Below are 72089 nucleotides of genomic sequence, written 5' to 3'. Positions count from 1 at the left end.
CACTACCCCACGGCCAGGTTTATTTTTTCCTTTTTTCTATTATTATTATTATTATTATTATTATTATTATTATTATTATTGGCCAAGTTTATTTTTATGCATCTCTTTGTGACTGGGCCCTGTTCCCAGAATTCTCTGGGAAGAGTGATTGACAGTTTACCTATTCTGAAAACAACTCTCAGGCCCCTTAGCACACTACAGTTCCCAGAATATTTTGGGTGAAGCCATGACTGTTACATAGTGCTTTGAATGTAACAGACCTAAGTCTGTCAATAGTTATTTGTTCTCCTAGATGTTTCTTGGTTTTTCAACTCAAAATCCCAAACAATTGGTAACATAGGCATGAGCCACCTGAAAAGGTTCATTTCAGAAGATGCTGAGGAAAGCATTGATACTGTTGGGATAGAGGGAAAACATAGTTCTCAGTGGTTTGCCTACAGTAAGGGCAGTTAGCATGGGATCTGGGGAGTGGGAAAGAAGCTTAGCCCTCCACACAACCCCATATAAAAGACATCATGTATGGATTTAATTCTAATCTTCCCCACATTTCCGTATCAGAGTGCAAAGTCCTCATGAACATTCATTAGCATTTTATGGTGCTCCTCATATGTACACCTTTCTATGCAGTGTTACCCAATATATACATTTCCTCAAACAGAATGCATTTGTGCATGTAATTTTCACTAATATATGCATGTTCATGCACACTTTGCCCTAGTACATGCATATTTGTACACATTACTCACCTGGGGAATTGTATTGCAATATTTGGAGAGGTACAAATTCTGAATGAGGGCAGGGGTTTTTTATTTTTATTTTTAATACTGTTTCAGAAAGTGCAGATTAGGTAAATGTGGACTGGATCAAATTTCTCCCTGACGCCTAATGAATTCTGTATTTCTATAACAAGCCCTTGGCCAGACTTCTCTTCACAGCAGGGGCTGAGCTGGCAATGCAATGTAAATGATACACCACCATGAATCAGGGAAAGAGAGTGTTTTAGGAGTGAAGGAGAAGGTCCCAGGGATGCCCCCATCACTTTTCTACTTTGGCAGACAGAGAGAAAGCTCCTCTGCACAGGAAGCCGCCTAAGCGACTGATTGCATTTGCGAGATGCTGAAAGATGCTGATGAGAGAAAGAGAGAGAAAAGGCCCAGGCTCTTTTCCTGTCACTTCCAAAGCCCCCAGCTGCTGGCTTGCAGCCTTGCCTGTCGTTTCCCTTAAGCCTCTATGGAGGAAGAAAAGTGAAGATCTCCCAGACAGTGTTTAGTGTCACAGACAGTTCGTCAAGAGACAATTTTTCACCCCGTTAAACCCTTCTGCAGCATATTATCTACTGGTTTTCTCTCTCTTCCTCCTCGCCTATTTTTATGATTTACTTATGATTATCTCTGGCTGGTTCAACCACCAAATAAATGAACAGCCAACTGCAGGACTGTATTGGCTGCCTCAGCAGAACTAAGAAAGCCCCCTGCCCCCCAAAAAACTATACCCTACCTGTTCCTGGTGAGCCCATCCCAATTTATTCTCCAGTGAGTTTCTCATACTATGGCTTGGCAACGTGGCCTAATAATTAAGCCAGAGTTAATCTGAATGAAAAATCAGACCTGCAACAACTCATTTTCAATTTCTTGGAAGTTGGGAAAGGAGTGCCTCTGAACTTGTGAAAGATATTTTTTCCTCACCATTGATGACTCTGCAACAAAAACACACCACCAAGTAATAGTTAGGTAATTGAAAGCATGGTATGAGGCTGGTCAGCCCCTTGTAAGGAAAGGAAAGAGTCACAGGGGAAAGTAGCAGTCACCCAGCAGAGCTGAAGGTCTGTCAGAACTCCAGTGCTCAGTGGAGGCTGGTCCAATAGGGTGAATCTTCAATCTGCTCTCAGTCATCCCCGACCTGCCTACCTTCTTATAACAAATCAGCATGTGCTTCTCTCTGCCATTGGCTCTGGCTCCACCTACTGCTGGTTTCCCCTGCCTTCCCATTGGGCACTAGCGGGTGGCTGGCAGTCACCACTGCCAATGCTCCTTTGAAATGGCGAGAATGGGGAGTTAGAGAGAACTCCTTGCAACAGGATTGACTTTGTGGTTATGGCACCAAACAGGGAGTATCTGCAGACACATAGCACCAAGTAACTGCCCATCTTTTTAATTCATCCCCCACCTCCCATTATCTTCCCCCACTTCCCTTTTAAATCAATATATGGCTTATGATGCATACATAACTATATAGGTGCACGTTCCATTTACATAAAAGAACATTACACAAGGGGCTTACTATTGCATTCATTCATACCATCTATACATGCTGCATCTCCCTTTAACATTTCTTATCTCTTTGGGGACATATTGCATACGCTCTCCCTTTTCCTCACACTATCTGGAATCAGCTTTCTTATATTGGTCATGAACAGCCAAGATCCTTTTGTAATTATGAAGAAACAGAGGTCTAGATGTAATACAGAAGGAATGCATAGTTGGGTAATTCTCGCTGGAGAGTCAAAGCAAACATAAAAATGAGGAGACCTGGAAGGTTAATGGAAACTAGAAACTACAGCCATGCATCTCTAGAGATATTGTACCGTCCTGCAATTGCCTAATTATTGCTGGTGAGCTCAGAATGAGATTCCCATTCCAGTTCATGAACATATGATCCCATTCCAGTTGTCGCAGCACTGAAACAAATACACCGCAAACAAACCATGACACCAAATATAAACAAGTTCACTTGCAGTGCAGACATGCCCTTAGGCTGCCCAACTTACTGCTCAACCTCAGTCCTGCCACACAGTATCCAATCTTATCCCAACCCTGCTCTGCCTACCTTATGCTCGTGATTGTCCATATTCACAGCATCTTCTTTCTGCTAAATTCCAGGGGTTCTGCAAAAAGCCCTGCACTTGTTTATTTTCAGTGTTTGGACATTTCAATGGACTTGAGCAGGAAAACGTGTGCTGAGTCCAGATATATCGTGCATGTTGTCATTCTTTGCAGCAATAATCTACAGTTCTGAGATCCAATGCACTTTAATATTATATTTTAATTGGAGCCACTGGAATCATGTTGTTGTTGTTGTTTTACAATCTAGCAGAACTGACAGAAACCAGAAGTGGTTTTGGGAAGGTTTGTTGGGATTTCTTTCACTACCTTTTTTAAAAGGGAGATGGCATTTTTAGTTGTGGCCCTGTGCCTCTGAAATGCTCTCCCCAATGAAGCCCAATTGGCATGGGATCATTGAAGAAAGTACCTCTACACTTTATCTCTCTTAAAAATGAGTAGGTGTTCATCAGCATGGTTCCAACTTGATGACTGGCCACAAGCCAAGGAAAGGCATAGGAGTTTAGACAAATTCATGCAGGACAAGGTGATTATATGCTACCTCTGATTACCACTTGCTGGGGAACTACAGCAGGAGAGGACAATTTCCCTCATGTCCTGTTGATGGGCTATACTGGACTTGATAGGCCTTGAATCTGATCCTCTGGCCTCTTCAGAGGTGGTTAAACGGGCAATATGTTAGATAGAGCTCTAGTTGCTCTTTTAACCTATCAGTAAGGTAGGAGGCAGCAAGGTTTTTTGTTTTTGTTTTTGTGTGTGTGTTTTTGCAGCTGGACACATTTGGAATTCTGAAATAGTGTCACAAGCACCAGTCACAAAATGGCTCCCATGTCAAGTGTAGGTCTTAGCTAATGCCTTGCCATGAATCTTAAAACTTAGCTTATAGACCTATGTGGCATGTATCCTTGTACCTTGAACTAATGTTGAGACCATGTACTGATTTATTGAATACAGCCTTCTGGTTTCCCCAAACTGTGAGTCTAAATATCATTCCTGAGCATGGGAGTCAGCCCCGCATGGACAGAAAAAAGGACACCTGCACCAACAACCACAGCTTTCATACTCTTTGCACCCCTCATCAGTTCAAAACAGAAGGGAGGGGAGAAAGGTGTCCTGTCCTAGCATCTAGTGGGATGTGGCATGTTTAAAGGTGTGTGGGAAGGTAAAAGGTGTTTCTGTGCACTCTGGCACTCGTCACAGTCCTCCGTGCACCAGTAGTGGTTTAGTCATGCTGGCCACATGACCCGGAAAACTGTCTGTGGACAAACGCCAGATCCCTCGGCCTGAAAGCAAGATGAGCGCCAAAACACCATAGTCGCCTTTGACTGGACTTAACCGTCCAGGGGTCCTTTCCCTTTTACCTTTTTTGTTATAGAAGAAGCAGAGCCAGTGCAAACAAATAGCAGAAAGAGCAAACAGCTGCTCGTGCAATGTGGATTTTTGTGGGGATATTCACAGACCTTTCGTGGAAAGTACTAGTGGTGTCTGTGGGTGCTGCATTGGTGACCCCTGCATAAGAAGGACCTATGTTTGTGAACCTGCCCCAACTGCTGCACTTGGCCCCTTTCTACACGCATGTAGGTTCCCCACACATTTAAAACCCAGCTTGTGCAAGGTTCAAAAATCTATAGGAATCTACACTCCTAGAGTGGCTCCCCACTTCAGATCTGCCATTACCACCACTGTGTGAATGACAAAGGGGCCAAAGCTGGCAAGGAGGTAAGAGTTGTGACAGGCGCAGCAAGGATTGCACCACTCGTCTGCTCATGTGATGGTGACCAGACAAGGATCAACACTTGTACAGGTTGAAGATCCCAATATTCCAGAACTTAAATGATTGGAATAATACAGTGGTACCTCAGGTTAAGAACTTAATTCGTTCTGGAGGACCATTTTGAACCTGAAATTGTTCTTAACCTGAGGTACCACTTTAGCTAATGGGGCCTCCCACTGCCACTGCACCACCACCATGCGATTTCTGATCTCATCCTGAAGCAAAGTTCTTAACCCAAGGTGCTATTTCTGGAGTTTGTAACCTGAAGCGTCTGCAACCTGAAGCGTCTGTAACCCATGGTACCACTGTATAATAATAAGTAATCCCTTTCCCATAACACAATTGCTCTCTTTAATTGAGTAACACTTACTATATTTGTTTTTGTTTCTCTTCCCTTCAGTGTCTTTCATATTATCTAATTCCTTTTATACTGTCTTAATTAAGATAAGGCTAGATTGAACAATTTCTCATTTTTTATTAATGTTTTACTAATGAGTTAATGCACTAATCTTCTTTTGGAGGGGTCATTATTTTCTGCTTTGATGCATTAACACATTAATGTACTAATATTTATGCCCTTATTAGCCTCCTGTTTTTCCCTCATTTGTAATATGATTATTACAAAGATAATCATCTTTGTATCTCAGTATTTTTAAAAAAGGCAAACATATTTTTGTTGTTGTTCCCAGGTGCTCTTTAATTTTTCTTTCTTTATTGGAACTAATTCTCATGAGAGAAGGAGAACAACCATCTTAGCAGCATAAACTGCAAAGCCCAAGATTCTTAAAAATGCAGTTAAGAGTCTGGGGTCTACCTTTCTCATATTAAACCACCTCACTTTTGTTGCAGTCTGGCAGTAGGCCTACAATGCAGAATGCAGCACTGTGAGCAGGAGCACAAAATGTCACACTTTCCAGCTCCATCAGGAAGTGTTCTGCCTTGTCTCACTTTCTAGTTCATTATTTGGTCTAATTTACTGACTGACATTGTGGGTGGAGGCAAATAATGGCTCTATTGTCAGTTGGTGCTACGGAGAAAGGCATATTAGCTACACAGAGGCCAGCTAAGAGCAACGTTGCCTTTTCAATGCTTCCGCTCAAGCCTTAATACATCTTTGTCCCTTTATTCTTCCCAGTTGCTGTCACACCTGTGGCACTGTTACCTGACTTGGCAGCACTGCTCATTCATAAACTTTATGAGTCATAGCGTAGGTGACACACTAAAATTCGAGCAGAGCCAAGTTTGGAAGAACATTGCTGCTGAATGCCCAAGTAGCAGCGGAATGTGGTGGCTCTCAGAACTCATTATGGGATGAAATCTCGCTCAGGTTAGCAATGATCAATGGTCAACAAGCCTCTTTGTCAAAACAAGCAGTTGTGCCAGGCTCATGACTTTCCCCCACCAAAACCAGCAATAGATCTATCAAGGGGGAAGGGGAGCAATGCATTTGATGAGAAAAAGAGGCACTAGAATAACGATAACACAGATTTGGTAGGAACCTCCGAGGTCCTCTAGTCCAGCCCTGCTGATGTAAGAAATCTGCTGCAACAGCATCCCTGATAGGTGACCATCCAGCCTCTTCTTAAAAACCTCTAATGGAGGAGAATCCACCAGCTTCCTAGGCAGTCTATTCCATTCACATACAGCTTGAATAATCAGAAAGTTTGTTCTAATGCTTAATCAATATCCATTCCTTGAAAAGTGAACCTACATACTCAAGCATATGTGATTTCGGTTGCTCTAGAGCAGGGGTGGGGAACCTGTGGCCTTCCAGATGTTGCCGGTCTCCATCTCCCATCAGCCCTACCTAGAATGGTCAGTGGTCAGGGATGATGGGGAGCTGGATCCACAGAAAACACATCTGCTCCATCATCTATATAACAGCCATTCAAATATTTGAAGATGGCTTTCACATTTCCTCTTCATAGGCTCTCCCACAAGCTAAGCATACCCAACTCCTTAGGCTTTTCCTTACAGGACTTTTACTGCCAGGGACTACTGATAAAACACAAGTAAGGATAACATTTCATACAATTTTAGTAGAGTGAGTTAGATTGCTACAGTCTGGTTTGGAACTTTTAAGGTCCACCCTCTTCCATATCTACTCACATAAGTCATCTTCTGAGGCCCTACTCTAGATCTATCACACCCATGCACCAAGACATGATGCTCTACAACACTGTTGAGTGCAATGTGCATCTGAATACCAGTTGCTGATAATCAAGGGTGGGGATAGCATGATGTTCTAGGGGGACATTTGCAGTTGTAGCTAATTAGTTGTCCCTTAATAGGTGGTATTATCAACCGCAGCAAAGCCAAAAGCAATAATGCACTTAAGTGTTTTCATGTAAAAGAAAATCTCTAAATGCATTATATTCTCATGGAGTTAACTTTTAAAAACTTCCATAGATCTTAACAAATGTGCGCCAGTGGCTTCTTGGCAGCCAATGCTCACCACATGTTCAAGGGAAGCAGCAAACATGCCCTTGTTGAAAGTGGGAGCCACTGAGTGAGGGAAGGCGAAAATCCCTGAAGTTTTCTCCTGCGTGAGGGGGAAAAAAAACTTCTTAAAGCAGTGTGTAAATTCATGGCAAGAAGCAATAAAGGTGAGTTTTATACATTCCCATTATTGCTTCTACGTCTTTGCAATAATGTTTATTGACATGTTTGAATGGAGCACAAGCTGCAGTTCAGTTCAACTGCCTGTGAAAATGGGACATTTGTCAAGAAACAAACCTCATGGTTTTTTTTAGTGGCTTCTCTCACTCAGAAAATATGATCACAATGTTGTTAAGGGAAGGGAGGGGGATGGGAACAAGGCTCCCTGGAGTGCGTTGTTAGCGGGTATGTGTGTGGGTTGCGTGTGTGTTAGGAATAGCAGTCACAGATCTCTACAGAGAAGGGGAGGGGGGAATGACAACCACAACCAGGAAAGCTTAAAAGAGTTGTGAATGGCTTTGCGATGCTTTGCACCGCTGCACATGCTCAGATTAGAAGTAGACTCACCTATTACTAGATCCCTAGGAGACACAATAAAATTAACCTTCCGTGGCCAGAGGAAGGCTTGCTGGAAATGCAGGCTCAGCAATACACTACCTTTGCCTCCGACACATTATCATGAGAGAACTTCATTAGTAGACTCACTGACAAGTGAAACATCTCTATGATCCTTTCATCTCTTCAGTCTCCCTCTCCCCAAAGCCCACGTCTTGCCAATATCATCCCTTCTTGGTTCGTGAACGGAGCAAAAATACCAGTTGAAGAACCCTGGTGTTATAATGTTTTGTACAGTACACACCTTGACTTTTAAAGTACATTTAAAGTGCACTCTCCCAAATAATAATTATCCTGGGAACTATAGTTTTTAAGGGCACTGGGTGTTGTGGTTCTGTAAGGGGTAGTTGTCAAGATTGCTTGGAGTGAAATATGCTTTAAGGCTATAATGAAGAGCTGTCTGACCATGGAGCAGTCTCCCTCGGAAAGTTGGGGGGGTGGGCTAGATGACCCAGCTCTACAAGTCTATGGTTCTGTTCTATGATATGGTGTGTATGCAGCCCAAGAGTGTGCACTTTAAAAATTTTGGGTGTTCATTTAGGACTAGGAAAATGCACGAGTAAGCCAGTGGTTTGCTTCCATATTTATTTTCTGTCCTTTTATTTAGAAGACTTATCAATTACTTAATCAAAGAGCTCTCTAAGTGGTCTAGAAATAAAATTGTAGATAAAACACAGCTAAAATTCACAAACACAATTAAAAACAAATATCCATAAAATAATCCATTAAAATGCAGCTAAAACCTTTTAAATGAATATGGGAAACTAAATTATATGTATGGGTGGGCTTGCTGCAATAAGAAAAAGTTTTCAGCTGGCATGTAAAGCAAGGATGTCTGCCTAACGTCAGTATGAAGGGAGCTTTGATGGCTTAAGAAGAGGATTAGACAAATTAATGGAAGGCAAGTAAGAAACATAGAATTAATAGAAGTAGAACAGTATGTTCTCTAAATAATCCATAAATGCATGGTTCATGCAAAAATTCCATTATAGCCAAAAGATGTCCTAGGAAGTAATGGATGACTTTGGGTAGTTACTCAAGGATGATGGCCTTTCCACACATGGACAGAGCAAGTAGAGAGATGGTCAATTATCAATTATCATTTTCCAACATTCCATATAGGTGGGCAAAATGTTATAATGGGATATGCATCCTCTTCACTACTGTCAGGGAGGACTCACTAAGTGGGAGGTGATGGATGTGTAAGGATGCTTGAGATATGTTGAAATGCAGATTCTAAGTCATTGGTCAGAAAAAAAAAAGATTTTTAAAAGAAAGGGGTGTTTTGTTATTCTCGAGTCTTCAGTAGAAGGGGTACATAGGTAGAGCTCCAAGCATTTTGCATTCAGGTCAACATGTGTACCTTGAGAATGCTCCCCCCACATTAGGTTCTAAGCTGCCATCTTTCTCTTACCACCCTCTGATCATTTCATGTCTTTTTTATCTGTTCCATTTTGCTTCAGCTGCCATTGGCTTAGCTGCTCTGATGTCACAGAGGGAATCATGGCATCTTCAATGGTTCCATCACACTGCTTAACTTGCCTTAGTGTCTCAGTGGCATTTAACAGAAGTGCTACTCCATCTCAGTCACCTTAGTCCTTTTCCTTCTGATGTCTCAGAGGTAGCCTAGGGCAAAGCAACTCAGTTCTTAGATGTCTTAAGGTTAAGATTTGCATTCTAGTACCATTAAGCAACTATTTAAATAAAAGCACTCACACACCACAGACCTTTTTTAAAAAACAACAAAAAAAAAACTTGTTAGTGTGAATTATGTGCCTCTGGAGCCTTTCTAATAAGAAGTAATTTGCTACAGCCAGATGAAACCTGCAGTTTATAAAGAAGGCAAGAGCATCCTCTGTGATTCAATCCCATATATGCATGTTTTTGGTTTTCCCCTGAATTATCTGCATGCCATTTGGCAAGAGCACACCATTTCATCTAGCCCCACAATTCTCTGCTGATTCTGTTCTGGTCTTCACATTCAGTTCTGCTGATGCGTCTCAAATTCCAGCACTGTGTAGTTCCAGTCCGGAGCCCTCTCAACCAGTTTCTATGGAGATTGGACTCTGCCCAACCAATGCCTCCTCCCACTGTACCCTGCCAGAGCCAGTTTTCATCAGGCCTCATAAACTCTTCAAATGATGATTCCCTCTGCTCTGGTTTCTGAATGGGCCCAAGGAATACCAGCAGCCTCTCATTAGCGTCACATCACCGATGCTACTGCTGTCATTTTTATGTGTGTGTGTGTGTTATGTGTGTGTTTCCCTAGGCATGGATCAGATATTACCTAGCACAACAAAAATAATAACTTAGAAATAAATTATTACGCTTTTGCAAGAACATAACTATTCATAGCAAAAGGTGCCTGGCAATCCATTAGTCAGTCCTCCCAGCTCTCCCACGCAGCGCAAACACCATCTCCGTCATGTCGTCAGCCAAACTCATAAATTGTAGCAAACTGCTGCTCTCCCCCAACAAACACGGGGGCAATATGACTTACTGAGAGATATGTGCTAATATCTCACTATCTCCAGACCTGGAAGGGGTGGGGATATGCACCTTGCAGAAGACAGAAACACTGAACTTTCAGGACCAATTCATCCAACCTTTGCAACATGGTTTAAGGCAGACTGGCTCAGCCCGGGATGCAGCTACTGAGTCAGTAGGGAATCAATTGTGTCAGAAGGCCCTTCATAAGCCCCCCCCCTCCACCTGACTGGTGAACACATCAGTCCTGTTGCGGAGGCACTGGCCCAGACATTGACCCAGGAGGAGGCAATAGGCAGAAGCATTCCTTCCTCCCCAGCCAGGGGTACTGACTGCCTATAGAAAGGATGGGGAAATTTTCACCCAAAGGCCAAATATGCTCCTCCAGGCCTCTCTATGTGGCCCTATCTGGCCCTTCATAAGCCCCCCCCCCCATCACTGGTGCTGCTTTGTATCCTCCTTGAGTGTTTTTGCCTGGCAAGAATGTGTCCTGAAACTCTGATTATGCTTCTAGCTTGCCTAAATAGAGAACAGTATAGATGTGTAACTGTGAAGAAATTAGCTTCCGTGTGTGTGTGTGTGTGTGTGTGTGTGTGACATTTATTGTTTCATTCCCTAGAACTAATGGTCATTCGGTGAAGCTGAATGCTGGAAGATTCAGGACAGATAAAGTCATGTATATTAGACTATGGAACTTGCTCCCACAGGAGGGCGCAATGACCACCAACTTGAATGGTTATAAAAAAGGATTCTGGCATGGTGCAAATCCTTCAGAAACTGAAACGTATGAACAAACAATGACATTAAGTGGGCTTATAGATAGTATTAGTTGTGTTCTATGAGAGTGATGTTGAGTATGAGCCTCAAGAGCCAAGATAGATGTGACTTCAAGAAGGCTGAGGACTAAAAGACCATTTGGAAGAAGCACTCTGAAGGTGTTCATCAAACCTCTGAAACATGACAGTTTTGCAAAGAGTTCCTGCCCTTTATATATGCACTCAGCAGGAACTAACCAGGGTGTTTCTGCAAGTGGAGCAGCAAGAACTGAGACCGTCCATCTCCATTGGCCATGGGATGGCCAGATAGCACTCTCTCTGTTCCATTCTCCTTTGAACCAGCAGGTTTACAATGCTCCAATTCCCATCTACAAGTCCTGCTTGCCTTGTCAAGGAGCCAGTGGTGCATTCTGTCATTCAAACTGCTGGAAGGCCTCTCCTGCCAGAGTTTACTGCTATCGTGCCAGCTGCTCGGAGCTGGTAGCAGATGGCTGCGTGGCACACCTGACAGAGAGCAGACCTTCCAAGGACAAAGAGGGAGGCAGGATTTGCCCAAAGTGTGGCAAATCCATTCCCATCTGATGGAAGGTAGTGGATGTACTCCAACTGCCCAACTTTTCAGAAGAGATTTGGATGCCAGGGAAAGCATGCAAAGAAGCATACCTGTAACAGCTGAAGGTTGTATAGCTTGGACCAAATGGCTTTTAAAAGAAAATGTGAGCAATCTATCAAATGCAATGACTGCCAGTCTTTTTTCAAGAGAAAGACAGTAAAGAATATTACAGAAACATGTGGGTGATCGTAGGGTGTAATTCAGGGACGATGCACCTTTTTTTGTCCTTAGGGCCACATACCATACTGGGAAACCTTCCAAGGGCCACATACCGGTGGTGGAAGGGGCCAAGGCAAAAGAGGGCATAACACCAAATGTAAATGTTACCTTTCCACAGTAGGTTAGTTTCTACACAAACCCACACAATGCTCTCTATCATTTACCCTCACAAGGAAGAGGCATGTCCACCGGGAAACTAAAGGACAGTCATTGACTGTATTTGTTCAAATGTACACCAGCTTATAAAGTGTGCAGTATGAATTGCTAAAGTTTTAAATGGTATTTGGGCCATCATTTGCAACCTAGGAAGACTGCAACACTAAGCATGCTTGCAAGTGAGTAAATGCCATACGGGGGTGGGGGGGGATTTGGCCAGTGGCCACCTGGTGCCTTCCAGATGTTTTGGACGACAGTTCCCATCAGCCCAAAGCATCTGGATTGGTGGAGGCTGTTCTAAGTACAGTGGTACCTTGGGTTACGAACTTAATTCGTTCCGGAGGTCCGTTCTTAACTCGAAACCGTTCTTAACCTGAGGTACCACTTTAGCTAATGGGGCCTCCCGCTGCCACGGCACGATATCCGTTCTCATCTTGAGGTAAACTTTGTAACCCAAGGTTCTACTTCTGGGTTAGCGGAGTTTGTAACCTGAAGTGTTTGTAACCCACGCTGTTTGTAACTCGAGGTACCACTGTAAAGGTGAATAGAATTGCAGTGTCTGTAAGTATTGCACACAAACAGCTTTGTTTTCCAAGGCCACGCTGAGCTCTTCAGGACGTCTACTGATTCAGTTCATTCTAACTACCTTTCTTACTTGAGTCTCTACTGATTCTGTACTAATGCTTTTAGACTCTATTCAATGTAATTCATGTGCTTTGTGTCTTTTTATCATTGTTGTATACGGCCTATGTTTGCCTGAATGATCTATTATCCTTTGTGGTTCATGGCCACCCCACCTTTTTTTTCTTTCTCTTTCTGTAGATTGTGTGGGAAACCTAGTGTGACTTCAGTTCAAATGTGCCAGTGCACTGAATACTTCCTTAAACTGCTGGCTTATAGATAAGTCACTACTGTACTCTACTTTTTACATTCCATGCCTTTAATGGCTACATGAAAAGCAGAAATCAAGAGATAACTCTTCTCCTGACATGGAGACACAGTAATGGGGAAAGCTGTTGATTTCTCCCTATAATACAGCAGTTAAAGGCACAGGTTTTTAAAAGACCACAACACAACTTTCTCTTCCAGGAAAATGGAAATAGGAGAGAGGTAGGGGAAGTGTGACCTCTTGGCAGCTTTTGATACTGTTTACCAGAGTATCCAGCTTTAGTATTTCTGGGAGGTAGAAGCTGGGGGCATTATGCTTCAGTGGCTCCACTTCTATCTCCAGGCCCCTTTCCAGGAAGTAGTCATGGGGATCTACTGCTCAGCACCATAGTTGTTGTCCTGTGGTGTCCCACAGGGTTCCATATTGTTTCCTAAGCTACATCTGTGTGAAGCCCCTGGGAGCTATCATCAGGAGATTCGGAGTATCATCAATATGTAAATGGCACTCTATCCCAATTTATCTGTTCCATCTGAATTGGGAAAGGTGGCTGAGGTATTAGACCAGTGTTTGGATGTGGTGATGGGCTGGATATGGGCCAGTAAATTGAATCCTGCAAAGACAGAGATGTTATGCATCTCAAGTTTTCACATCAGGAAGGTGGGGAGATAGCCTATGTTGAATGAGGTTGCATTCACCTGGAAGGAGCAAATATGCAGTTTGGGGGTGTTTCTGGTTTCAGCACTGTCAACAGAGGCTCAGGTGGTGGCCCCTTGCGGCGCTGCCTTAAGCTGGGCATTGAAAATGAGGTGCAAGGCTCTGGCAGGGTCATGGAGCCCTCCCACCTCCTTGCCAAAGCCCAGGAAGCGCTTGCCCACCTTGGGGAAGGACAAGAAGGACTCTAGAACCCTATCAGAGCCCTCATACCTTCTTCCTGAAGCCAGGCAAGTTCTTAACAGGCTGTGAAAAGGTGTCCTCCTTGGCTGTGGGCCCAGGGCCACCGCACCACTTGTTGTTGTTGTTTAGTCGTTTAGTCGTGTCCGACTCTTCGTGACCCCACTTACACTGCCCTAAATCCGCCTCTGCCTTTTGTACTTCATGCTCTGGTTGGATTACTGCAATAATGTTTATGTGGGGCAGCCCTTGAAGATGAACCAGAAACTTTAACTGGTCCAAAATGCAGCAACCACATCACTGATGGGGTTCCATTTAGATCCCATAAAACCCCACCTTTAAAACAGCTGCACTGGTTGCCATTTCGCTTCCTGGCCCAATTCAAAATGCTCACATTAGTGTTTAAAGCATTCAGTAACTCTGGCACAAATAGCTGAAAGATTAACTCCTTCCCTATAGACCCTCTTGGATGTTAAGTTTGGCAGAGAGTCTTTCTCCTGGTTATTCTGTTGCCCTCAAAAGCTCAAGGGGTTGTAGTCCAGGAGAGGGTGGCAGCCCTTCAGCTGTGGAACACCCTCACAACAGAGGTATACCCAGCAACTTAATTATATAGTTTTCAGTGGATGCTGAAGACACAGCTCTTTACCCTGGACTTTGACATCTGAGATGTACTGAATATTTTCAGGACCCACCCTATTTTTCCTGATTGCATTTTTTTTTTTTTTTTTGTAACTGGAAGCATTTCTTTTTATCTGTTTTTAATGTTTATTTTAAATTGTTGTAACCTGCCCTGGGACCTTAGGGTGAAGAGTACGTTGATTATAATTATAAGTGTGGGGGTGGGTGCATACAACCAGTGGCTGCAGCATAGATCCCAGCCAGTATCTGTCAATTCTTCTTACATCTTCTAGATTAAATGACTATACAGATTGCAAAAAAAAGAGAACATACAGAGTGCAAGATATTTATGCAGTGATAACGCTGTGCACAACCTTTCCAGAAAACTATTATACAAGTGCAAAGACATTTAAATATTTGAAAAGCCATCTTTTGCAACCAATATCAAAATGACATTCGTTCCAGGTTTGAGGGGAAAATGCCCTTGCTTTTCCCTATCTCCCTTTTCTCATTACAGAGATAAATCCCAGGTGCATCTCTCAGTAGCAGAGAAAGACCAGTATATCTCTGTGTGTGTGTTTGTGTGTGTGCGCGCGCACGAATGTGTGTCTGCTTGTACATGTAAGAACAAGAAGCATTCTTGGGGAAGCCTTGCAGGGTTGCCTTGCCCAGTATATAGTCCCGCTCAACCACTTTGATCTGTGAAACTGACACCATGACACGTGCCACTTAATACTCATTCTGTCCTTGTAATAAATTGCTCTTTAAGTGTGGGCAGCACCTACACTTTGAAATGCCCTGCCTATTGGCATCAAGTAGGTACCTTCCCTGTACTCTTTTTCATGCTTGGCAGGGGGTTGGACTCGATGGCCCTTGGGGTCTCTTCCAACTCTAGGATTCTATGATTCTATGATTCATGCCTGCTTGAAACATTGTTGTTTAGGCAAGCCTAATACAGTGGTACCTCGGGTTATGGACACTTCAGGTTACAGACGCTTCAGGTTACAGACTCCGATAACCCAGAAATAGTACCTCAGGTTAAGAACTTTGCTTCAGGATGAGAACAGTAATTGTGTGGTGGCGGCAGCAGGAGGCCCCATTAGCTAAAGCGGTACCTCAGGTTAAGAACAGTTTCAGGTTAAGAATGGACCTCCAGAACGAATTAAGTTCTTAACCTGAGGTACCACTGTACCTGTGTTTAACTGCTTTTATCTATACTTTTCAACATTTTATATTGTTATGAATCACATTTTTAAACTGTCAAATGGTATATAAATTTTATTCGACACATAAATAAGTAAATACTAACATTGTAGAGTTAGAAGGGACCCTAAGGGTCATCTAGTTCAACCACTTTCAATGCAGGAATCTCAACTAAAGCATCCATGACAGATGGCCACCCAACCTATGTGTAAAAGTTTCCAAGGAAGGAGAGGCCATCACCTTCTGAAGGAATCCATTCCACTGTCAAACAGCTCTTACCATTAGAAAGTTCTTCCTGGTGTTCAGTCGGTATATCCTTTCTTGTAATGTGAATCCATTGGTTTGGGTCCTACCCTCCAGAGAAGGGGAAAACAAACTTCCTCCATTTTCCATGTGACAGCCCTTTAGATATTTGAAAATGGCTCTCATGTCTACTCTCGGTCTCCTCTTATCCAGGCTAAACATACTGAACTCTCTCAACCATTAACTGCATGAGGGCAACCCCTGGATAAATCATCGCTCAGTGTATCCAGTCTTATTAATGAGCAACTCCTTCCACTGTTTATTTTATTTTAAGCAGTGGGCTACTGATAATCACTAGAATCTCTGGGATGCAAAGACATAAGAGGAAGAAATAATGAATGGCAAAAGGCAATTTCCACTTGAATGGTGTCCATTAGGGCCCGACACACATGCTTGGTAGAAGGGGATTGTGATTATATTCGCTTCCCCACCACTAAAGTCTATGTTGTGAGCATTACTTTTGCAGAGGTATTGTGCGCACAGAACCCAATGCATGCAGAGCAGAACAGTGCGGCACAATCTACATTGGCTGTTTCCTGCAGTATAGATTGTGTGGTTGGGAACGAGAGGCACTGGCTTCTACAGAAGGAGCAGAGCTGACAACCTGTGTGCACATATTCAACCGACCACTTTGACAATGGAGTGAAAGGCAAGTGACATGTTGCTTAAAAGCATGCTAAGAAGGAGTCCAAAATACATCATCATTGCTGGCCTGCTGGCCTGGGCTAGATATAACTTTTACTTTCTGGGCTGAAAACTTTCAGACACTTTTACTTTCAAATCTGCAACCTCTAAGCATTGGCTTTCACATTACAGTACAATCCTATGCCCAGTTACCAGGGACTAAGACTGAAGAAATGCTTCTATCTTGGTTAGCATGAATAGTGCATAGGATTGCACTCAACATTGGAATCATAAGATTGTAGAGTTGGAAGGGACCCAAAAGGTCAACTCCATTGTTGCATAGCTCTTGCCTGCAGAAAGATTTGAATCTATGTTTTTGGGTCCTACCCTCTGGCGCAGCAGAAAACAAGTTTGCTCCACCTTCCATGTGGCAGGCATTCAGAAATTTGAAGGAGACTAGCATCTCAAGCTTCTCTTCTCCAGGCTAAATGGACCCTACTCCCTCCACTGTTTCTCATGAGGCTTGCATTACTGAAACATCAGGCATGCCTGGCAATGCATAAAAGAGAAGGCAGGGCTTAGAATAGATGCAATCTAATGCCATCTAGTTCCATTTGAAGATCTACACTCTTTTCCCCAAGGTATTTCCCAAGCCTGGCTTCGTGTAGGTCTTCCCTTAAATATCGATGTGCATCTTTGGACACAGTGTAGTTCATTGCTGTGCACCTGTCTCTTTAACAATCATGCTTGAAACACCTGCTGGCTGTATATATCAGCTACTCAGCCTAGGGACCCTATGCTGTTTCTCTCTCCTTGCCCCCATAAATACTAAGAGGATAAAGGAACCCCTCAAGTTCTTTAAGAACTAGCAATGCAACACAGCAGGGGTGCTGACATGAAAGATAAGAAAGGGTGGGACCAGAGGGAGCTTTTTGTTAAAGTGGGCTGGGAGGGTGGATTGCCACAAGCACTAGCTCTTTTCTTAGGTGTATTTCATACTCTGCACGTGAAAAATGAATGCAATGATATTTTCACTTAATCAAGTCAACTGGCAGAGGTGTCAAGTGCAGAGAAATCGCTTGTCACTCCAACATTTCCCGGCGTGTGCTCGCCGCACCAAGGAATGGAGGGCAAAGGGATTACAGAATTAAGCAGTGCTGGTACAGCAGCCGGAGAGCGGCCGAGATTTAGCTGTCACTTCGAAGAAAACACCATTTCATTTTGTGATTTACAAAACGCGGAAGTTACCTGGCCTAGCCTTGGGATTTATGAGCAGGGAAACTTGAGCCCAGCAAAGGGGTCCTTCACCAAGTGGGTTAACCCTTTGTGCAACTGCAATGGAGCAACTGCATCCAAGTAGCACTGACAGATGCTAGGTTTTTCTCTTTACTAAGTCTAAGTTTTCTGTTACTGGATATAAGTCTCAAAGAGAAGGACAGATGCTTTATCTAAATGTAAGGTTTTCTTCGCAAATGATGGAGGCTTATCTGTTGGCCTATCTAGTCCACCCAGTATTGCCTGCTTTTTCAGGAAGACATTCTCCAAGGCCTCAGAAAGAGCTCTTTCCCAGCCCTTCTGACTGATATGGTAGAAATATATACAGAGAGGTTTTTTTCTCCCTCTCACACAATACTAGAATGCTGGTTATCCAAAGTAGCTGAGTGACAGAACAGAGCAAAGGAAATACTTCTTCACAGGATGCATAGTTGAATTAATGCCATTCACTCCCACAGGAAGTGGACCTGTCCACCAAGGTATATGTGTTTAAAAGGAATTATTAGATAAATCCATGGTGGATTTGTGCAGTGTCATGATTAGAGCGTCGAACCTGGGAGACTTGGGTTCAAATCCTTGTTCCCCTATGAAGCTGCCTGGGTGAGCTTGCTCCAGTCATTCAGCCTTGCCTAATTCACAGGGTTGTTATGGGACCTAGGTGTGAAAATAAGTAAAGAAATGAAAAACAAGCAAACGGCTACTACTCATGATGGTTATATGCTAATGCTTATGGTTGAGGAACATCAACAAGAGAATGCTGTTCAGCTCAAGTCCAGATTGTGGATTTCCCAGGCCACACTCATGCCATACATTTAAAGTGCTATGATACCACTGTAGCACTTTAAACAGTCATGGGTTCCCCCAAAGAATTCTGGAAGCTGTGGTTTGTCACTGGTGCTGAGAACTGTCAGGAAGCTCCTATTCCCCTTACAGAGCTACAAATACAGCAAGGTGGCAATCACTGTGTTTTAAAGCATGTGACCTCCTAAAGCCTATAAAGCAAAAGGAGCTTGAACATGCATATCAATGTCAGAAATGAAAACCTGCATATTGCTACCCCACCAATTACCCACAAAGCCAAATTCCCTTCACTTAGGTGAAGGGCTGGGAAAGAAGATAGAAAAGTCTAACTATATAGCTTTTTACTTTCACCCTTCCCTCAGAGAAGTCCTGCATACTCAGAATTATGTGATATTGACATCCCTTTATTATAAAGAGTAGTTAAACATGAGTAAAATGATGAATCCTCTCCCTGTGAGTGCATGCTGGGCAGAGAGTTCACAAGAACGCAGGAGCCTTCTGGATCAAGCTAATAACACATCTTGTCCAGTTTCCTGTTCTCACTGTAGTCCCCCAGATGCCTGTGGGAAATCAGCAAGTAGGGCTCAAGTACAAGAAGACTTCCCACCCCCATGGTTTCCAGTAACTGTTATTCAGAAGCATTACTGCCTCTGACCGTGGAGGCTGAGAATCACCATTATGGTTAGTGGTTTGATCCTGCTGTCTGCAGGCACCACCTGTATCAACAAGTTCCCATGTGTGCAGAACTGAACCAAGCAGGATTGAACCCATGATTACATGAATTGAAAAACAGAGCTCTCCTTCAGTTTTGTTTTGTTTTGTTTTGTTTTGTTTTGTTTTGTTTTTTTTTTTTTTGCTGGATTCTGGGGACACATTGCTGATCTCTGTCTGTCTGTCTGCATCCTGGCCCACTTGCAAAGCATGATGAATTAGGACACATTCATCACTGTTCTGTGCAGACAACTTTGGTAATCCAAAGTGCTTAAGAGCCAAGGGTGGGGTCTCTAATCCTCACAAGTGGTTGCATTGTGTGCCACACCTCATAAAACAGTGTGTGTGTCATATTTGGAGTGCGGGAGATGACATGTTATTTCTCAGCTTGGTTTTCCTATGGCACATCTGCTTATCCCACAGTTCCTGCAGCAGACAGTGGGAGAAGAGGCTCTGTTGTTCCCCATTGGAGGAAGAGTGATGGGATGTGGCTGCAGCCGACATCCTCAACACCATTGTCTCCCCAGGGCAGATGGCACCCATTTTATCCAAAAGGGGTATCTTATCTGCTGTCTGGCTCCCGTAATGGCAGCTTGAGCTTCATGTCACGACACCATCTGGATTCCCTGCAGCAGTTCTAAAATAAAGCAACAATGAGGAAAGAACGCCACTGGAAAATGCTGAAAGCCTGGTTATTTTTCTTCCACTGAAGCTTGCAAATGTTGTGTTTTGGAATATTTACATGTTCTGAATGGTTAAGTGAACCTATTAAAGATCCTTAAGTCATTAATTGTCTGTCTTTTAACCAATTAATTAACAGATTACATTCACCAAATACAGGAGCTTAGAGAGTTGGAACATCTTTGTGGCCTTTGCAGTGGTGAGTCCTTTAAGAGTCCAAAATCCTAGCCTATTTTTTAGCCTTGTAAACTCCGCCGATTAATTTTTTGGCGGGAGGAGAGTTTAATCAATGCCATTGATTAATCAGTTAAAACTGGCAGTCCTAGTAATTGCACTGGACAATGACATAAATCTCTCTCCCTTTTTAAATGAAATATTAAGTTTTCCAAATGACTTCCAACTCAATCCGTTTTCAGAAGTTTCGCTCTGAGGGAGGAGTGGCTCCACCTCCAGCCTCAGTGTGTCAAGTGCCTAGTCATGGTCCTGACCTCCACCTATAGCTACCACTGAATGAATAGGGCCAGCAGGACACAGTTTGTTTGGGGCAGGGCCAGAAGGCATGCATGGAATAAATGTATGGAGAGAACATCTGCGGGGGAAAGACTCAGAATAGTGATATTTAACCAACCCCAAAGTATTTGTAGTGTAATTCCTTTAATAATCTACAAAATGATGAGGAAACTTTCAAGTCTCCGGGTTATTTGAAAGCCTACCTGTGCAAGAATGCACACCACTCAGTCACCCATTAATTATTTTAAAGTAAGAGAGAGCAAGAAAGAAATCCCCATCCCTTTCAACAATAGATTGTGGAGGAAAGTGAATTCTTTTTACTTCCCCAATGAAAAGACCCTGGACCTATTTGTCTGCAATCTGGCAGGCTTAATCCACTCTGGAGAGGTTCCTGTGCCAGAAAATTTTGCTTATTTTGGCCAAGAAGGGATGAAGATTCCCCATTATATTGGGTGGGGAACAGAGAGCTTCATTTCATATGAAGCAGCTCAGAACCCAAATTACAGACTGAAGTGGCCAAAGAAAGAAAGGTAGGAAGGAAGGTAGGAAGGAAGGAAGGAAGGAAGGAAGGAAGGAAGGAAGGAGAGAGAGAAAGAAAGAAAGAAAGAAAGAAAGAAAGAAAGAAAGAAAGAAAGAAAGAAAGAAAGAAAATAACTTTCATGTGTTGGAAACTGCCTCGAGAATAGTTATTATAAATAAGTTCACAACTAAATCAAGGACTGGCTTAAAGCACTTCCTTGACACAAGTCCCCCCCCCCCCGCTTTTGTTCTATAAACAACCCATGAACCTCCTAGTTAATGTTCTGTATATAATGGGAATTACCTTGCATTAGATCCAGTTTCCCCATTCCTTCCTTCTCCCTGCTTGACATCTAATAACTGGTCCTTATCTGCTGCTCCAAGACACAATGGTCCTTTTAAAAATAAATAAAAACGAAATGTTCTGCTTCTGAATAAAACTGAAAAGCGCCCTCACTGGATATTATTTTCAGATTTTCCCAAACAAGCCTCAAGGCTCAGTCCAAGTGAATTTGCCTATAAAGCATCAGTAGAGAGTCTTGAACCAGTTTCATACATGGAAATTGCTTTGCACCAGTACTCCAAGGTCTGTTTGAATTTATTTCTAAAGGAGAGCACCGATATTGAAATAATTATTCCCTGCTGCTCACTCCCTGATTCTTGCAGCTAGCTATGGATCTTGTTTAGAACCATGTATTGACTTTTATGTAAGGCTTAGAAGGGTCTTGGATGATTTTTTGGGGGGAGAGGGGGGGTCAATTTTCTTTAAAAAAACACACAAAAAACCATCACTGCTTGGACTTCTCACTTAAGCCAGCTACTATCAAGAAATAATCCTTTGGGTGCTATTATTTCATGCCTCCTGTTCCCATGGATACTCTAGTTGCATGGAGATACCAGACTGCTCCATTTTCCAGTGTTGGTGCCCCGTTAACATTTATATTCTACCTTTCCTCAAGGAGCTCAAGGTGCTGTCCATAATTGTTGATGACCTGCGCCAAGTCTGAAATCAGACCTGGTGCATCCATGTGCTTCAACCCACATCTTAGAAACAGTATATCGAACACCAGTCTTTTCAGTTAACTTCCCACAGATATGATAAACCAAGTGTGAATCAGATCAGTCTGATTCTCTCCTCCTCACTCTATCTTGATTTAACTCCATACTGTTTAAATTTATGCAAATGTAGTTTTCATGCTGTTAAAAGTTATTACCTCCATCTGGCATTCAGGATGGGATGTTATATGTATACTTCTAAACTAGGGGTGGATTAGATGATGCCTTCCTAGAGCAGACTAACAGACACTCAAAAACGAGTCCCAGCCAGCAGGGCACACTTGCCCCAAGCCTCAGAGGGTTAAGCTGGCCAGGTGGCCTCCCCAGGGGTCTTCTGGACTTATGGTGTCATGCCAAGAACAAGACTCCCACCCAAGATTTCAGACAAGCTCTGCATAGGCCTGCGACACACCTTTACAGTACGCTCCCTGAGCCTTGGCCCAGTATACCTGAAGGAGCGTCTTCACCCCCATCGTTCAGCCCAGACACTGAGGTCCAGCGCTGAGGGCCTTCTGGCGGTTCCCTCATTGCGAGAAGTGAGGTTACAGGGAACCAGGCAGAGGGCCTTCTTGGTAGTGGCGCCCACCCTGTGGAATGTCCTCCCATCAGGTGTCAAGGAAATAAACAACCACCTGACTTTTAGAAGACATCTGAAGGCAACCCTGTTTAGGGACGTTTTTAATGTCTGATGTTTTATCGTGTTTTTAATCTTCTGTTGGGAGCCACCCAGAGTGGCTGGTGAAACCCAGCCAGATGGGCGAGGTATAAATAATAAATTATTATTATAAAATAAAATGTTAAAAGCTATCGAAAACAACTTAAAATCACAAAATAGCGTGGATCCTAAAAAACATACTTATCAGTTGCCAAAACGGTAAAGGGGTGTGTCTTCAGCATCTGCCAAAAGCTATACAGCAGGCTTCCTCAACCTCAGCCCTCCAGATGTTTTTGGCCTACAACTCCCATGATCCCTAGCTAGCAGGACCAGTGGCCAGGGATGATGGGAATTGTAGTCTCAAAACATCTGGAGGGCCAAGGTTGAGGAAGCCTGCTATACAGAGAAGATGCCAGATGTACCTCTATTGGGAGTTTGGGGGGGCGAGCCTTTTGCTCCCTGGCTCTCTCAGGACATCTGTAAGAATGCAGTGAAGGAGAAGTGCCCCCAAGGGTTAACATTCTTAATATCACTGCCCTAGGAACACATCTTACAATTTAATTTGCTCTGCCATAAGGATTACTTATGAGGGCCTGCTCCCACTGTAGTGATATGTTAGGCTGCAATAAATGATTGTAGCTATAAGAGGTTCTAACTGTCACAGGCATCAAAATGGCTTTGCAACACTTATGAGTAGATTTAATTCAAATACTTGACAGTCCCACGTGCTCAGCGGTGCGCTGAGTGATTCAGTAATGATAGTGTACATACCTTCCCAGGGGAGTCCCGAGTGGAGATACACGCAGATGCTTCAAGCATCCATTCCCCAGCAGCAGCAGCAGCAGCAAAGCACCCAGCATCCACAAGCTACAATTGGACTAGCTCACCTTTCAGATAACATTGGTACCATCAGTGAGAAAAAGTCATGGAAGAAGATATTTACCGTTCATTTCAGGAGATTCCCGACAAGGATTCTGCCATCTGCCCACCATTGCACTGCCTCATCTGTATAAGTTACATGGCTGATAACTCGGGATCTGGGGTGGGACGGAGGATGCAAGTGGAACTATCAGGCAGATGCGATGATTGATGACAGCCCACAGACATGACATTCAAATGGAAGCCAGCTAAATGATGCCAGCCCACATTAGGTACGCGGAAGAGGCTCCTGTCTTGCGAAGCTAAAATGCAATGCAGCAGGAGTAAGGAATGCAATCTACCATCGAGGGCCACTTAAGGCAAATTCTCTTGTAGCAACTGGATATGATAAATTGGATGATGGTAGATGCAAGCACATTATGAGGAGTCACCACAGATCATTGCCTTTTCTCACCACAGGTTAATACCCCCAGATGGATACCAGTCAGGGGAATATTGAGAGAAATTGTGCGTGTCAATCCGCCACGTGATCTCAGATGCTGTTTGAGCATTTCTCATCACCACATTTGCCGTTCCTTTGTCCATTTGAAAAATAGCCATGTTCTGTGGTAGGCTGCATTCATTTTCCATGGAGGTTTATTCTAACGTAACTTAGAAGGAGGGTAGAGGGTAGAGTGGCCCATGCTTGGCCTAAGAGCTGCCTGCCCTCTTGGTGGGGTGGGGGTATATGCCAGTGGTGGTCATGGGACATCTCACACTCTCAAACCCATATGCATGCATGCACACATACATCAGGCTCATTGGTATACACTTATGCCCTTAGTGGATCTGTGCAGATCAGTTGACCAAAAAGGGTTATTACCACCTCCTCTCCAGCCTTCAAATGGTCAATGTGATTACTGGGGTGAGGACCAGTGCTGTGTCTATTTTACTTCTCATTTTGCTGATGCCACCTCAAAAGCAAATGGGGGTCTTGTATCTAACCCCTCCCCAATTGCTTTCAGTGGGACATTAGCCACCCCAATCTAGGATATATGAGAAACAAAGCAGGAGATGGGACAAGAAAAAACAAAGCAGGATGGTTTTCAAAAACCTGCTTCAACTTGTTAGTAGTCTGTTGGGCATGCCTTAGTAATTACTTCTGCTCCTGAGATTAACGCCATGGACATGTGTAAGAATGAAGTATCACTTGGATTTGAAACCTATCACCAAGGCAATGTCCAGGCAACCTGTTTGTGTATGCTCTCCATTTTTCATATAAACCTGGAAAGTCACCAGTATTTATGGACATTACTTACTCTGGGGCTCCCTACTCTTGGGGCTCCCTACTCTTGGGGCTCATATTTGCCCCAACTTATTTGCAGAGCTAGACACGCCACAGAGATCATGTAGCATAAGGACCCATTATGAATGGTGATAATGGTAATACCCAAAAAGTCTGCAGTAAAGAGTAGGGATTGCTTTCCTGTCTGCAGTATTTTACCATCCAGTGAGTCATTTGGCAGCTGCCTGTCAAAAAAAATAAGAAACAAGTTCCCTCTGGGCTGTATACCAGAACATGCCCATGTCTTTGGGGAACTGCGAGAAGAACATAGACAGTAATTCATTGTCAAAAAATGTTGTCTGTATATATAGGGAGGTGGGGGCGAGAAAGTGAGAGCGCGGAAGAAAGCCCATATAAGAATGATCTGTTGGGAATGAGAGAATGGGGAAATATGGAGACACATCAAAGTCAGAGAAAGGACCTCCTTTTCTTTCTTGCTGAACAATATCTTAGAGCCTTTATGATATGTGACAAAGACTCTCAGATATGAGATGTAACAGAACATGCACTGCCTTTGTCCTCTCCTTAAACCAAAGGACACAAGTAATTCCTATGGAACTAAATGGGAATCATTCATATTCTGCCACCAAATGCAGCGTAAAGAGCTGTGATTTGCAATGAGGAGCACTTCAGATATATGATGGCTGAGGAAATTGAGAGGGGATGGAATTAATGGTAGCACCATTTGCTGTCCGTTACGGTTGTCCATAGCATATTGCCATACTTGTCTGAAAACTCTCCTCCACTTGTACGTGTCATTTTAAAGCAATTTAAAAAAATTGTGAAATGGTATTGATGTACTTGCATTGACATCCCAAACATACAGTATGAGGATACTTGAGGGAGGAATTCTGATGCTCCTACAGTATTTTTATACAGTATATTTCTGTTGTGTATTCTTTTCACAACCCCCCACTGCCTCCAAGTGACATAATCTCTGCATATTAATTGTGTGTGTGCATGCACAATATCATCTCACTCCTTGGGTTAAAAGTTCTGCACAAAATTACCTGTAGGATTTTTAGGGAAACAAAATTGGATTTTATACGCAGATTCTGTAAGTGTTTAGGACAACAGTTTCCTCACAGTGTTCAAAATGATTTGGAGAGATCTGCAATGCATTGTAATAATTTGCAGCAGCATGATGGAAATTTTACAAAAGAGATGCTAAAAAATATGTATAACATGTTGAAATAACTCTTTTACTTCAGATTTTCCTTAAGGAAAACAAGAGCTTCTACAACCTCATGGCCTGGTATTTCAGCTACAAATTATATACCATTTCCTCTCTTTATGGTATCAGAATGCATTATTGGGGTAGAACTGCAAGGCCAAAACATCACCTACTCCTTTCTTTTCTACCAGCAGCAACACACGCAGTACTTTGTTTGTGTATGTATACTTCTTTTCCTTTCCATAGAAAGTAGCTGGAGAGCCATGGCATAGACTTTTTCCAACAGTGTCATTAAGAAAAATGACAACTGCATTTTATTAATATCACATTTTCCTTATTTGGCAGCATGAAAGAAAATCTGAATACACAAAGGTAATGAAAGCAATACCCAACTGTCTAACACAGTAGACGTCAGTACTTTTTCAGTGATGAAAAATTATCCAGGGAAATACTATCCTTGCAATGTATTGCAAGGACAGGCCCTTCTGTTTTCAGTCATTAGGCACAACTTTCTTTCTTTTTTAATGGGGATTGTGGCAAGGAGGGGAGATTATGGAGTGGCAACTGGCTCCGTCCACTGCCATTATCCACAAGGAAGCAGAAGTCGGAGAGAGACAAAAATGTAAGGGAGAAGCGGGTGGGTGGGATAAGACAGAGAGAAACACAATCAGAATAAAAAGGTTGAATTCTGTGTCTGGAAGTGGCAGTGGTGGTGACTGGCTCCAACCAGGACTGACCCACTTATGAGGCAAGGTGAAGCAGCCACTTCAGGCAGCAAAAGCCCCCAAGGCTGTGCCCCCACAGGTACCCCACCTGTTGTCAGAAGCTCAGCCTACACTTGAGTAGGACCCTGGTAGAGACACATGCCTGACTGGCATGTTCTCTCTCTCCTGGTCAATCATTTGGGAGCTTCAAAAGCTTTCTTCAGCCCGAACATCACAAAGACCGATGCCAACCGACACCAGCACACTTAGGGATCCACAGAGTTTGTGCATCATGCGTAACAGACCTCAGCAACTCAGTATTTTGGCTAATCCACTTTATTTACATGTAAACACACACAGAGCACTGCAACATGGCTACCACTCTCTCTAGCATCAGACAGCAAAGAGGAAAAGAACAAAGGACAATAGTCCCACTTCACGGAACACAGTAACACAAACATCCTGTCTCCGTCACATCCCACTCTGTGGAGTCAAGACAACAATCCCATGACTGCAATCATGGAGCAGGAATTCTAACACCTGCCCTGCACTTCCACCACTGGTGGAGATACAGTGATGGCAGCAGCAACACTTTCCAGTGAGATCTCGCAAGACCTTGTGGAGCACAAGAAATCTTGTGAGACTGGCAGCAGTATGGCAGGAGGAGGGATTCTCTTCCTCCCTTACTGCCGCTGCTGGAAGCAATCACCCACCGCCACTTCCAGAGACAGACACAGGCAGAAGCTGCAGATCAATTCCAGCCTTTTTCTTCTGCCTGCATATGTTTCTGTCTCATGGTTTAGTCTCCATTCAAGATCCACTAGGCACCTTTTGTGGAGAGTGATCAGGGTGGTAAGAGGCTTCTTTTGTGGTGCACTAGCAAGGAAGAAGAGGAACCACCTCACCCTTTGCCCACCAAAGCTCCCGGTTTGACTTGTTGATCTCTCTTGTTGTGGTTGCTTTCTATGCTTTTTTCCCTCTTCCTTTTCTTTAATTGTTTCTCTTGTCATTCCCACCACCACCACCTCAGTCATAGAAATAAGGAAATAAATAAAACCCCTTGATGTACACCCTAGTGAAATGGTGGGGATACTTTGAGTGAAATCAGACTATGACTAGTGTTGAACCCTGTTTCCTTTCCCATTTTAAATTATGGAGGAATTCTGCTGTTTTCTGGTGGGGTGAGAGAAATTCTACAAACTTAATTTTGGGTGAGAGACAGTTTGCCTTCCTTTACTTAATTGAGGTGGTGAGGAATTCTTTCTCACTATTTTTTTAGAAAACCTTTTTAAGAACCTTGCAAGAAGTGATGGAACTTTCCAAGCTGTCAAATTTCTGGTCTGGATTACCTTACTGAAACAAAGTGTTAAAATATGCTTGCTTATCTTCAATTAGACTTGTTTTAAGGCTTCACACATCGTTTGGGAGTAGGGATACAGAGAATTCTGACAAAAATGGAAACGAGAGAGGAACTTGCTGGTGTTCGCTTATTTGTTTCAGTCTGGAACGGAAATCAATCCAGCAAATGCAATCAGTATTTGCTGCTGTTGTTGCTTTCAATCCGCAAACAATACATAATTGATTGTGTTGAGGTTTTTCCTTACCATCAGCAGTATAAAAATTTTATGAAAAAAATAAAATTAAATTAATCTGCCCATTTACAATACTAAAAATAAATAATTTTGTTATTTATACCCCACCCATCATTGTGTTTTCTTTGCTCTGAAATGAATGGGATGGAATGACGTAAGGACAACCTAATTAAGTAAGTTACATAATTCGACATTTATGTGTGTTATGACATTGTGCCACTGCAGATAGTGAGATGAATAATGAAGTTTTTGGCAGAAGACGAATTGCAGTGGAAGAGAAACAGGCCTGCCTGTGACTAATACAAGGCAGAATGGAAAACAGTGCCTTCTTACAGCCCTAGTTTGGAGCATGTGTGAGGCCATGGAAATGTTCCCCTCAACATTCTGTCTTGCTCCCAGCAGGAAATGCAGCCAGGTATGGAGATATCTTGCACTCACTACAGGCAGACATGCAAGTGGTAGTGGTAGCAGGTAAATGGATGGGATTAAAAGCAGAAAAAAGATCATGCCACCTTGTTCTCTGGGAGGTAAGCCCAAACCTCCCTTCTGCTAACCCATGGGTTTTCTTTCTAGCTTTTTTCCAGTTTCAGACCTATGTGGTACCGTAGTTTCTTATTGCCCTCACCCCTATGAATGGCCACCCTCCACAAAAACCTGCATATAAAACATCAACTCAGTTATCATTTTGACTGGCAGTGTGGCAGCTGCACCTCTGAAAACTCTTTTAGTAGAAACTTGGGCATAATTCCTTCTGAAGGGGAGAAAGGAGCCCCCCCCCGATTCCTTGCATTTGTATTCAGTCTTTCTGATCTGCATTTGTATTCCTAGCAGTTAAAGGGGTGTTACAATTCGACATGTTGCTACTTAGAAAGGACACCTCAGGAGACTTCTTCTGGAGAAGGTGTTGCTGTAAACACTTGGTGTGGGCACTAAATCCCCATCATCTGCTCTCCTGGGCTTGCAGAAACTGCGAAGCAGATCTCTAATCTGTCCCAGCAGGAACTATTTAAAGCACCATTAACTGAGTCACTTTTGCACACATCATGTAGATCAGAGCTACAAGAGGTAATGTGATCTGGTCGGAGACTTGATATATCCAATGTTATGTGTGTGTGTGCGTACACACACACACACACACACACACACACACACACAGGCTGCAAGCCCTGGCAGTGTGCAATCTTTTGGAAATGCTGAGTTTAAAGTGGGGCTGGGAAGTTACATTGCTAAAATACCTGGTTGTTGAGGAAAACATGACTACACTGTCTTTAAAAAATCAGAGAGAAAGATGAACAGAAATAGCACATCTGTTAACTACATCTGATGTGGCTTTTGCACCTTGCACTCTGGCATCTGAAGGCAGCGTTGTATAGGGAAGTTTTTGAATGTCTGATGTTTTACTGTGCTTAATGATTTAATTTGTTGGAAACTGCCCAGAGTGGCTGGGGCAACCCAGTCAGATGGGACAGCATATTATTATTATTATTATTATTATTATTATTATTATTATTAGTATTAGTATTATTATTATTATTATTATTATCTATGTAGGTAAAGTAAAAGACCCCTGGACAGTTAAGTCCAGTCAAATTTGATTAGTAGCATGCCAATGTGCCAGGGTATGGTGGTCTCAAATTTTCCCCATTTTTCCTTTCTGTGGCACACTGCCAGGATGGCTGCTTCTGTGTTTGGGGGGTTAGGAAATGGTGGGTATGTTTTGGAGATCAGGGAGGGGAAACAGGAATTCTCCATCTCAGATCTAAACTGAGCCAGAGAATATGATGGAGGCATGTAAAACTCACTTAATCTTTAAGGCTGTCAGATATAAATACAATGAGGAAAAGGAACAATGGTCAACATTCCCAGCCAACCACTGACAGAATCACAGGTGCCAAGTTGTGCCCAATATTGGAGGGGCTGCATGTATCATCGTGTGTGTGTGTGTGTGTGTGTACATGACATCAGTGTGTCTTGCATGTGCGTGACAACTGTTGCATCTGGAGAGGCCAGTCAGAGCTCCTCCCAATGTGACATTTGCATGCTGCTCAAACCAGGGCGACATCCTGCCAGGCTACATCGCATCTGGAGGCACTGTGCAGCCCAGGGCAAAATCCTGCCATATCTCTTTTGCCCCCTTGAGATTTGGAGGGGTTCTGAGCCCCATCCCAGCAGACATGGAGGGTGTAGAAGCCTTAGCCCCATAGAGTTGATGCGCCTAGACAGAATTTTAATTTAATTTTAATTATTCCACTTACTGAAGAAAAGTGATGTTCCATAGGTCACTGGGAGCCTATAGCTATGCTGATGATGCATAAGAAACATTGCAGATATTAAGAAAAATATGCATGATGATGCTTGCTTTTTGTGCAAACTTTTAAAATAAAAAAATGCAAATTCATATGGAAATGCAGTGATATGAACCTACACTTGGGAAAAGAGAAACCAAGAAACACCAAAATTGACAAATCCAGTCACTCCTATCAGGGCCCCTAATATGAGCTAACATACGAGTGCCCAGTTGCCATCAATCTGTACAGAGCAGAATGTCTTCTCCAACAACTGTGCAAAGGTGTCGTGTGTGTGTGTGTGTGTGTGTGTGTGTGCACATGCGGGTATACACACATACATGTACACACAATACAAAAAGATGGGAGGGATGGGTATCAGAGTCAATCCATCAATACACTTCAGAATTGCACTTCCTAATATAGACACAGATAGACTCTTGAACCTGAATAGTGATGGCAAAAAGTAATATAAACTGAAATCCTGTTCAGCAGGGGGAGACACTCACGTAACTGTGATTAATGGGCCGCAGCTTGGGGAGGGGGGTTGAAATAGCTGAGAGCCCTTTGAGAGTTAACAGTGGGAGAGCATCTCCCTATTCTCTCAGACAGCCTACATAATGGACCCTAATGGGTTCAGCAATGTCAAGAGGAGTTTGAAAAATCACAAAGAACAACACGGCCAGCCCTTCTCTGCCTGCCGCTGACTTGGAAGTATGAAAGGGGGATGGAAGCTCCATCTTGCCTCTCCCACTGGGGCTGACAGTAACGGAGATGGGGGACACTTTTGCATTTGTTTTCATTTTGTCACCAGACGTTTCTGTTTAAGCTGCTTGGAAGGATATCTCAATAACATCCCCACTCTGCTCAAGGAGACAGAGACAGATGATGTGCTTCCCTTTGCCTTTCTTCTTTGGCTTGGCACTTGGCGTCAAAAATAGTTGACTGCTGAAAATAAAGCAAGAGCAGCAGTAGCAACAACAACAAAATAGGATTGGGGGGGGCAATACTTTTTTTAAAAAAAAAGGCTGAACATACAGTGTTGGACTATGGGTTAAACTGTGGAACTCATTCCCACTAGATGTGGTTGTGGCCATCAACCTGTATGGCTTTAAGAGAGGATTAGACCAATTCAGGAAGGATAAGGCTACCAACTATGATGACTATGTTCTACCATTAATGGAGTCAGTATGCATCTGAATACCAGTTGCTGAAAATCACAGGTGGGATGAGTGCTATTGCACTCAGGTCTTGCTTGTGGCCTTTCCATTGGCATGTGGTTGGCCACTGTAGAAATAAAATGCTGGAATGGTTCATCAGGGCTCTCATAGCCCCTTACAGATGTCTAGATTTCTCCTAAATCAACCTTGTGAGAAGTGAAAATCCAACATGATGTCCTGGAATGCAAGCTACATGTCCAGCCAAGATAAATGTGGGGTTCTTGCCTCCTATCTTTACAGTCTTTCTCATGCAATCACTCCCAGCTTGTTTCTGGGCCCAAGAAAAAGTGCTGGTTTTGATCTACAAAGCCATTAATGTACTGGAAACAGATTATCTGAAATTTCATCTTCCTCCACAGATGTCAGTCCCAAACTTAAGATCCTTTTCAGGAGCCCTGCTCCATGTGCCCCTACCAATGAAGTGAGGTGGCTGGTGACCAGGGAAAGTGACTTCTTGGTGGTGGTTCCTCACTTATGGAATGTCTTCCACAAAAATGCTCACCAGGCAACTTCCTTATATATTTTTTTCAGCACCAAGCAAAGATCTTTTCATTTCCTAAGGCTTTCAGAACTAATCACTCTTCATCTACTGAATTTTAAATCTACTCTATACTTTTACTGTAGCTGAACATCCTATCATACCATTTCCATTTCCAAATCCAGACCCCAGTGTTCATTCATTCATTTATTAAATTTCTATACCGCCCTTCATTTGAAGACAACAGGGAAGTTTACAGTATAAGAACACAGACCTCTAACCACAAATAAAATAAAATTTCTACAAAATACGTAAGTTTGTGAAGAATTCATTAAAAAAGCAGGGGGGCGGGAATCACAGAATCATCATAGACTATCGACTATAGACTGATTGACTGATTAGACTGATTGATCGATTGATTGATTCATTGATTCAAATTTTTTGCAATTTCCTCTCCAATAAAGAAACTCCTTCAATAAAATGATCCACAGAGACTCTGAAAATAAACCTAAGAAGGAGTGATTCATGGTCCATTATACTGTCTTACTTGCTGCCCCTGAAATTGTTGTGCTGCTTTGCTTAGTCTTCTATTGATTGTTAACTTATTGTAATTTTTCCTACCTGCCAGAAGCTCATCAAGGTTTCAGACAGAGGTATTTCACAGAAACATGAAGATGTCAGGTATTGAACCTGGGACCTACAGAATGCAAGGCTTCAATCCTGCCATTCTGCCATGTTTCTTTCCTTATTAGGGTTTGGAAGAAGAAGAAAAGGTGGAAGAGTACCTAAGCACCATTTCCAGCCTCGAATACCTTCAGGTAGGCTCAGCCCAGAGGAGGGTGCAGGAAAAGCCAGAGGGAGATAAAGGGGGAGACAGATGGAACCAGCTCCACTTGAGCTGTGTGCTGCTCTCAGCACTTATTATTCGTACAAGGTCTAATTTATAAACTCTGCCCATGTTTATAAACTCGGCTGTCCTAATGGAAATGAAAGCATTAATACAGCCAGAGGATTCTTCACTTTCCAGGTTTTAATTAAAATCATAGGCGTTAAGGAGTGAAAGTGTCTTCATGGAATACAAGTCTAATGAAGTATTTCCTCGCACAGCACAAATCTCTGTGTGCAGTCCCAGATCGCTGGCACTGGGTGCCTGAATAACCGACCCCCTGGTAACTGGGAGATCAAAGCTTGGAAATTAGAAAAACAAATTATCCCGCAATTTGTTGCAAACACAGTTGCCAAGACAAGGCTGGAAAAGTAATATCGAATGAGGAGTGGGGAGGAGGGGCATAGGAGAGCGATGAAACATGATATCTTAATTGACTAACTAGAGACAACAGTGACTGCATTGCATGCCAATGCAGAGAACTGAAAAAGAGAGGAGAGGGTGGGGAGATGCAGGCAGGATGGGAAGCAGCGGCAGAGGGGAAAGCATTCATGTATATGAGAGAGGGAGGAAGTTGCGTAGGAAGCAGCCTCATGGGGAGTCAAACTGCTGCAGCATCTAATTCAGAACCACCTCCACCAGGCTTCCCCAATCTGGTGCCCCCCAGAAGCTTCGGAATACAGTACCCATCAGATTTCGGTTAGCCTAACCCATGGTTAGGAATGATGGGGCTTCTGAAAACATCCATAAGAAGAGCCCAGTGACCCATCTAGTGTAGCATCCTGTTCTCACACTGGCCAGTCAGATGCCTGCAGGAAACCTGTAAGCAGGACCTGAGCATAGAATCAATCTACCCTGCTGTGGTTCCTATAAAGTGGCATTCAGAAGGACTACTACTTCTGACAGTGGAGCAGAGCAGAGCAGAGCTATCATGCCTAGCAGCCATTTCCTACATGAATTTGTCTAATTGTCTTTTAAAGCCATCCAAATGACTGGTCATCAGCAGGTTTGATCCCCAACATCTCAAATAGGGGCTAGGAGAGCCCTCTGCCTGAAAACCTGGAGTGCTGCTATCAGGAGACAACACTGAGCTAGATGGACCAATGGAAAGCCTAATGCTGGTGGTCAACAAAAGAGGTTTAAAGACTCTCTCAAGGCAAATCTAAAAAAAAAAAAGTAGTATAAACACCGACAACTGGGAAACACTGCTGCGAGAGCTCCAACTGGAGAACAGACTTTACCAAAGTTGTCATGGGCTTTGAAGACACCTGAACTCAGGAAGCAAGGGAGAAACGTGCTAGGAGGAAGGCATGCCTCACCGTGATCAATTCCCGCCTGGAAACCTATGTCCCCACTGCAGAAAGACATGTGGATCCAGAATTGGCCTCCACGGTCACTTACGGACTCATTGTTAAAACCATGTTTATGGAAGACAATCTTACTTGACTACAAGTGATCGCCAAAGAGAAAGAAAGAGATGGACCACTGGTCTGTTTCAGTATAAGGCAGCATCCTCTCTCCTAATAAATAAATAGCACCCCTTATGAACTTCAGAAGCTTTATTTATTTATTCTTGCTGTACCAGAACTCTGATAGTTAATTTGTTTTCCTTTGTACACTGTCCAAAGAACTATTGTTATTTGGTGCTTGATAAACTGAACCAACCAATCAATATTTAGCCTTTTAAAATCATGGGGGAGCCGAATCTGATCATGGATTTCCCACCATCTTCTTTAGTTTTGTGAAATACTTAGAAATAGGCTACTTGCCACTTAATCATATTCTCACAGGAGACAGAAGCCAGGTACATGCGATGTTGACAATTTGTTAACTCTAGATAACATATTCCTGTCTCCAAAAATGGCCATCCATGTACTCCTGGGAACTCAAAAGTGGGACATCAAGGAGATAGCCTCCTCCTGTTATTTGTCCCTAGGATCAGGTAATCAAAGGTGTGATGTGTCTGGATTTGGAGATAACTAGGAGGGGGGGGAGCTGATTTCTGACCCCCATCGACTGCTGGATGTGATCTTAATAAGGCTAATGCATAAACAGATAAACTAAAAAGAGGAGCTGATGCACTGCAAATCATAAACTGCCTCCCGGTTACTGGCCCAGCGGGGCAACTTTTTGGATTTTATGTGGCTAGTGCTTTTGTCAAGGTCCACACGGTTCACATCCTTTTTATCATAGCAATAAAGTCAGGGGAGATGCTCACATCACTTAAAAAATGCAGTGCAGCAGATTCAAATGAAGATGACCTTGCAAATCTGGGGCCACGAATCATTTGACAGAAAGGGAAAAGGAACAGAACTCAGCATAAAAGGAAATGCTGTCTGCACACACACAGCTCTGCTTGCTGCTCACTTGCACAAGAACATTCCTTTTGCAGCACCTTCCCTCCAGATATTTCTTTTAAGCACTTTATATAATGAACACTGGACAGGTGAGCAAGGGCACATGTCAAGGTTGGTTCTTCTCTGACTGTACCCTCTTGTCACCAAAGTGGATTTTTTATTTTATTTTAAGCAAAGCACATTTCTACGTGTTCTGGCTGTTGTGGAAAATATGCTGTCACAGGGAATGGAAGGATCTGTCAGTTTTCATTCTCTTAACTTTCTCATTTTTCAAAACTTAAATTCAGTTCTCCACATGTCTTCATCAAAAAAATAAAATAAAATAATCCTCATGAAAATTCTTCTCCTAATAAACACATCTTTGCATGCATTTTTGACTAATTTGGCCACTGATGCAAGCGTCATTTTTGTATTTCATTTTCACTATCATTTTCCTTTGGATGCACACTTTTACCCCCTATTTGCATTTTTGCACACATTGCTTGGTTGGAGAATTGGATTGCAACAGCAGGGAAGTGCAAATTTCAAAGGTTGGCTGTATTTTGGTTCTGCATGGAGTTCAGCCTTACCATTAGCTCGATAAATACCAATTTCCTGGATCAGGATGTCACCAGCACTCCACACATCAGCATTAGTCCTTGAGGTTGTAGATGATTTTGTCTACCTGAGTTCCACCATAACCAGAAATTTCTTTATTGATGCTGAGCTGGACAAGTGTATCAGCAAGGCAGCTACAATAATGACTCCAAAAGGATATTGGAGACTGTGATGCTAACAGCCAATGCCAAGATGAAGGTCTATCAGGCTTGTGTGTTGAGTATGCCACTTTATGGTAGTGAGACGTGGTCAACTTACACCCGCCAGGAGTGATGCCTCAACAACTTCCACATGTGCTGAGTCAGGAAGATCTGGCACATCACATGGCAGGACAGAGTCTCAAACCAAGATGTACTCTCTCAAGCCCACATTCCCAGCATGTTCATACCCCTGTCTCAGTGATGTCTACGCTGGCTTGGCAATGTCCACAGAATGGAAGATGGCAGGACCCCCAAGGATGTGCTCTGCTGGGAACTGGCTTCAGGCACCAGGCCCATGGGCAGACCACATCTGCATTACAAAAAATGTCTGCAAATGTGACAATAACCCCACTGTGTGGACATCCCTTGCAGATGACCTTGGCGCCTGGAGGCATTCAGGCAGGTCATGTATCCACAGCAGTGATCAGAAGAGGAATGGCCACTGGTAGGAGTGCAGAATCAAGAAGCGGCATGGTACACCTGCATCAGCACAACCCAATGCCTTCATCTGCCCTAGCTGCAACAAAACATGTCTCTCCTGTATTGGTCTCTACAGCCACAGCAGGCGCTGTAACTTCTGAAGACAAACTCTTCCATTGTCTCCCGAGACAGACAGATACCAACCAGCTACCCGTCAAGACATACTGTACATTTCCAAGCAGGCTGCAAGGCTGAAATTCTGCAGATTATCTCAGAATAAATCTTCATTGCTATCAGTGAGGCTCACTGCCAGGTCAGAAAGCATGTGTGTGTTTCTTCTTAGAAACTGTTTGTTTTATGCAGATGTAGATGTATACAAATCTATGCAAATTTGATTGATTAATCAACTGAAGCTCATATGATTACCTAAGTATGGTTCTTTAATCAGATGGTCCTGCTAATTTTCTAGAATTTTTAAAAACAAAGCCTAAAACCCCTAAATCTATCTTTATTTCATGCTCCATTTCCCAAACATTTCAGCAGTTTATATACTAGCTGTTTTAAAAAGTGCATCTTTCAGCTTTCATCGCAAAAGCTTTTAAACCTGGCAGTGATGCCTCATAAGAAATATTGCAGAGAAATCCAACAGGCAAGGGCACAGCATGGGAAAGTGTAGCTTTGTGGCAAGTACTGAAGCAAGCCAGAGCTTTCCTTTCTCTCCTGAAATTTTCACTGAAAGAGAAAGAGAGAACATAGTGGGAGTAGAAAGTACTGAAGCACCAAGTCAGGGGGAAAGCCTGATAAATCACATTTGATATGAAATGCAAAACTGGACTGCTCTAGCATACACTTCTTATGTTTTTATGAAAATGTAAATCACAATAGCTTATCTTAAGATATTTTAGTTTTGCCCACAGTTGTTGAGCCTTTCTCACAAAATTGAAACTTTTAAAGCTATTTCTGAGGAAAATTGGCAAAAACGACACTGCTGACATGGGCTTGCATTATGTCCAATTTTACTGGGCATTGCTCCACTTTCTGCCTAGACACTGCTTGTGGCTGCAGTAATCTGAACGTATGGTGACGCTATACCTGTGAAGATGACAAATGTGCATGTTAATATCAAGTTTTTGTGCAAACGTTTGTTCTAATTAGCGTGTAAAGTGAATATGGAGAAGGAGAGGACAGAGGGTGAAGAAAGAGCTGTGAGTGCAGGGGGATCCTTCTCCCATCCTTTGTACCCCTGGGGAAACTCAACAAACCTGCTGCACCTGGAACTGGGTGCAGATAGAGCAGCGGAATGGGACACAGTTGTGGGCAGCTTGAGGAAGGGCCACCCACCTTGGGCCTGCCCATAAGAATAAAGTGAGAGATTACAGTGATGTCCACTGTTTCAAGAAATTTTTCTCATTGTGAGACTCCGTAGGTGAGCTGAGAGTTTGTTTGGACCCTAGGTGAGAAGCTGGAGGCTGAAAAAGAGGGTATGTCAGCATCAAAATGAATTGATATTGATTATATATATATATTAGTAATTTTGTATTTATGTAACATTTTTAGATGTAACTGCATTTTTGTATATTTTGTTTAAATTGTCTGTTGTTGCTTCAGGTTTTTTTGTGTGCATCGCTTAGATAAATTTTCAATATATTAAATAGAAATTACATAATCAAATGCATATCAGCTTTTAAAAACCCGGTTGTCGGAGCTGTATTTAACTACATGAAAACAAATTAAAAGATAGGGACATTCTGATTTTTGACATTTACTATCCTGTTCTCTGATGTTTAAACTCAAGAGAGAGAATGCATAGAATGACTCATATTATGGAAATACAACAAGCAACAAAATGCAAGATCGGGACTGTGGCACATCCGTTTGGGATATGGAAAGCAAATTCCATGCCAGAAAAAAAACCATGAAATCTGTGGCATGCATTTCTTCCAACATGTGTCCAAGTTCTGCTTGGTTGCATCCACAGGTTGCATCCACCTTGGTTGCATCCACCTTGGTTGCATCCACAGGTATCCTAAGCTCACTTACCTAGAAGTAAGCCTTGCTGAAATGCTTTGAAGTTCACATTATAGGATTATAGCCACCCAAAGTGACTGTGAAAAACCAGTCAGATGGGTGGTGGTGGTTGCAAAAAATAAATAAATATATTATTAGGATTAGGTTTGCACTCATAACTTTCTGATTCAAGTGTCCAGTGTCAAATATGTACATATGTACATAAGGACATGTGGTTTGTTTCCCCCCTGCTGTGAAGCTATCTTGGGATCATCATGTTGGAAAACATAACATGTGAATTAAGCTTCCCAGATACAAGTTGAGCCAACACAAATGTTTGCGTTGCATTTAATCATTTCTTCAACTGTTGCTACTGTAGCAACAACGACAACAATTCATTTTCATTAGACTTCGGTAGGAAGGGGAAAATGAAGTGGAGATGCTCAGATTTCACTATATGATCTCAAAATTAACCGAATAATAGGTAGTGTGTGGTAGACAGATCAGATTTACTCTGTGTTTCAGAGTGAGGGTGGGGGGCTTGTATAAGAAAGAGAATGAAAGGTTTTCCCCTGACTAAAAAAAAAGCTAATACAAACAGCTTTGGAAAAATACTTTCTTCATTTTTCTATTTCACAGCTGGTTGATTTCAACATCCCAAGGCCCATCTCTCCAGCCCACTAAGTGCTCTCTGCAGCCTCCACCTGTCCATTGTGCTACCGTATATGGGCACTCAGTACCTGTGTTCTCAAGTTTCAGGAAGGAACTCTGACTGCTATCAAAGGTTTGCCCATCCATCCAACATCAACTGATGGCAGAGACAGGCTGGAAAGAAGAGTTAAATTACGAGGATCTCTCCACTCTGCCCTAGTTTTAATGCATGGAAAGATTCTGGGTGTTTGTAAATCACAGACTGAATGAAAGGGAGAATTCTTTTGTAAGAGCAGACAAGGCCAGGTCTATTTAAGACTAAGCCAAAAGTTCTTAATTGAGAACCTTGAACCTTGAGCTTGAAACTCCATGGAATGAACACAGGAGTTTGAGATGGTGAGCAAACATGAGGCATGCTTGTGAGGCATGAAATTATTCACATGTTTTGGAGGCAGCTTAGCAAGGAATAAACACTGGCTTCCAAAATTGCAAATTAGCCGTTAGTGAAATGTGATCAAGGATGATACCTTGTAATGTAGGAAACAAATTGGTCCGACAGAAGAGACCCATTATCATTGCATACAATAAACACATCAGGAGTCTTGTGGTATCTGTGTGGAATCTGATTACAATCCACCCATCTGCAATGGCAATGGCCCACTGAGCAGTTATAAGGCAAGCCTGTTCAATTTTGACCCGACAAATCAAATGCAGCAGAAGTAGGCATGGGGTGGGTGGAGGGGAGTTTGAATCAATTCACATTTAAAGTTGAAGTTTCCAAATCAATATGCAAAGCAAAACACAAGCATCCTTCAAAAGCTGCACTTCTCTGAATTTTGCAATGCAGTTCCCCAGCCAATGAAAACGCATATACTAGGGTAAATTATGCATATAAATGCATGCATTGTGCAAAATTACATAGATAGATGCATTATTTTAGGGAAAATTTTTTTTTGCAAAAATGTGTAGAATTGGCAAAATTGCAAAGAAAAATGTACATATTAGGATAAAGTCCCAGTAAAGTGCTGAGTTTATTTCTTTTTTGAAATAAAAAGAACAGACTGATGTGGAAATGTGGAGAACTGAAGAGTGGAAAAACAAGAAATGGAGAGAAACCAAAATTGATCCAATCACCAATCTTTACTAACAACTATGCATTATCTCCTTCCAAATGATTGATCTTTCTTTCTCTCTCCCTCCCTCCCTGAATCATTCAGTATCAGGTGGGCAGCAACAATATATTTAGCAGACTGATGAGCTGCATTTTGGGTCCATAATTTGTTGGGTCTGTTATAAGCAAATCACATCCTTCCACAACTTCATTGATTTAGACAGGCTACGTGGGAATCTCTTCAGAAGAGGAGCTTTCAGGCCATATGAACACCATCACTTTGCTTATATCTTGGCCATTTCTCCATCTGTAGGTCTTAGGAATTTAGCACAAAATATGCTCTGAAATGCCTGGTGTCTTCAGCCTTTTTCTTATTAATCTTATTACACTTGTCTTTGTGAGCTCTCCAAATTCCTTTCACTCCCTCTGGAGTTTGGCAGCAAATGAGATTTTGCATTTGAGTGTAAAAAAACTCGAGCAGATTCTCACATCCCGTAAAATATTAAATAAATATCCCTGGAAGTCCATGCCAGAATGACGGGCCCTTTCTCTGTCCAACATCTCTTTGCTTTAGAAGGATCCTGATATTTTTAAAGGAAAAAAAATATTTCATTCAGGAAAAAAGAAAACGCTAAATAAAGAACAAGCTTTGTTATAAGGATCTGAAATTCACAGCTACCTGAACACACTGAGGACCAGTCGTTGTGTAGGGGACCCTGGCATCAGAAAAATGGGATAGAAATTAAATAAAATAATGTTTGTATCTTCACATAGCAAAATTATCACAAAGTCATCTTTATCCCCAATTAATACAAAGTTGAAGCAGCACATGGTAAATTTACAATAGTATGTTCTGTCGCACAGCACATGCATTATCCAAAGGTTTAAAACACTCTCATTAAATTCAGATATCTCAATGTGAGATTATTGTCTGTCTTGGTGGTTCTGCCTTAATATCTAAAATTCAGTAGGAGGCAGGCATACAGAACCCATTACCTAACCCAGTGCCTTCCCCTGTGTTGTTAAATGCATTGCAGCCAGTCCCCTCACCACACCAGAGTTTCTTTTTATAGTGCATTCATGTTGATTTGTGCTCATCAATGCTTTCAGGATGGTTATACGAGATCCTGCTTTCCAGTACTGTTTGCACCTGCAAATGTTTTTGGGGTGGTCACACTGCTTCATTTCCAATCAGTTCATGTCCTGTAACTTCCCTTTGAAACCCTGCAACTTTCTTCCACAGACATTCTGTTTTAGAGCTTTTCTCCTGCTTTTGTTGTGCTATAGTGCAAGAGCGTCCCTCCAGAACTCTCCCCAGCCCACAACCCTCATCGACCCTACAAAGTGCTATTGCCTGCCTTGAACATGCCTGTAAACTCTGAAAATCCATAGTGCTCTTCTGGATTGAGAACAGAGGGGGTGCATGAGCTTGTGAGCCTACTGCTGAGTAAAATTAATATGCATTGCTCTGCCCATGTTTACCTCTCATGGCACATATCACGGGCATGTTGCCCTTGGGAGCATACCCAGAAGGAAAAGTGGTCCTCAGGTTTACGCATCTCTGGTCTAAACCATATAGCACTATGGGCTAAATGGGGAGAGAGCATTCAAGTATTGATGGAGTATTAAAAGTTTTATCAGGTACTGTCCTTCTGCTGATGGAAAACACTTTGATCCACATTCCACCAGGATAATGGGGAGGTGGCAATTTTGGTTCTGTTCCCCTCCCCTGCAACTTCCCCATGCCACCTCTCACACAGTTCCAATAGATTCCTCCCCCAATTCTTTGGAGTAGCTATGAGGAGAAACAGGGGTGTAAGCAAGGAGGGGGAATCAGAAACAAAATCCGCTGGAAGATCCTCAGTTGGACCCTGTCAACATAATATGAGCAACAACTGTTAGTCCTTAATTTTTTTATCAGCAGTTAGACTTCTCTAATATTTGACGGCCAGGCGCCACTCATCTTTCTCCCTCCCCTCCCCTCCCTCCCTCTTCTCTCTCTGCATTGGTTGAGATAAGTTAGGAATGAATAACCCCCTCTTTTCATTCACACACATTCCTTTCATCAGCCCTGTGGCCAGCAGGACATTTCCACTCAATGCCAGAGAGAAGAACTCAATATGTCTATTAGTGTACCTGCAGGGGGTCTTCCTTTAAAGTCCCTAGCAGTCCTTTTTCAGATATCAAATCATAAGTAAAACAACTCAGAAGGGTTCTTTTTTTCAGCACTGCAAACAAGATCTGACTTTACTATAGGCATGTTGAGAATTATTTCAGGAATTTACGCTCCTGGGTCCTCGCTATTATCTGAAAGCCAGGGCAATGCAATGTTGTGGGGTGGTGGCACAGGGATTCACAAAATATGATACAGAGACAGTTTATTAAGGGCAAGAACAGTAGGAGCATAAAGCAAAGCTTTCCAGGAAAATGGAAAATGGCAAGTGTCTGTGAAGCATTGCTAATGTCAGATGTAGATTAACATTAACATCACAGCTAGCACCCTGGAAGTTTAATTGCTTATGTATGTTGTGTGAGCAGATTTAAAAATCTATATTTACACACATTGGGGTGGCATGTACTCATTAATAAATTAGATGCTCACAAATCAACAATAAATCACTGGAACTGTGACTTGATTTTCTGATTGACTGGCACTTTCTGGTTGATAGTGCCTTGCTCCTGTGCCAAAAGCTATTTATGAGATGAAAAACTATCCCAGCTTGCATCCTGAACTTTCGCAAATATTAAAAAGAGGGATGCATGAACTTTCTTCCTAAGCCACTTTGCATTCTGAGTCAGAAAAACAAGGAAGGAAGTATAAAGGTTCTGATAGGAAACGTGTGTGTGTGTGTACATGCCTTGCCATGCTGTGTAAATACCACTTAGCTGGTATATCAATCTTTCATTCCCTTTGCAAAAAAGGGGGGGGGGAGGGAGGGAGGGAGGGAGAGAGAGAGAGAGAGAGAGAGAGAGAGAGAGAGAGAGAGAGAAACAAAAGTCTGCACTCTCTGATTGAGAGTGACCTGTGGCTTTTTCTGCATGGAAATAACCATGTTGTAACTCATGTAGAGTTTTTCTTTTCTTTCTGACCTAAGTCCTGTAAACACACAGTAGCTGAGGCATTCTCCATCATGCAGAGCCCTGGTGTGCAAACAGCTGCTCATGTATAGGGGTTCCTTTGCAGATGTCCACCATCAAAGCCCCCACAAAAATTCAGTGGCAGTAATGGCTACGGTTTGTAGCAGTGTATTCAGTTAATGGAGCAATAAAGGGAGTTGATATAATGGAAGACTGCAACATTAGCTGGAGAGCTGGTGTTGCACAGAGGCTGAAGAGACTGGAGTTCACAGACCTGAACTCACTAGGTGGCCCTTCTCTCTCTCAGCCTCAGTCCTGCTATATGCAGAATGGCTTACTAATGAAAGTGACGAATAAAATAAATGACTTACCTCGTAGGCTCTTGCAAGGATTGCAACTAGATTATACATGTGGAGTGCTTTGAACATGAAGGCAGAATAAGATTGCTAAATGTTGCTATTACTACTGGCACCACCATAGGATGCCAAAGGAGGAAACAGCTACCCTGGTTGCCCTTCCCAAATGCCAATACCTCTCCTTTTTCAAGCCCCCATGATTTTAAAGATATTATTGGTTGTAATCTTTTCCTCATTATAGTGAGTATATTCTCACTCAGTTCTGACCTGCAGTGGGGTCAGTTTAAGGAGTAATCAGCCATATGATCATTAATACAGAGATAGGCATGGAGGGCAAGGATACTCATCTAAAATGACTTTTGGAACTCACAAGGGCACATATTTCCATGTTTACTTTGCTTCACATTTTGTGATTTTAAATCTCTGCTGGGGTTCATTCAACAAGGAGTACTTGCCCAAAACCTGGATTTTGGCATCCAGGGAATTAACATTTTATACCTATTTTTTCCTTGCCAACAACACATTTCACTTTTGCTGGTGCACTGTTCTGTTTTGTGACGATTTCCTTTTGAAAAAAATGCAGGGGGAAGTTCACACTTCAGTTGTATGCATTATGATATGCATTACTGTTCTGTTCCATAACTATCCATTTCCCCATAAAATACATATTTTTAACTACAATGCCCTTTTGATACACTGAAATGGAATTGTAATATCCAGAGAAGTGAGTAATCCAATAAAAAGTTCAGCAAACAAGTTTGGGACTGTTGAATTGGGTTGGTCGTTTATGAAAAGGAGGCTGAAGAAATCCCTCCTCCTAGGCACACTCTGAAGCCTTGCATGTGCACTGTACCTGGATTTGGAGTCAGGTAAGCTTCATTGCACAAGATGTAAGCAAAGGATAGATATAAGCAAGGTTTGGAAAAGGCGAAGGCTTAGAACGTCAAACTGCTGCTCCAGTGAGCATGCTGACAGTAAATTGATACTCCTCTGGAATTAAAAATAGCAGTGAATCTTCTGGAACTTTTATGATTAACAGAGTTGCTATGGCATAATATTTTGTGGAATAGAGTCAACTTCATCAGACACACCTGGGAAAAGCTTGTGCTCTAACACAACAGTCTTCCATATAGCATTTCTTGTATTGCAAGATGAGATTGTCTTAAACAATATTACTGATGCTATTCTTATTATTTAAAAACAAACTATACAGAACCACTTAAAAAACAAAATACAAACTATACAGAACCAATAAAACAACAGAAAACAAAAACAGAACAATTATACTAAAATTAATCCCCAACCAAATATCCATCCCACCCACCCACTCCCAACAAAGGAAAAAAGGGAAAAAAGAAATACAAAATTTAAATTGCCACCGGCTGCTTGAAGACATTTTAAAACACATTAACCACTTGGAACAGGGAAGCAATTGCAGAACACTTCCCAGCTTCCCCAAAAGTTTGTTCCAAATAAGGGCCTGGGCCACGCCCCCTGGGCCAGTTGGAAAAGGCCCTGGAAGGGAGCAGGCCCTGCAGTCCTCACCCAGCCGATGGTCCCTTCTATGTTCAGTTCCTGCTGCAACTGTAAAATATGGGGTGGTTATCAAGCACCTGGGAATTAATGGCTTGTGGTCTGCTTATATTTAGCATGGATCATACACTGTGCAGTTCTTTCCACACATGTGAGCTAAGGCTCAATGAAAACACATCTATCATGTGGGATCCAAAGATACAGCTGTAACTGCAACAAGAAAAAGAGGGCATAATGATGGCAATGAAAGACAGGGAGGAAAGACAGGGATACATGCAACAGGCAAACATCGGTCAGTAATAGATGCTATGGTCTGCCTTGCCAAAGTATTTTATGTGGCCAACACCACCAAAGAAAACCGATCAGGTGATTTTAAAGGTGGACAATGTGGTGCCTTTCACACTTCATATTCGCTTTCTTGAAAAAACTTACTGGCAGAACACATAGCTAGAGCACAGGGATGAGTGCAGTTTAATCACCCAAATGTAAGAGATAGGAATAGAGAAAGCAATGGAAATAGCCTAGCCTTAGATAGGCAGATCAATGGTGGAGGCCCCTGCACATACAACCTCTATCTTGGCAAAGTGTAATCTCCCCCAACCTCTGGAAAAAAATGGGACAGATAATAGAATAATGGAAATTTCTCATCCCCTAGTGCTGTCACATCCCATTACACTCACTCCAGGTAAAAGGTACATTATCGGTGCTACTAAAAACTACACTGCCTATTGGGTATTTTTTTTTTCTATAGAAAAGCACAAAGGGTAGAACGTGAGAGAAAGAGGTAGGCAGGAATATCAGCTCTGCATGACAGCTACCAGGTGAGGGTGATAGGAAGTCATATTCCAGGGAAAGCAAACAGAGCCCTACATTAACTCAGGTTATTGCTGCAATGTCCATTCCAGGGGAATGGATTGCAGTCAACTGTAGGATGGGAAAGAGACAGGCCGCTGGGATATTTATTTAGTTATCATTTAAATATTTGTATCTACCTGGTGTTAGAATTCATGACATCAGTCATTATACGTAGCTATCAACAAAACCATCTTCAAACAAACCAGAACAATGAATTTATTCATTCTAACCAGATGTTGTGTTGGTCGGAATGTTCTTACACTATGGCAGCAGAGACAACAATGGCAACTACCAAAAGAGAGCACATTCCTCTCTCCCAATGCACATCTGGGGTTTACTGGGGAAATTAAATGACAGCTACTAGGAGTAGCTGCAGAAATCAGTTCTGCTGCTGCCTTCACTACAAGTAATGCTACCTTCCAAAACAGTTAAAGTAACAATAAAACCTAACCAATTTAGGCAACGAAATGAATGTAATATTACTGAATGAATATTGAAATAACATACACACAATGAAAGGAGTAACAAAAGTCTTGCACATATTTATCGGATGATGTTTCTAAGCAAAAACAATGTTTTCAAGCAAGAACACTTTCCTCCCAGACAACAGCGTTTTGCACTGATATTGTGGAGATACCTTACCCCAGGGGCTGGGAACCTGTGGTCCTCCAGATGCTGGATTACAACTCCCATCGTCCCTGACCACTGACCTTGCTGGTTGGGATTGATGGGATTTGGACTCCCAACAGCATCTTGGGAGTCATAGGTTCCTCACCTTTTGCCTTATCACATTAGTCCATCTCACTCATTGCTGTCCACAGTGCCTACCAGCTACTCTCTAGGGTTTCAGGCAAAGAACTTTCCTATTATTTCTACTGACTTTTTAAACTGGGAAAACATAGATTAAAACCAAGATTTTCAGCACATTAAGTATTTGCTCTAGCACTATAGCCTATCCCTAAATGTGCCTAAATTTCTGGTGGGCACAGTGCTTTTTTTATTTAAAAAAATGTTTAGGGGTACTCTCATTTTCCTACTCATATTGAATTATTGCCCCTCAATGAGGTTGGACTGAGTAATGTACATCTGACTTGCTATTTCCTGTGCCCAGACAGATTTCCTTTAAATATTATTGGCTTGATGGGACCATCTTCCTAGAACTCTGGCAGTTCTGCAAAGTAAATGGCAATAGCCCCAGATAAGCCATTGGGAACATTGGGTTTTATAATCATTTGCAATGTGCCTAACATATTGAGAGACATTCTGGAAGTCTTGTCCCACCAGCTGGAGGCCAGACCCTGGAATAGATCTGACCATCAGCTTGGCAGCTTGGTTTCTGCATGCCCTTGCTGTATATATTTTCTTTTTTCTAATTGCAAAGGCTTGTACACATAGCAACAGACTGAAGTGAAATCCGATTATCCAGGAAAAAAAGTAGTGCTTAACTGGTTGATACAGTTTAAGCTCTCCTGAACTTTTTTCAGCTGCCATTGCAACTCTACATACTGGTGGGACAGAAGGAACTCAAAGCTTCCCTTGCCACAGCCTTGATGGCAAGACACTGGTGTTTTTTCTGTGGTTCTTCCTCCATATGCAATAAACCCACCACTTATTGCAGAGTAGTCCCAGAACCAAAATACTGGAGGCCCTGGTTCTGAACTGGAACTGCTCCTGCTCCCACCAGAAATTTTGGCTCTTCCCTCCATTCCAACAGAGACGGAATTTGTATCATTCTGAAGATCATCTAATGAATACATCTGAGTCATAGCTTAATGTGACGACATCACTGAGAGTAAATAAATAACAAAAAGGACTGAGCTTCCTGGATTAGTCACATTGCTGATTCCAGCCTATCAGGGACCATGTAGTGGACAGGGATAATGTCACAATGCAGTGACATTTGTCTGTGTTATGACATTGCTGAGGGCAAGTGAAATCAATTGAGAGAGAGAGAGAGCAAGTTGTAGCAATATAAATGAATAGGAGAAGGGAGGTGTTTCCTTTCTTTTTTTGACACTGCAAAACTGAGTGTAGCTTTCATACAGCCCTAAAATAAAACATTCACAATAAGTAATATTGGCATGGTGGGGGACAAGGACTTTCTTATCTGTCCGTTTCTTTATAGGAAGAATCAAGGTGATGCTGGTACTCTGCTTTGGTAAAACACACTGGAAATAGTGGAAGGATTTTTCTAGTGATGACAGTAGTGCAAACAAGAAAGGGTGAGAAGGTTAATCTTTGCAAAGCACACAGTACTTCTCAGGTAGAAGCACTGACTACTTTCCCCCCATGTATAGCCTGCAGGAGTAAGTCTCGTGTAATCACTTTGGCCATTTACAATTGAATGGCTAATTTGCAGTTATTTGTGGTCCAAGTGTGGCTGTGCTATCATTCCTGTTATAATACAGTAAAAGACATGATTGCGTTCTGAGCCAGGCTTGTCACTTAGCAAACACTAATGCCCCACTTTTGCAAGGCGATTATTATGGGGTAGTCCAACTTTATAATATACAGTGTGCCTGCATGGTTGCAGACTGATAACACCCGAACAGCAGTGGCATTGATTAAGTGCTGCTGGCAATCTCGCTGTTGGAATAGCAATAATATTGGCTGGCAGAAGCTGTAATACTGGAATAATTAATAACAACGCTTAATCTTTCTCTCTGATGAGCAGTTGCTGAAGTCTCTCCCCACCCCCACCCCCAACAAATCCTGCAGAAAAGTAAGGGGGGAGTGAACAGAGCAAGGGACCGAATGAAAAGAATGTTTTCTGACCCATTGCCACTTTAGATTCCAAGTTTGGAAACGATAAGAGGATTGTCAGATGGCTGACTCCCTCCCCTCTCCATTGCCCAAGATTCCACGATTAAGTCAAATTCTCTTTCTTAAGCTCTGGATCAAGGCTCAAGCAAATCAACTGCAGCCCAGCAAATATGTCTGAAGCTGATTCAGCCACTGCCACATTATATTCTTATTATATTGCAGTGATGATTTGTTACTACACATATGCAGCCTATACTTTGATGATTATGATGATGCTCATCAACATCATATAACAATATAACTAAGGGCTGTAGCTCAGTGACAGAACATCTGCTTTGCATGTGGAAATTCCCAGGTTCAGTCCCCAGGGCTGTGCAAGGACCCCAGAGTGACACCAATTACCTGATCTCACTGTAAGATCTTCCTACCCCGTCCACTCAGCAGTTGAAATGGTTGTGCAGAGTGAATGAACACTTAATAAGCAAGCTTCCCCATAATTTTACACCACATGCCTTTGTCTAATTTCTTTATTTTAAAAATGTACTACTTGCCTTTCTGTCTGCTAAGCCACTCAAGGCTATTTGTAGCAAGACAAATGTGAAACAAAGGGAAAAAAACCCCACCAAAACCAAACAAAATAGAACACCAAGCAAAATAGAAAATAAATTCCCATTTAAATTGCTTGAGTAAATGAAGCTCCAAGGAAGGAAGGAAGGAATTGGACACCTAAAGCTTAACCAGCACATTGTCTTGTGAGTGGTCTAAGGCAATTAGACACCTGTATTAAGGAGAGGTCTCTCATTGGCTCTAATCCCTATAGGTAAAAGGAAGATCTAGGTTTAGAGCAGGGGTGGAGAACATGTAACCCTCCAGATGTTGCTGTACTACAGTTCCCATCATCCCCGACCATTTCCCATGTTGGCTGGGGCTGATGGGAGTTGGAGTCCAACAACATCTAGAGGGCCGCAGGGTCCCCGTCCCTCCTCTCCAGAAAAACTTCAAGCATTTGGAATGATATAATCATATCGATTTGAGTTAAAACTCGAAGCTTTTAATGCAAAGCTCTACCACTGAGCTATGGCCCCTTACTTTTGTTCCAGAAGGCCCACATCACCAGACTGTGACTTCACTTGTCTTCAAATCCATTTGGCCATGGCCCATTCTCAGATGCAGCACAGGTAGATATACTGTAGGGCAGCACAAACAGTTCTACCACACTGGGTGCCAAACTGGAAGGGGCGGGGGTTGTACGATGCCACAACTAAAATGCAGTGAACTGAGCAGAACAGAAGGTGAAAGGCGGGTGTGCACCAAATCTTGGCCTTTCACAGGTCGCCACTGAAATTTGAAAAACCCAAGTCCACCTCTGGACTTTGAATTTTTCAAAGTCTTGTTTGAAAGGACTTCAGAAACTCACAAGCCAAAAAAGACAGATACACAGAAAGAAGGACAAGATTCAGTTTGATCTAGCAGTTACATTCTCAGTATCCTGGTACTGAAAGAAGCAACACACACACACACACGCACACACACACACACACACACAACTCGTCTGCCTGCCTCAGCTTTGTGCCTCCTGGACAGTTTCATCACAACTTCAGATTGCTTGAACAAGCTGCCTGATAAGCCCGCAGATGCTGACAGGAAGCGATGATGTTACAATAAGTGTCATAGGGAAAATGTCAACTGTATCATTATAATGAAGGTCATGCCTCCCTCACTGAGAGAGAAACAGGGAGCTCAGGGCTCTGCACAATTCACATGATGTTCTGAGGCAGATGTTAACATGGTGCGGTTTCCACCTTACAAGAGCTGCTGCGCAAGGCATGATGAGGAGATGCCAACTGTGGAGAGGTCAAGGGTGTTCCTTCCCCGGCAGGAGGTGCTGTGTGAAATCATGTGAAAGGTCTGAGCTCACAACAGCTTCTGTCTCAGATCCTCTCAGCATATGAGGTTGCCATAATGTTGCTTGGAAACATGCACAATTGTCTTATACTGGTTCTGAACTTTGGTCCATCCAGCCCTGGCAATGGTTCTCCAGGGTTTCAGACTAGGGGCACTCCTAGAACTGATGCGCTACCACTGAGCTATGGCCCCCCGCTCTTGTTCCAGATGGGCCACATCACCAGACTGTGACTTCTCCTGTCTTAGGGAGTGGCTACTGTATGGACTGCACTGCTTTTAAACTCAGCGGATTAAGTGATGGATGGTGAGACTTCAAAAACAAAACAAAAGCACTATTAAAAAGACTTACTTCCCTTTTTAAAGTATTGTCCTGTGACAGTGAAATATATATTCTCTTTAGCCCTTATGGTGGGTATGTTAGAAATATGTGTGGACATATTGGGTGTGTGTGTGGGTTTATATAAATAGGCTTTTATAATTTACCTGAAATGGCACTAGACAGAACAAAGTGTTCTTTCCTGCCACTCCTCTGCCTCCACATCTGCCAATAATGCATTGAATGAGAATAATTTTCTTTTTTTTCTTTTTTGGCAAGAACACACATGGATAGCTATATTGCTAGAATGCTATTATATATATCAAATCCCAACTTTTTAAAAAACTCTTTGCAACTTTTATGTAGCATTAAAGCTACATTGCAGCTTTAATGTACAGTTGTTCTGGGGGGGAAATGAATGCCTGTGAAAACTGATAAGTTTCTAGCCAGTTCTTTTATTCATTTTATTATCCCTGGGTGTCCTTGCCAAAACATTACATAGGTTTCTCAATCTGGTCCTCCAGAATTTTTGACAGAAACATACATTTCTATGATGGGTAGATAAAAAGGAAGATAGGGCTATTCTGCCTTTAGTAAGCAAAATGAATCATAGAATCATAGAGTTGGAAGAGACCACAAGGGCCATCGAGTCCAACCCCCTGCCAAGCAGGAAACACCATCAGAGCACTCCTGACATATGGTTGTCAAGCCTCTGCTTAAAGACCTCCAAAGTACGAGACTCCACCACACTCCTTGGCAGCAAATTCCACTGTCGAACAGCTCTTACTGTCAGGAAGTACTTCCTAATGTTTAGGTGGAATCTTCTTTCTTGTAGTTTGGATTCATTGCTCCGTGTCCACTTCTCTGGAGCAGCAGAAAACAACCTTTCTCCCTCCTCTATGTGACATCCTTTTATATATTTGAACATGGCTATCATATCACCCCTTAACCTCCTCTTCTCCAGGCTAAACATGCCCAGCTCCCTTAGCCGTTCCTCATAAGGCATCGTTTCTAGGCCTTTGACCATTTTGGTTGCCCTCCTCCACAATTCTCTCTGTCCAAACTTTTGCCTGATTTTTTTAACTTCCCAACTACCTGGACTTATTTCTGATGAAGAACTATTACATTAGAGACCATGGCATTCATACTTTTCAAATTCATTTTTTTTTTAATGAGCAGTGTGGCAAACTTTGACACTGATCTTGTGTTTGCCTTTGACTAGATCAGCACTGTTATTTGCTGAATGTGAATTTCTCAAGTGATCTTAAAATACTAACAATGCACTCCAGTATCTCCTGCCCCAAATGACAAACTGCTGTATTGCCTATGGATCAAAATGGTAAAAAAAAAATCAGATTGCTATGATATTGTTGAATATTTACATATTCATTTCATACCTTGAACTTAAGTGTCCTATTCCCCCCCTCCCACCTCCAATTCTTTTCAAGCTGAGGTTGTGGATAATGCCAGATGTTGTAACTGCGGTTTTAAGCACTTGCAATTTTAAACCAATCTTCTTTTTCTTTTTCTTTTTTGAAGAAAGAGAAAGACGAGAGACAGCATGAAAGAATGATTTCAAGTGCATCTGTTTCAAATTGTTAATAGGGCTAAGTATTTTGTCCTATTTATCTTTTATGAGGTTTCCTTTTGAAAAAGATTTGTAAAATGGCCGTCACAATAAATGATTTACTATGGCAACCTAGGAGACAATAAAGGAATCTCAGTTCATTTCTCAAAGGAATCAAATATCCGGGGGGAAGTTTGAACCACGGTTAACTATTCTACATTGACCTCAATACAGGACAGAAGCCTGGACAAAAGCACTGCTATGATGGAGGAAAATGGCAATGCAACCCCCTGGTGCAGGCACTTGCGGAAGAAGGGGGGCGGTGGGAGCACACCGCCCCCAGCACCATGATCCTGATGGGGCACCATCGTGGCTGCCCCCCTGCGCACTGGGCGCCATGCCCCCACAGGCGGCGCACCACACCCCCAGGACACGCGCCAGCCATGCCCCCGTCTGCTCTCCGCCCCCAGTGCCAGGGCATGAAGCTCCGCTACTGGGTGCAGGTCCTATGTTTTTACACCACCACTCAATTCCTAAACAGCCTGTGACTCAAGTACAGTGGTACCTCGAGTTACAAACACCTCAGGTTACAAACGCTTCAGGTTACAACTCCGCCAACCTGGAAGAGTTAACTTTGCCCCAAGATGAGAACGGAAATCGTATGCCGGCGGCGCAGCAGCAGCAAAAGGCCCCATTAGCAAAAGCACGCCTCTAGTTAAGAACAGTTTCAGGTTAAGAATGCACCTCCGGAATGAATTAAGTTCGTAACTAGAGGTACCACTGTATCCATCTTGCCTGTGCCTTAGTTTCTTGAGGCCCTCGTCTGAATGCAGAAATGCATTCTGTAAGCCCAAAATGACCCTCTCCAACTCTGGAATGCAACCCCTCCCAAAAATATATATATCACTGGCACCATTTTTATTTGCCCTGGCATTTCAAAGTGTTATGCTGCCCCTGTCTGCTTTGAGGGTCTTTTGTTGACTCTCATTCTGCTAAATGCTATGAAAGATGTTGTTGCATCTGCACCTTACGCAGGCACCAAGTTGCACCCAACACTGGGAGGGCTGACTTCACTTGCATGAAATTCCTCTACCATTCTTCCCTTTTGGTACTCAGTACTCATCAGCTCTCTTGAACAGGAACACTTTGGAGCCTGTTCACTGTGCACTGACCCCAAATCACGAACAGTTGTTTTATTTTTAATCAGTGAAAATAAATATTCAGCTTTGCTGTGCAGATGCTGGCTTCCCTCTCAAACATGATTATATGATTATTCGCACGCAGCTCTTTGTCTAATTGCTGGATGGCTCCTATTAGCAGAGTAAGAGGTGACTTTGTCACTTCACTGTCGCCTGGCTGCTCCCTGTGAGAATGCCTCAGTCATCAAGTGTTCCTCCTGGGACTGGAAGAAAGAAATCTGAGCCAAGGGAGAGTACTAAAAAAATATAGGCAGGAGGGAAGGCACCAGACTAACTACTTAAGACCTGGTATACAGCAGGACAGACTAGAGCATTTGCCATTAGTGGTGTCTCTTAGTGCTATGGTACACTTAGCTTCAGTCTGTCACTCTCAATAAAACTCTTATTGATTAGCATGTGACTTTATTGTAGAGGGCTGGCTCCAAGACAATGGGGAGAGACTCTGAAGAGAAAATAAGAGGAAAGTGAAGAGAAAATGAATGGTATTGAGAAGAGAAATTAATTCTAATTGTTATGGCCATCCATTTCCTTCTTCAACGATAATACAAATCAAGTTGGAGAAAGAGCTACCTGGGGAAGCAGCATGGAGAGAAAAGGTGTACATTTTTTTCATGATACATGTTCATTCCCAACACCGTCCTGGGCCCAGAAAGCACAGAACTATAATACAAGCACCATTGCAAGTGCACATTAGATTGGAGATAATTGAGAAAATGGAACACTTTGTGTTTGTTGGCTCTATGATTGCTCTTGTAATTTTTCATCTGATAGTAGGTATGGGGAACCTCTAGACCAGGGGCAAATTCACTGGGTGCACAGCAGAAGAGGGTGCCTTCTCAGAGTAAGGGCTCTCACAGGGTCCTAGAGTCTCCTTCCCAAAACTAAGTAAGTGCCTACCAGACTTTGGGAAGGAGATGAGAGGTCTCTAGGACCCTGCCAGAACTTTGTGCCTTATTCCCAATGCCCGACTTAAGTTGGCATCACAAGGGCTGGGGGGAGGACATAAAATGGCCTCACACAGGGTGGCATATTACCAAGGTCTGCCCCTGCCTCAAGCCACACTATACTCACTCGCCCTGCTCCCCACATCTACCCACTTGTTTCTACCTGGGGAGAATGTGTCCTTGATTTCTGAAAACACCTATTGCTTGTCTGGATGGAGAATAGAGTAGGAGCTAGTCTACTGTACAAAGGTGAAATTTATATCTGTTACTCTGCCCACTCTTGCTTGTGGCTTTTAGAAGGTTGCTCTGAAAGGAATGCTACCCTTGCAGTGAGAAAGATTTGATACCCCTCTCTTATAGCAAATGTGGAACTTAGAAGATGTGACTCCTTGTAGTTTTGTGTGAAGTTGCTAATGCAGTTTGAAATTAAAGGCAGAACTAGAAATTTCTCTTTTGGTGAAGCCTCTGCAAGAATGTCAAGGAGCCCATGGAGATTTCTAGGGAAATTAAAGGAATTCATTTGAATGGGCTTGGTAGATAAATAAACAGACAGCCAAATTGACTGTTCCTTTTATTTAATATATGCAGCTTATCTAGAATTCGTTGCAATTTTCCCTGTGTTTTTCCAGGCTAGATTGTACCACTTTTTGACCTTCTATTACTGCTTACTCCTTCAAACAAAATCACTTTTGAATGTTATGAGTCTCATTATTCTCTGCCTTATTAATTGTGCATCCACCTAGAATTGCATAATTTATCTGTGAAAGCTAAGAATGCCACAACTTGGAGAAAGTACAGCTATAAGCTGTTTTAAAAGCCAGTGATATTTGGCTTTACTTGCCTTCCTGTGAACTTGCATGGGGTTCCCTCCCTGTGTGTCACATTTTCGCTCTGGAAAATGGTAGAATTCTGTGTAGCTGAATTGCAAAAGTTTATGTTTGTGGCCCTTTGATAAGGATGTTGAGAAATGGGGAGTCCTCCAGAGGTTCTCAAAAATTATAGCGACAATACTTTGAGATGGCATCAGCAAGATCCTTTAGTATGCAATTCATTTGGCCCTGAAGACTTGAACTCATTTAAGGTAGCAAGTTATTTCCTGAACAACTCCTTATCTGTCTTGAACTACAATGCTGACCCTTCACCGGTTATGCAAGGTTGAACACAGCTTCTCTTTTCAGAGAAAATGGAGGCAAAACAGGAGTGTAACCATTCTGCCTTCTCTTTGTCACCTGTTAAAATGTCACCATCCTTACTGAGTAGCAGGCCTATCAGTTCCTTTCTATTGCTTCAAACATAAATGAAAAGACCTCTCCCTGCCCTTATCATCCCTTGCCATCCTCAACTCAGACATGGTGAATGATCACGGGACACTTGACCTATAAACCTTTTGTCTGCTTAGAATCCATGCAAGCTGTCATTAAACGAAGATATTGAATGAGGATTAGGTATATTTACTAAGAAGTGCAATCTCAGTGGATCTGGGTTTTTAGTTATAGAAATACAGTTTTGATAGGCAGACATGAAGAAATGTAATATTCACAGTGTGCTTGCTATTGGCAATGAGACCACACAGAGGGCCTGAGCTATGTCAAACACCAGCCACATCTGCAGTATCCATTTAAGGCAGTATCATACCACTTTAAACAGGCTAGGCTTCACCCAAAGAATCCTGGGAATTGTAGTTTGTTGATAGGTGCTGAGAGTTGTTAGGGAACTCATATTTCCCACACAGAGCTAAAATTCCTAGAGTTCCTAGAGGAAGAGAAATCAACTGTTAAACCATTCTCCCTATACCAAGGCAAAGTGTGATTAAGAATGCATATATAGTAGTGGGGGGGAAACATACAAAAATGCATTATATTAGAGGGGAAATGTTTTGTTAAAATGTATATGGTAGACACAATTGCATAAAAATGTGCGTATTAGGAGAATTTCTGATGAATTTTCATTAAGAAATAATAATCTGGTGAGGAAATGCAGAAAATTGAATTAGAATGGGCAAAGAAAAAAGAAAAAAGAAAACCTAAGAGAAACCAAAACTGTCTGATTTGTACATCCTTCATGCAGAGTCTTTCAATACTCCTTTAGGTTATGGAAAACAGCTATCATCAAAAAACAGCTATCACCCAAAGGGTGCTCATCAATGGTTCCTCTTCATCCTGGAGAAGAGTAACTAGTGGGGTGCCACAGGGTTCTGTCTTGGGCCCGGTCTTATTCAACATCTTTATCAACGACTTGGATGATGGACTCAAGGGCATCCTGATCAAATTTGCAGATGACACCAAACTGGGAGGGGTGGCTAACACCCCAGAGGACAGGATCACACTTCAAAACGACCTTGACAGATTAGAGAACTGGGCAAAAACAAACAAGATGAATTTTAACAGGGAGAAATGTAAAGTATTGCACTTGGGCAAAAAAAATGAGAGGCACAAATACAAGATGGGTGACACCTGGCTTGAGAGCAGTACATGTGAAAAGGATCTAGGAGTCTTGGTTGACCACAAACTTGACATGAGCCAACAGTGTGACGCGGCAGCTAAAAAAGCCAATGCAATTCTGGGCTGCATCAATAGGAGTATAGCATCTAGATCAAGGGAAGTAATAGTGCCACTGTATTCTGCTCTGGTCAGACCTCACCTGGAGTACTGTGTCCAGTTCTGGGCACCACAATTCAAGAAGGACACTGACAAACTGGAACGTGTCCAGAGGAGGGCAACCAAAATGGTCAAGGGCCTGGAAACGATGCCTTATGAGGAACGGCTAAGGGAGCTGGGCATGTTTAGCCTGGAGAAGAGGAGGTTAAGGGGTGATATGATAGCCATGTTCAAATATATAAAAGGATGTCACATAGAGGAGGGAGAAAGGTTGTTTTCTGCTGCTCCGGAGAAGCGGACACGGAGCAATGGATCCAAACTACAAGAAAGAAGATTCCACCTAAACATTAGGAAGAACTTCCTGACAGTAAGAGCTGTTCGACAGTGGAATTTGCTGCCAAGGAGTGTGGTGGAGTCTCCTACTTTGGAGGTCTTTAAGCAGAGGCTTGACAACCATATGTCAGGAGTGCTCTGATGGTGTTTCCTGCTTGGCAGGGGGTTGGACTCGATGGCCCTTGTGGTCTCTTCCAACTCTATGATTCTATGATTCTATGATTCTATGAATTAGACCATATGTGTAAGAGTGAGAAATCAGCTTAGCTCCAGAACCTAATGTAGCATGCATTTATTGGGAAGGACACGACTTGGAGCCAGGCATGACTCCATTTTATATCACAAAAATGAGCATCCTAATTCAGTAAACTGGGCTGTGTTTCTGCTTAATAGGGGTGTATGCAACAGGGTTGCCCCAGGCTATCCATAGAGATGCCTTGGCAGAGGTTTTGTCATAGAAGCATCCAAGTCCGTGACACAAAAGGATGCTGCAGGACACAACTGAACTGAATTGGCAAGCTATGTGGATTTTATGGAAGGCCTGTTTGTCCTATAATGGGAATGTGCAGGCATAATAATCAATCATCCTCCATATCAGTCTCTTTGTAGAAGCAATTTTTATCTAAATGGGTTAGCTCCTTTCTGAAAACATAGCTCTCTGGCATAGAACGATGAAACAAGATGGGCTGTTATGAAGGGGGGGGGGCTACTTTCAGCCTTCCATAACGGCCCAATAACAAAAAGGGAAAGCCCAGAACAGGAACCATTCTTCCCCTTTTCATCATGCAGTCTCCACAGCAGCCTGCAGCCAAAGGATACCCAAATCCTTGGTGAGAACCCTCAAATGAAATATTTTAAGGTTGTCTAAAGCTCATCTCCCTCAGTTTCGACCACATTTGCAACCACATCTTTCTTATAAAATGGGTATAATCAAGTGTCTAAGGGGAAGTATGCTTGGGCAAATGTGTCAGATGAAACTGGATGGACCAGACTTCCAATATTTCATTCCTCTGTATCTTCTGATTCCCCTTTAGACACTTATTCCCGCATATTTCCCTAGTTCAGAGTGTCAGGAACTCTCATGGACCTTTCTTAATGGCACCGGTTTCAAAACTTGATAAATTCACTTGAGCATGGGTAAAATTGATCTGGAACCTGAGAAACAAATAGCTCATCCTTGTTCTAGTGTAGGAACCGTGTGTGGGAATGTTCTGGGGTGCAGGAGAGGATATATTGACTAATTATATCCTTACCCAACTTGTGCTAACAAGTTCCCAAAATATCAGCAGAGTTTATAAACATTCCCCTTTAAGTTCGCAACGGTAACGTGTGCACAGGTTCGCTAGAACCTCTATAATAATTACTCTGGTAATTTCCCCTTTGTTCCCTCTTAAAATACAAGACACAACACAGTCTTTATAAAAGTATAAAAGAGTTTACTCACGATCTGTTCACAATATGATCCCAGACGGCAGACAGGCTTAAAAAAGGTAAAATACACTTAGAATCTATCTTATAGGAAGATAGCCCTCTCCTCTCTTGGCTGAGAGCCAAGAGGGCATCCTGCTTCTTCGAAAGGTGATGGCAGAGAGAGAGAGATGGCTGCCTGCCCTGAGCTTTTGTCATTACCTGCACAGGTGAGGCCACACCCACCTCTGGTCACATGGGGAGGAAGTCCGTCCCCAGGAAGTTTACCTGCTTGTTGGACAGACATCCCTTCCCATGTTCTAACATGTACACTCTAGGAATGTTGTCATTGACTGCTCCTGTGTTTACATCCCACATACCCCTTCTCAGGCAGTACAACATATACAAAACATAAACAACTTTATTCAACCACCCAGAGTCCCAGCTTGACACGTAGATTCTGGAAACTCTCTCTTGGTAGGGGTTTCGTCAGGATGTCAGCAGTCATCTCTTGGGTGCTGCAGTAGGATAGTTCCACAAGTCCATCCTGGATCATCTGGCGTATGTAGTGGTATTTAACCCCAATGTGTTTTGTTTTGGCCAGGAACTTCTCACTCTGCGTCAGCTTCAGGCAACTTTGATTGTCCTCTAGCAAGCTGACAGGCCCTTTTCTCACCAACCCAAAGTCCTTTATGAGTTGATCAAGCCAGGCGATCTCTCTGCAGGCTTCTGTTGCTGCAACGTATTCTGATTCTGTGGAAGATAATGCTACACAGCTCTGTTTATAACTGCCCCATGAAACAGGTCCATTCCCAAACATGAAAACATGACCACTTGTTGATTTATAATCAGCATTATCCCCAGCCCAATCCGCATCAGTATACCCAACCAACTTAGGGTCTCTGACGGCTGGTAACCTTAATTTACAATTCATGGTACCCTTCAAATATCGCACCACCCTCTTTACACCTGCCCAATCATGCTCAGTGGGAGAATTAACTTTTCTGCTAAGAATCCCCACAGCATTAGCTAAGTCAGGTCTACATGTGGTAACTAAATACAAAAGTTTACCAATTGCCGACCTGTAGTCATTGTTGTCTGGCAACTGCTTCGAATCCTGCTGATTCTTCAGGAAGTCAGTAGCCATCAGTGTAGCAACTGGATGTGCGTCTTGCATCTGCATGTGCTCAATTAGCTCGTGGATCTTCTGTCTTTGGCTGAGAAGAAATGAGCCGTCCTCTTCTCTTTCCACCTGGATCCCAAGGTAGTACTGGACATCTCCTAGCTCCTTGACCTCCACCTCCTTGCTAAGGTGTTTTACTATCTGTGTATAGTCTTTCTCACTTGCTGTGGCAATAATCAGGTCATCAACAAATGCTAGGATATATGAGAATTGTCCATTATTTGACTTACTGTACAAGCACTTGTCAGCGTCGCCTTGCTTGTACCCAAGTTGCGTCAACATTTTATGCAACTTCTGGTTCCAGGCTCTGGCAGCCTGTTTGAGTCCATAAAGCCCTTTCTGCAGCTTGCACACTAGATGTGCCTCATGTGGTTTTACAAAACCTTTAGGCTGTTTCATGTAAATTTCTTCTGAAATCTGCCCATGTAGAAAAGCGGTAGCAATGTCTATGTGTTTCACCCTCATTTTCTTGGAGGCTGCAATGCTTAAAAGCATTCTTACGCTGCTGTACCTCACAGTTGGTGCAAAAACTTCATCATAGTCTTCACCAAAACGCTGTGAAAATCCCTGTGCCACAAGTCTAGCTTTGTAGCGCTGCACTTCTCCTTCTGACCCCTTCTTAACCTTGAAAACCCATTTACTCCCAATGGCCTTCTTACCGGGAGGCAGCTCAGTGAGTGTCCAGGTCTTGTTCTGATGCAGTGCATCCATCTCCTCCTGCGCGGCCTTCCTCCAGAGACTGGCTTCTGCAGCTGGCATCTCCTGTATCTCTTCCCAAGTGGAAGGTTCCTGTGGAAACGCCGACCCTGCAAAGTAGGACAACCGTACTGGTGGGACACCTTTGTTGGTTCTGGATGAGATCCTGACCTCTGGTTGTGCGACCGCATCAGCTTCCTCATCCTCCTCCAACGCAGGCATGTCCCCATCTGAGTCCTCATCTTCGTCTCTGGTACCGCCAGGGTTCTGGTCCTGTGCGTCTTCTGGTGCGTCGCCTGTAGGGGCCGCTGTAACACTCGAAGGCAGATAATTACTTTGTGGGGTCTCAAAAGGGAAATATACAAACTCTTGAGTCCTTTCTGACTCATCTGAAGAATCCACAACCGTGTTCTTAGTGTCTACTTTTCCATATTCATCAAAATAAACCGCATGGTATGCATTTGTCTTACCAGTTTGTAAGTCCATAATTCTGTATCCTTTGCCTCCAGAGGCGTATCCCACAAGGATACCTGCTTTTGCCCTGGAGTCAAGCTTGTGTCTGTGTTCCTTGGGCACGTGGAAGTAACACGGACTTCCAAACACACGTATGTGCGACAGATTGGAAGCTTTCCCATGCCAAAGTTCAAATGGTGTGCGCTCTGCACCTTTAGTTGGCAGTCTATTCTGCAAATAGACCGACGTGTACACTCCTTCGGCCCACAGCTTTTGTGGCAAACGTGCATCCTTTAGCATGCACCTTGTCATGTCCATAATGGACCTAAACTTTCTCTCAGCTATGGCATTCTGCTGTGGTGTGTAAGGAATTGTGGTTACGTGTGCAATTCCTTCCTTGGCCAGGAGAGCCTGCATTTCATTTGAGCAGTACTCACCTCCATTGTCACTCATTAACACAGCTGGAGCTCTCTGGAATTTGTTCTTGACCATGGCAATGTATTCCTGGAGCTTGTCCACTGTCTCACTCTTCTCTTTGAGGAAATACACAACACAAAATCTTGAAAAGTCATCCAGAAATATTAAAATATATCTATTCTTTCCCAGTGAGGGAACATTCATGGGTCCACATATGTCAGTGTGCACTATGTCAAGCACTTTGTTGCTTCTTTGTTCTGCACAACGTGGAAATGAAGGTTTTATAGCCTTCTCAGTAATACAGCTTATGCACTTTGCTGGAGCTTTGTTGCTCTGCTTTACCTGCAAACCTCTTACAAGATTTCTTTTCTGTAGATCCAGAATGACGTTGGTGTCCCTGTGTCCAAGCTTTCTGTGCCACAGGTCCAGATCTGCTTCATCCTTCTGGCTGGAATGTGCCACTTTTGCAGACTGGTTCTCTGAAAGATCAAGCTCATATACACCATTTATTAGCTTTGCTTGAGCAAACACTTTGCCATTTCTAGTCACTTTATATTCTTCATTTCCAAATGTGACCTGGAAACCTTTCTTGTCCAAAGTGGACACGCTGATTAAATTGCAGCTCAGCTCTGGAACGTACAAAACTCTAGAGATTGTGTTCTCAATGCATTCATTGTTTATATTGCATTTCAGGCTCATGGAACCTGCACCTTTTGCTTTAACAATGTTGCCATCTGCAATCTCAATTTCAGGTCCTTCTTCATCATTTATTTCATTAATCTCATTAAAATAGTCCTTTTTATATGAAAAATGCGAACTGGCACCTGAATCTAAAATCCATTTATTACGTTTATTTTCACGATTCTGGACAGCTAAATTCCTTTCTTGCAGTAGCCATGTGCATTCACATTTCCCCTTCTTTTCCCCTTTTGGCTGAAAGGGGTGGGGTTTCTTCGCATTAGGAGCTCTGCAGTTCTTTGCAATGTGTCCTTCTTTGTTACAATTGAAGCAAATCACTTTCTTAGGCATCTCTTTGGACTTTGTACATTGCCTAGATGCATAACTGCTGTCCTTGCTTCTAGCATTTCTCACTGGAGATTCAGCTCTATCTCTGCATTCTTCTTTTAAATAACCAATCAAGTCTTTAAAAGTCAGACCTTGTCTATGAGCCATCAAACTTACAAATGCGCTAAAGCGTGGTCCAAGTGATGATAACAAAAATGCTATCTTTGTATCCTCATCAAAAGCTTTGGGAGTCAGATCAATTCTTTGAATAATCTCAGTAAACTTGTTGATGTGCTCTGTGAATTCCTCTTTTGAATTCATCCTCAATCTGGTTAATTTACACACCAAGTTTCTGAAGCTGTTTATGCTAGATTCTCCATACACGCGCTCAATATCTCTTAAGATTTGAGATGCATCATCTGTACTATTTATTAATGATAGCTGCTCATCACGAAGTCCACTCAAAATTATGTGTCTAGCTTCGCTGTTCATGCATTTCCAAGCACTTATCTTGGCTAAATCTTCCTCAGACGATCCTGTAGGCTGAGGCTTTAAAGCTTCCAAAATGTGCTTATAATCTAAACATGCTATCAAGCGCTGCTTCCAGTGTATGAAATTATACTCATTCAGCACAGGCATTCCAAGCTTTGCATCACTATCAAAAGCTGCTCTAGCCATCTTAAAATCCAAAATTTGAAAATTCTTCAAAATTTCAAAATTTCTCAAAATTTTAAAATCAAAATCTCAAAAATCTCAAAATACAAAACAATTCTTCACTGCCTTGGGTCACTGTGAACTCTGAGGGAAGGGGGGGGTTGCTTAATCCCCACTGCACAATGGAACAAAGGACCATGTGCTTACCAGGAAGTTATCTCAGAAAAATACTACTCAACTCAAAATCACAATCCAATGCAATCCTTCAAAAATACGCAGAAATATGCAATACTGGGGCCACTAACCCTTTGTGGGAATGTTCTGGGGTGCAGGAGAGGATATATTGACTAATTATATCCTTACCCAACTTGTGCTAACAAGTTCCCAAAATATCAGCAGAGTTTATAAACATTCCCCTTTAAGTTCGCAACGGTAACGTGTGCACAGGTTTGCTAGAACCTCTATAATAATTACTCTGGTAATTTCCCCTTTGTTCCCTCTTAAAATACAAGACACAACACAGTCTTTATAAAAGTATAAAAGAGTTTACTCACGATCTGTTCACAATATGATCCCAGACGGCAGACAGGCTTAAAAAAGGTAAAATACACTTAGAATCTATCTTATAGGAAGATAGCCCTCTCCTCTCTTGGCTGAGAGCCAAGAGGGCATCCTGCTTCTTCGAAAGGTGATGGCAGAGAGAGAGAGATGGCTGCCTGCCCTGTGCTTTTGTCATTACCTGCACAGGTGAGGCCACACCCACCTCTGGTCACATGTGGAGGAAGTCCGTCCCCAGGAAGTTTACCTGCTTGCTGGACAGACATCCCTCCCCATGTTCTAACATGTACACTCTAGGAATGTTGTCATTGACTGCTCCTGTGTTTACATCCCACACCGTGATGGTTTTGGCAGCAGTCAAGCTTGTCCTTTGAGCTGAGCCCCACTTGCCAGCTCACAGCTGTTCCTGAGCTTTGCAAGGCAATCAGGCTTCACGCGAATGTTAGCGATATTTAGCAGTTCAAATTTCTTCAGTTATGAAAAAATAACAAACCGGACAGCAACTTATTGAATAGGGCCTTTATAGTTGTGCAACCAATTTCTGCTGTGTTGCTGCAATGTGTATTCTCTTGAACTCTGTTTAATTGAGGTGATGGCAGTAGGCATTAACTTTCATTGTTATGTTTCGATAATCCTGCCTCCTACCATAATTTGGGGTGGGCAGAGGTAGCATGCTCAGTGGTACTAGGATGAGCTTTATAAAGTCTGGTCATACGAATTGCACACATTTTATTGAGTCCTCTTATCCTTAATTCATCCTGTATTAATATCATGTTTTACACTTGCTTCTCATACAGAGGGGGAAGCAATGCAAACTCTCTGTTTCCACTGTGGAGAAGCTGGACATTCTAAGGAGAGGCAGTTTATGTCTGTATTTAAAATGTGAATCTCATCTTACTGAAGTTGTTGTTGTTGTTTTTTTTAAAAAAAGATTTCTTATTTATATTGTGTGATTGGATTATTTTTATTTTAAAAAAGCAAATGAAAATGTGTTTTGTTTATTTAAAAAAATGGCTATGCTATATCTGTAGAAATGCTTGCGTCAAATAAATTGTTTAATTGTACTCATTTCTCTCTTTCTTGTGTGCTCTGGAAAAGGTCTGGCAGGGGCAGTGGGTGGCAGCTGGCATTTTTAACTAGCTCTTAAAGATCTTAAAGATCAGAGACAGCAGTTATTTTGGTGGCTGGTAGATGGGTGGTGGTGGGGAGAACAGAGAAAGAGCAGACGTACAGCGTAATCTTCTATACCAAATACTTCAGCAAAACAAATGCACATGAATCCAGGGAGCTTCTGAAAGACAGAGAGCTGTATATTGAGCTACATGGAACCCAAAGGCCTGAATCCGTATGCGGCAGCTTCCTACGAAAGGTGGAGGGCTGGGTGAAGGGAATGCGTGCGCGCACACACACACACACACACACAGCATGGATCCATGAATACACACCATCCCCTGCCTTGGCCATGTCACAAGGAGCAGCTCAGTTTTCTGTATATGTATAAAAGTCATGCAAACACATGCACAAAAGCACACACACTGTTTGCCACGCAACATGATATGCCACTGCAACAGTGCCACTGCTTTCTCTAACAGTTAATAATATAAACAATACCAGGTTAGCTATAAATCTGTTCCGAACCATGTCTACTCAGCAGTAAGTCTTATTTCAGTCAATGGTGTTTATGCTCAGGTAAGTCAGGGTGGAATCCCACCATCACTGTGTTTTGTGTTGTTTTTGACTACTGCTCAGTAAGCATCACAGAAAAATTTAGCCACCTCTTCACCATTGTATTTTTTTGGGGGACTGCATATAATTCACACAGCTGTGTATTTAGTTTTCCTTTACTTTCATGGAAATAGTATCCCTGCACTCAGTGCTTTTTTCCTTAAAAAAAAATATGTTTAAGGGTACTCTCATTTTCCTACTCATACTGAAATACTGCCTCTCTATCAGGCCAAACTTAGATTCACAAATTGTATAGGGGTATGTGTACTCCTGCGTCCCCACAGAAAAAAAGCACTGCCTGCACTGACACATCCCACCCCCTACCCCACTTCCTTTTAGTGTCCTCTCTTTCTTCAGACCAACACATGAGTGAGTCATTGTCAAATTCCTGAGGAAGAATCACTCCTTCGTGGAGATGAAATCAAGAAAAAATATAAATATTTCCAGGTGTGAGTGTTATGGTGAACACAATTTGCTCTATTTGTATTGCACGAGGGTGAGAACAATGACACTGCAAGACAAACAAATTGCATGCTCAGGGGCCATGCAAAAAGATACTCTGTGCTGGTGGGCAATGATTCACAGGAACAGAAGTGCAAATTGCAAACTCCACTGTGCAAGGAATTCTCGCAACACAATCTGAAAAAAATCAAGGTCAGTTGTGTCACTTTTGCAAAATGCAAGAGGAGGCCAAACTGACACACGTTCTAGGAGCCATGGACAAACCAAATCAAGTTTACAGAAAGACACCGTGAAGAGGGGAAAAACATACCTAATACTATTCTTATTCTGGAGGGTTTAGAACAGACTTCCTCAACCATGGCCCTCCAGATGTTTTTGGCCTACAACTCCCATGATCTCTAGCTAGTAGGACCAGTGGTCAGGGATGGTGGGAATTGTAGTCTTAAAACATCTGGAGGGCTGAGGTTGAGGAAGCCTGTTTTAGAAGTTCTTTTAAACTAGGGGTGTGCCTCCACATTTCAATAGACTACTGTTCCATTCATTTCTGACCATTGGCCATGCTGGATAGGTCACATGGGAATTTGAGTCCCACAAGATCTGTAGGCTCACAGGCCCTCCATCCCTCTTTCAAACGTTTATTCCTGCAGCATGTTGCTTCCTCCTTTGAAAGCATTTTATCTCTCCTACCTTTCAGTCCAAGCTGCACTGTCAGAGAAGCAAAATGTAAATGCAACAGCAGGCTTGTTGGGTAATGACCAGGTTTCTGTGCCAATTACTCTGGAGTGTTATGGTGATGACACCATTAGCTGTGCTCCGTTCTGCTGCTATGAAGTAATCGTCGTGAAACCTTCAGTCATCACTGAGATAACAGCCTCATTGGTATTGTACTGCAGCTCACAGGTGCTTTTGGACAGACTTAAGGCAGCATTAGCACCGCCATGGTATCAGCACTGCCCATGGAAACCTACAATATCGGAGCCTGACATCAATGGCTTGCTGTCAGGATAGCAGCTGGAATGCTGGGCAGCACAATAGCTTCATGGATGCTGATTGTCAAAGCCCATTTTCTCTCTGCCTTCTGCATCTTCCCACAGCCCTGCCTTTCTTTTCAATGCCTTGGCTGATGTCCGCTATCTTATTTACGAGATCCGCTCTGCTTCTGGGTTCCCTTTAACACTTCAGATCAGCCCCTTCTTTGCTTTGGATCACTTTAGGGAGGGGGGCTTGCCTCAGAACCCTGAATCCAAAGTAACATGCAGGGAAAAAAAAGCTTCAGTCCTCCCGGTGACTTGAATTGGGGAGCCAAAATGACCACTCCCCCCTCCTTCACATAGGTGCAATGGGACTCGTGTTATTACAATTCATTCCTACACTAGAGAACACTAAGAAAGTATTCCTATTTACAATTTACAATTTGTGCAACCAATCGTTCCACCAATTGTAAACAGATAAGAACATTGGCAGGATTATTGTAATAACCTGCAGTTTCATAAGGGCATATATTTAAAGTAGATGAATAAATGAGCAAATGAAGTTAATTTGGATATGGAGAAGATACTAAAAATAAATTTAAGGGACCACAGAAAGAAGGGGAAGGAAGTCAAGTTCTGAAATGTTAAAATGATTGTAAAATTAGTGAAATGTATAAACCTGAAACACATTATTATTTATTAAAAAAACTAAAAAACTAAGGAAGTATTGCTGCTGCTGCTACTACTACTACAGTATTGCTACTACTAAAAGTTCTTTCCTGCCCTTCACTCTAATGTCCCAGGTCAGGTTACAACAATTAAAACATATTATTAATACCAAAAGCACAGTATCTGAGCACAGTTGAAAACAACTTAAAATTACAGAAATAATGCGGGTCCTAAAAATGTACATCCCAAGTGTTAAAGGTCAATAGCCTTGGTTATGCAGGGAGTGAACCTGCACAACTTACAGAATTATAGAGCTGTTCAAGCTCCTGATTCTTCCATGCCCACCATGTGCATCTGTCAGTGTCAAGCCTTGTAAGATGTACACAATTTCTCAGACAACCTCAACTGCCTTTTTAAATATGCAGCGTCCTTCTGGCCATGCTGACGGCAGTCATACAAATGTATCGACTAACCCTTGGAAACCTGAAAGGCTCTGCCTGGCTCTGAATCCTTGGGACGTGCCATGGAATACATCTTAATTAACAACGGAATCAAGAGATCACCCGTGTGAGCCAGCTCAGATGAAGTGTTGAATAAAGGACAGGACAGAGCCACTGCCTTGCCCTCGCAGCAAAACTGAAAACAAAGGAGTGTCAGGCTTTGAGGCACTGGAGAAAGGGCAGAAATGTTACTGGGCAGAAATTCAAAGGGTGAGCACCCAGGCTATGCAAGCTACACTTGTCCTAACTTGAGCCTTTGTGATTGCTGAGGGGAAACATGAGTCATTTTGGGCCCCATTGTCCTCAGGGTCTGGAAGAAAGAGGAAATTTTACTGCAGGGTCTTTTGGTGCAACATCCACAGAGTTTCCATTTCAAAGAACCCAGTAAAAGGATCATTCCTGGCTGCTGCCTGAACAAAACTACTAAGAACAAAAAAGAAAACCCAAAAGTCAGCAAAGGCAATACTTTGCTTCTATATTCACACATGCATACATTCCTAACATATATCAATGGTTTAAAAGTGAGTTAGAACTTCTATTTATTTTACTTTAAGGTAGTTTAGATGACTTTTCAGGATTCAAGCATACTTTTGCAAGGGAATGTCACCAAATTCCCAACTGCCCACACCGGAAATTCTCTGTGATATAAAAATATCACATGCGTTCGTTATTTTTTTCCGGGGAACTCCCCCCATACCTCTGACTCGATGCTAGAATGTGTTTCCAGGTACACTGATTCTGCCCCATGTCAGATGCCTTGTGCATACTGCAGAAAGAGTAGCCAGTACCTTTTCTCACATGAAGGATGGCAGGGAAGGCATCAAAGAGAATGCCACCACATAGCATTAAAATTGCATCTCCTATTAGCCTTTAAAATAATTGATTACACTTAAACCACCACTAGCACCAACCTCTAGCACAACATCTGCTTGTTTATCCTAAGAACATTGCCCCTATTGGTTCAAAAGCAAAACTGGACTGCTGTCAATGCATTATCTCCCAAGAGTTAACAAGTCCCCATATGCTTTGTTTTTAAAGCAAAAAAAACAAAAAATAACCCCATTAAATGTATCTTTGCACATCTGTTCTTGCAGCTTCCAGTTGGGCTGCATTTGATAATTGGGATGTCATGGAGTGCAATCTTCCGCTGTATTTATAGTGAGCATCCAATGGTCACTGATTGCCTCTTGAAGAAGAAGAGCCCCTAATGACCATCTATCTAGTGAATGCAGTCTGCTTCTTCCCTGTGGGGATCTGCCCCAACCTCTGCTGATATAGTAGAGCACAACAGGACACCTCTGAGGCAGCTGATTGATTGGTGGCTCCCAGCCCTTGCTTCTAGCTCTAGAGCCAGCTGGCATCATAGAGGCCAACTTAATCTAGCTGTATCAGAAGGTCCTGGACAAGCTTGTTTGGAAGAGACACAAGAGGTTAGGAAATCCATCACGTTTTATCGTTCCTGCTGAATTATGACATGCCATCATTCATCTCTTTGAAATGCAGAAAGCCTGCATGCTGCCTTGCATTATTCTGTCAGCTTAGTTTTCATTCCCTCCCACCACCCAACCACGTCTGGTGCATTCTTATTTTAAAATGGCATGCATACACATGTCCATAGAGGAGATTCAGAGATCAGGTTGGTAGATGGGTGGGTGGTGGTGGTGGGGAGAGATTCACTCAGATTCCTGACAGTCCCATTCCCCATCCTTTTCTCCCAAGTGCTCTGCTGCCTTCTGCCATATTCAAAGAGATTCACTTCTGAAAGAATATTTTCTTGCTCTGGAAGAAAAGGGAAATAGGGAATGAAGCCAAGAGTGACGGATTTGCTGAATCTTACCCAGTCCATGCTATGGCTCAAAAAGTATTTTTTGAATTGGGTATCTCATAGACACTTCCCAAATTATTTGAACTGGACCACATTTGTTCAACATAGCTACAATTAGGATGTGTGGGATCATGTTAGGAAGAGACAGGCTACATTAACTTGGAAATAAACTGAATGGAGTTAGAATGGGAAGTGATATGCTCTTTCCATGGAATGTGGACCTGAGCTAGAGAAGGGAGGGAAAATACCAGGATTTTTTAATACAAGTCATTCAAAACCTGAGTGAGCACTAAATACATTGTGCATGTCTGTCTTAGGTGCCAGACGCTGGCATTCTCCCAGATCACACCATAAGTGCACCTGATCTCAGGAGTGATCTGCCAGATAAGAGTCATTCATACCTTACCGTAAGGGACAGGTGAGAAAAGTCCAACCACCAGCACTCAGATATAAAACATCTAGGAAATATGCAAATATCTGCAAATTATCTGGAGGATATTCAATGTCAACAGAGAATTTGGAGGATAATTCTTGACGTTCTTTCCCTCTGAGACTCTCTCCATATTTCTGTTTCTAGCTCCTTCCTTGTGTGTGAAATTCCTTTTCCCCCTCTTCTTTAATGATCAAATGACTTATGTACCTAATATTATGTACCTAGGCCCAGCTGCTCTTTGGCAATTCCAGTCAGTCACTGTGGGAGAGCTTGAGATGCAAAGTATTTGTATTATTATTATGTATTATTAAACATTATTGACCTCACAGCGTGGAGTGGAGATCTGGGAAGCTAAGATGTTTGATCATCTCAAACAACATTCCCTGCACACTTTTCATGCTGCATTGGCTCAAACAAGTTGCCATAGCTATAGTCCTGCATATGGGGCATCAACAGCTTGAAAAATAATATTCAGCAGCATCTTCCTTGCGGAGAGGTCTTGGACACTTAATAAAGCCCCTCACCCTGTCCAAATGCCCTGAGACGGGCAACAGACTGCCCGTCCCCCACTTGTGTCTGAGAAGTCATAGTTTAGAAGTATCATAATTGCTTGTGACACTCCCACTACCATGCCTGTTATGTCCCTTTCATCTCAGTGTTGCTGCAGATGGAAGAGAAGGCCAAGCAGTTGTGTCAGAGTGGGAGGGCCACTCTCATAAAGCAACCTCTCATGTAAGCAAGACGTACCTTTGACGTGCTCACCTCTGGGGCACCAAGGCATGAAGCAGGTGATGTATATCAAGCTGAACAGGTGATTTGTAGGTGCTAAGTGTTCATGAAAGACAAGATTAAAGAGCTTTCCAGTGACTGCGCCTGCAAAGCAAAAGACCGGGAGAGAAGGCGCCTCCCTTTCCACCCTATTTAATGAAAGCTAGCTCTGCTGCAAGTAGGAGGTCTGGAGCTCGTTGATGACTCCAGACAGAATTTGGAGTTTGATGGTTGCCCCGGTGGCAGCAGATAATGGTGACTAAGTTCCTCCCTAGGGAGCATTTGCAAAAGTCTGCAAATAATATATATATAAAAACAACTCTGGGTGATATAGCACCAGATACTGTATCTGCCTTTACCCGATAGACCCTGTTCAT

The sequence above is a fragment of the Podarcis vaucheri genome (assembly GCF_965113315.1).
Source record: "Podarcis vaucheri genome assembly, chromosome: 4".
Taxonomy (NCBI): Eukaryota; Metazoa; Chordata; class Lepidosauria; order Squamata; family Lacertidae; genus Podarcis; species Podarcis vaucheri.
The sequence above is the reverse complement of the archived record's forward strand: the minus strand, read 5'-3'. Positions refer to the sequence as shown.